The sequence below is a fragment of the Quercus robur genome, chromosome 12 (genome assembly GCF_932294415.1).
Source record: "Quercus robur chromosome 12, dhQueRobu3.1, whole genome shotgun sequence".
NCBI lineage: Eukaryota > Viridiplantae > Streptophyta > Magnoliopsida > Fagales > Fagaceae > Quercus > Quercus robur.
In genome coordinates this window covers 19271140-19342142 of record NC_065545.1, presented here as the reverse complement: position 1 = coordinate 19342142, position 71003 = coordinate 19271140, and the positions used below count along the sequence as shown (strand labels likewise).

Here is a 71003-nt window from a genome sequence, read left to right as displayed (position 1 = left end):
GTAAGTAACGTGCCAGTGCTTTTGTTATTGGTGTCATATTGAACCTCAGCGTTTAAGCTTATACGTTACATTCTTAAAGGGTATGAAAACTTGTGTATTTTACTCTATTGGGTTCTTGTTTTTTTGTTTGTTTTTTGGGCTCTATATTCAAATTTTGTTGTGATTGTTAGGATAGATTTTGGTGGGTTTTCGAACTGGGCATTGTATTTTGATGCCTCTTGGTTGCCTTTTGTGTAATGGGTGTTTGGTGGTGTTATGGTATTTGGTGTTATCTGGGTGCATGCGTTACTTGCTGGTCTATATAGCCCGGTTGTGCTCAGAACCTGTTTGTGCTTGAGTTTTGTTATCTAGCCTTGTGGTTTGTTCAGACTCAGTATCTTTTTTGAGTTCTTGGTTCCTGGATAGGTCTTGTTTTGATCAGTTTGAGTTCTTTGATACAGGAGACAGCTTCTTTTGCCCATTTGCTCTCACTCAGTAACAAAGGTATGGTTTTTTTTTTCTTGTTATTCTTGCTGTTCTTGTTATTCTTGACATTCTTGTTGTTTGATTATCTTTTTGTTGGGAATTGAGCATTACTGAATTGAAGAGTTTGATCTGCATTGTACTGAATACACGGGCTCGATATTCACTAATTTTTCAGTGGATTGTTTGAGAATTTTGCTGCTCATTTGTGATTTAAACAAAATTTCTATATGCATATTCTTTAATTTTGTTCTTTTTGATTTTTTGGAATATATAGGCTTTATGTCTGTAGATTCAACTGGTGACTTGACTCTTGTTGTTCAAGAAATGGATGAAGTTACTGATATTGGTAGGAAGAAAGGTAGTAAGAAAGGGTCTGTATCTGTCTCACCCAAGGATAAAGGAAAAAACAAGAGAAAATTAGGAGATCCTTCTATACGGAACCCAGTTAATGCCCCCCTGTCCTTGACTGAGTTCCCTAGGTATGAGTTCTCTCCCGAGATATCTCAAAGCTCTCCATGTGAAGTCAAATTGGAGGTGGGCTTGGATCAGCCTAAAGAGGGACCAGAAACGGAAGCATCTGATCCTTTTGACTGGGAGGATGATCCTCTTGCATGTCAGCTTGAAAAAATTTTGTTGTCTAACTTGCAAGATGTTTTCCAAAATGCAATAGAGAAGCTTGTTGAACTTGGGTATAGTGAGGAGGTTGCTGAAAAGGTCGTTTCGAGGGGTGGCCTTTATTTTGAAGGTAAAGCCCCTGTGATGAATATCGTGAAAGATACTCTCTATTTTTTGGAGCAAGGGAAAGATACCGGTGCTTCAAGAGACAACATGTTTGATGACTTACAGCAGCTGGTTGAGTACACGGTGTTGGAAATAGTCGGTGTGCTTAGGGAGGTTAGGCCATCCTTATCTGCTGTGGAAGCAATGTGGTTATTGTTGATATGTGACTTGAACGTTCCACAGGCTATTGCACTAGAAGGAGATCCTTTTAGTGGTTCTGGTCGTAAAGATGTTTCAGGAGAGAGCTCCTCTAGTTCCTCTATTCCCCAATTCAAATCCAAGGCACAAAGCTCTGGAACCACCCTCCCAAATCCCAAAGAACCAAATTTCCCGAAGCCTTCACTCCTTAATGCTCAAAATCCTCTGCCTAAAACAGTCAAATTTGGAAGTTTCTCGAATTTACCCAACCCTAAAGATCTTGCTTCGGAAAGGGTAGCTCCAGAAAAAGAGAGTACAGTTTCATTGTCATTCACTGTAGAGAAATCTTTTGGTACCACTGAAGAATGTGTCCAGCCTACTGAACAAAGTTGTACCTGTGAAGAAAAATCAGGAGCTGGTCGCAAGGGGCGGACCAAGAAAGAACTTGCAGCACTTCGGCACAAGTGCATTCATATGGATAAAAGTTACAAGACTTGTGGGTCAAAAGGGAGTTTTAGACCTGGGAAACACTCTAGCTTTGGTGGTTTTGTTTTGGAAAAAAGACTGAAACCACCATCTGAACTTGCTGGTGTACAGATGAAAAATGTTGTCTCAAAGAGAGGTACAGAAGTTGGAGCTGAAGTCCCTTTAGCAGATGGAAGTCTTCCTGTTAGCAAGATTCCATCTACTTTAGGTGCAACAGAAAATGCTCCCACATCTACATCGTCTACAGCTGAGATGAAATCCAACCCAAAGGCCCAGGTCAACACCCCTAAGGCTCCTCAGATTCCTGATTACTATGCTGGAATTCCATATGACAAGTCTCTGGGAAAGTATGTACCGCAAGATGAGAAGGATGAACTGGTTTTGAAACTGGTTCCACGGCTGCAAGAACTACAGGATGAGCTGCAATGTTGGACTGAATGGGCCAATCAGAAGGTTATGCAGGCTGCTCATAGGCTTGGCAAGGATCAGGCTGAGCTTAAAGCATTGAGACTAGAGAAGGAAGAAGCTGAAGAGAAGAAAAAGGAGAAGAAAATCTTAGAGGAGAACACAACTAAGAGGCTGTCTGAGATGGAAAATGCCTTGGGTAATGCCACTGCTGAGGTTGAGATAGCAGATTCTACTCTTCGCAGGCTTGAGGTGCAAAATTCAGTGCTGAAGGAGGAGTTAGAGGCTGCAAAATTACGGGCTTCAGAGTCAGCTGCAAGTTATCAAGAAACAGTGGAGAGGGAGCAGCTGACTTTGAAAAAGGTCCAGTCATGGGAGGGGCAAAAGGCAGCATTGCAGGAAGAGCTTGGGACAAAGAAGGAAATGGTAGCTAAGTTGCAAAAGGAATCGGGCAAGGCTAAGAATCTCTACGACAAAACTGAGGTTTGCTCATGTACTATTTATCTGTTATGTGTGTGTGTGTGTGTGTGTATTACAGCAGTGGTGAACTCATGGATATCACATGCAAATATGGTTATTGTATACTCAAAAATATTTGGCTTGCATTGGCACCAAGTCACACTTTGTCTCTTTCAAACATACTAGGTAGGTCATAGAATTGAAAGGCACCAAGAGAACACACGACACATACTATAAACACTTCATAACCTTTGTTGCTTCCCAGCAAAATACATCTGCAAAATTCCCTGCAGTTCCTATCGCAAGACTTACACTACAGTAACTGCATGACCAAATGCTATTGTTAACACATCAGGAGTTCTCTTTGTCATCAAATCAACTTGATTGGTTTATGTGGCCCCAATGTTTAAAGAAGGGAAGGAACAAAACTCCAAATAAATCAGTGTTGAAGTTGGTAAAATTAGTCAGTCAGATTGCATTTTGACATGGGCTTGGCTCACTATGCATGTAAAAGCTCCATTGTATGCCATCCCTAAGCCATCCTTACCATTTAATTTCATAAGGCCATTTTTTAACTATTCAAACTATAGAGAAGATCTGAAAACTTCTGTGCTTTCTTTTCATGTGCTAATGTGTCTATGTTGTAGACAAATGATTTTTATGGTTTTAATTGCCTGGAACTTCTTCACTAGTAGTAGTTAATAATATTGCAGACCCGATGGAAACAAGAGAGGATGGAGAAGGAAAACCTACTTGCCCAGGCTGCCTCCATAAGACAGGAAAGGGAACGACTTGAAGCTCAAGCAAAAGCAGAGGAGGAAATTATCAAACAGAAAGCAGAAAGTGAAGTGCAGAAATATAAAGAAGAAATTAAAAAGCTTGAGCAGAAGCTTTCCGAAATGAAAATGGAGGCTGACTCTTCTGCAATAGCAGCACTTCGGAGTGGCACTGAAGCAAGTTCCTCCTCAACAGGCAGCTCAGGTGTCCAAGCTATGCAGCGCAACCAGAATCCTCAAGGCTTAAAACTGGAGCGGGAGTGTGCCATGTGCCTATCAGAGGAAAAGACAGTGCTTTTCCTTCCATGTGCACACCAGCTTCTCTGTGCAAAATGCAATGAGCTCCATGAGAAAAAAGGGATGATGGAATGCCCTGCCTGCAGAGCCCCAATTATGTTGAGGTTTAATGCGCGTTTTGCTTGTCCATAGCGGCTGGACACCTTTAGCAGGAATGGAGAATGGAGAATTGTAGTAATGATTTGTAAATGGATCCTCTAAAGAGATTCCATTTCGAATCATTTCAGATCAATATGGATCCCCTTCCCCTTCCTTTTCTTTATTGTGTTCCTTTTTGGGTTTTTCATAGTTCATACCAAAAAAAAAAAAGAGCAGCAAAACCCAAAACAAACAAAAATAGAAAGAAAAAGAAAAAACAGAAAGGAAAAAAGTAGTTCATAGAGTCAAATTTAACATTGTAAAGCAAGCTAAAGCTTTTAATAGAAATGAAATCCACCTTCTTCTTCTTCTTTAGTATTATTATTATTAAAAATATTGCTCTGATATTTCAACACTAAAATCATCCATCCTTGTAAATTAGGTTACTTGTTTTTTCTTTTCTCTGAATTATGATAGCTTATAGTGGTAGGTAAGGAGTGCATGCCTGACCATAAGCTCCTAGTTTGTTACCTAAGAAATTCTCAGGCATCTACAACAAAGTTAAATTCTCATGCTCTTCCTCATATTGCTAAGGAATCTCTATATTGGCTTCAAAGATCACCTTGTGGCAGAAAATCTACCTTTAAATTCATTAACATTTCAAAGCAAGCTTGTTTCATTTTAGCTACAATGCACCTCTTCAGGTTATATTATGTTTTTTGCCAATCTCATGGAAGGGGAAAGAAAAGGGCAACATGAAGCATTTGTAGTACTATTGCATAATGCATTAACAAGGAAGAGTAAAGAAACCAAGAAAGTTTCCTCGTAGAAAAGCAGTTTGGATGGCCTAGTCCAGAAAGGAGATTATGATGAAACACAATTCAAAGGACAAAATTCAATCAAGATAGATTGGAGCTTGCTCTGGTAATTATCAGGCTTGATTATTGGTTTCAGTAGGTGTCTTAGTTTGTTTGAGCTTTTGCCTAGGTCCAACAAGATCCTTACTTTGCTGCCATTTCTCGTTAATTTGGGCTCATTAAGCTGAGCTTTTGTCATTGATACGTCCTTTTCTTCTATAGCCCAAACTAGCCTTACCCAGTACAATCACAAGAAATTGCTATTGCTTATCCATTATGATAGTTGGTTATTTTGGCCAAGAGCTATAAGCTCAACTAAGACCTTTTGATGTTTTCAATTGAAACGTTTATGGTTCAAATCAAATTCTTTTTATCCAATTATAGAATTATTAAAAACAAAATTTTAGTTATTCTAACACATGCGCGCGCACACACAAACTTTAGTTGGCTGTAGATTTTTATTAATTTATCTTTTGTGGAGAAACCATTTGCATGTGTGGTATAATTGGATCCGATTCTATGCCTCTATGAATGAGTCCTGTGTTTAGAAAGGTGTTCGGTATAATTAGATTTTAAGTTTAGCCGTTAGAATTTACTTAAAGAATTATAATGGTAGATTAGCCATCAATGCTAAAAGTCTAAAAACATGTGCATTCTTGTCCTTATTAGCATGTGTGTTGTACTTGTGTCTGTCCACTTCTTTTTTCCATTTTCTTTATTTTGTGGCAGTGCAGTTTTCAGGGGTAGTTCACAGTGGTTAATTACTAATTAGTTCGTCTTTCAATTTAATTGAATTAAAAAAAATTAGAGATATAGGGTAAAGTTTATATTAGTGATCTCTAAAGTCTATATTAGTAAAACACGTTTGGCAATTTCATTTGATGGTCAAAATCTCTTTTTAAAAATAAGATAGGATTTCAAACTTTGGTATCAATCATTTGATAATTATTCTCTATCATTATATGCAAAGCAGCAATCACCAAATGAATTTTCTTTTGGTAGGTGTAATTTGATGAGATCCTTTATTTAACAAGAAACTTAAGTAATTGAGCTAATTGGAACGTACCAAGTATTTTCCTTTAAATCTTATTAACAATGATTTTTAAACATAAAAGTACAACAAACATGTGCATCAATTTAGTGACAATGTTCCTAAATATAGGTAGTATGATCCTTCTATAGTACCTCAAAATATTTTTTAGAGTATGATATATTGATATCCATATAATCCTTAACCATCCACTAAGTTAATTAGTTTATCTATATAAATATACACTAATAGTTGAGATTATAACAGTATGAATGACTAGGATCATTAAGGATATCGTACCCCCAAGAAAACAGAAAGGTCCTATAAAATCATCCATGATTTCTTGCATCTTCATCATATATAGTTTCCTATCTTACAATCAAAATTGTGAGCATAAAACACATATTTGTCAACCTTTTCCTTTGTTAACAATATGAAGATGCAAATTTAGCTAGCATGCTCATTCTAAATTGATGTACAAGCAAAATAAGACACAAGTTAAAGGATCTTATTGTTACAGTAGAGTGCCGTATACTCCTAAGTCCTGACACATATACAAGAGTCAAGAATGACCAATTGACTTAAAAGGCACGACGTTGATATGTCCAACTGTTTTTTTTTTTTTTTTTTTTTGAACCTCATTTTTCATTGCCTATCAGAAAAGTAAGCTGTATATACATGCGTATTTTTTTTTAACTCTTTTTTATTGTACAAAGCAAATATACTTTGAAATATTACCGTTTTTAAAAAAATATATAGAAAAATAAATAGACTTTAGTAATACTTACTATAATTATTTATCGTACTAATATTATTTTCATGTCTTTCTAAAATTCATTTCTAATTGCTTATTGGAAAAAAAAATACACATGAGAATGGTTACATATATGATTGCCACATAATCGGTTAGAAGTGATTTCTCAAAATCGGTTCAAGGAAAACTTTATCTTTGATAGATGTATATACTTAAAAAAAAAAAAAAAAAAACATTTTTAATATACAACACATTTTCTATAATTAAAAAAAAAAAAAAAAAAAAAACATGTATTAGACGTTTTCCATATTATTCTTGTCCAAGAATACTTCAATTAACTAAAATTTATTACTCTTTACTATAATTATTTATTGTACTAATGTGTGTTATTATATAACATTAAATTGAATAGATGCTAGTTTTATTTCATGTATTAATTTAGTTTTGAATTTTAGTATATCTCTTACTCTTGAAGGGTCAAATTTAGTATAGCAATTTAGTTTTAAATATTGCTATATTATCTATGTGTATTGTACATGCATAATTGAATAGATATTTAAAATGATGATAATTAAATTTTATTTTGAATGTTAGAGATTATGAAAAAAAAATCTAATACTCATTTCAAAATGAATTAATATAACGGAATGGAATTATATTAAGAATTTCACAGAATGCTAATCCTACGTAGAGTTTAGGTTGCCGAATGGAGGCATTAACTATTGCCCAAAGAGTTGTGTAATAGTCAATAATATCTATATTATAATTTTTTTAAAGAAAAACCTATATATGATTGTCATTATAATAACTCATAGTCTCTTTCGGTTACATCATCAATATGACAATATCACTAGCATTTTGTCTCATGTCCAAGTTCGCATTCAATGGGTAGCAATGACATATTTATTATAATGAACCTTTTGCAGTATTAGGGGGAGAAAATGCTCTCTCCTCTACCATATATTTACCAAGATTTATTTTTATTGATATAGATAAATTAACCAGACAGGAAATAACAGAATTAATGATATTTTGTCACCTAGACAGATAAACATATTATTGTGAACTTTCTAAGGTAAAACTTGTATTATAATATATATAAGTCTATCCATATCCATGAATCTTGTCATTCTGTATTGGGTTTTCAATGTTCTGTATGTAGTCTATTTATCAAGAAGTCAAATTTGGTTAAATTTATCAATCCATGCATACATCAAATGAGGTAAGTTGTTGTATATATCTGTCCGAGTATTTTAAGTATATTTTTTGTCAAGAAATAACATTTTAATCAATTGATTTTGTGGTCATTTTCTATTTACGTACACATTTTTTATACTCGAGCTAATCCACCTTTCATTAAGGCCATAGCCATCTAAAGAGCTGTTAATGCCTGATTATTATCAAAGGCAAGGTTTGGGTTCAATGTACAAAAGTATTGGACTTGATAGAATGCTATCATGTGTCAACTTCCTATCGGTTCAGCGCACATAAACATTGGATCCAAGTTGATTCCAGCTATCAATTTAGTTTTAGACACTTGTACTGTATTTTCCATCATATTCCTTTTAAAAGATACATATATATCATATTATATATTCCAATGGTTAAAACTTAGACAAAACTTAGGTATTATATCTTAGATTATTTAATTGAATTCAATTATATGATTGTAATGATCATGAAATAAGAACAACAGTAATAACTTCTAAAGACAATTAAATTCAACTATATGGTCATTAGCCAATGCAACTGTACAGTTGAATTCACAATGATAAAACCGCCATCCCTTCCCAAAAGTAATCAATAGGGAGAAAGCACTTTTATTAAGCTTATCAGTTTTTTAGGGTAATTCTATTGTAAAAATACTGAAATTCTTTCGAACAATTTTAAAATGATGGCATTGGATCTTGTCATGTCATTAACATGTAATCAAATATTATTTTAGCATTATTATTTTGGTATCTATTTAAATTACTATCACATAAAAAAAAAATTCTAATATACACTCATTTTAGAATAGACGAATAAGATTTTAAAAAGTCTACTATCTAAAAAACTTATTTTAATTCCGACAATCTGCTCGGAAGAAGGATATTTTGTCCAAATGATTTGATGTAAATAATTGATCCACTTGTAGGGATGTCAGAGTGAGACACTTTACAGATTTTTAAAAGTAAAATGCCTACTGGTTTCCTTCATGTGCAAATGGATGAATCCCACTGTTGTTTTCTGCGGCGCAGGTTTGCCTATCCGATGCAAAATGTATGATCCAAAATAAACAAATAAATCAGATGCAGAAGGATTTACTAAATCAGATAGAACCAATCATGGTATGCAGGAAGGTCTTATCAGATTACTTTAGACAAATGTCATACTAAATTCATTATGGAAGCCGAACAGTATTGGGCTTAAAAACTAACTTACCGAGTGTGGCTTGAGAGTAAGAGTCCACTTATGGTTTACATGATACTTGGTAAGAGTTGAGCAGTTTGTGTAATGGTATTTTAACGAATGTGTTGTGCCCATAATAACAGTCTCATCATGGTCTTGGTAGTACACTTAATATTACTCTTACTTTCATTTAACGTAAAGTGGATATACCTAAAACACTAAACTTTTTATTTTGAGAATCAAAACACTAAACTAACCTCTATGACAGGGCTGGGTGCTATTGGAATGCTTCATTTAAATTTGCTTTGAGGGTACAAGGATATAGTAAACAGTGTAAGAAACACAGACAAGACAAATATAGAAGCACTATATATGGTCCAGCTAAGGCAGTGGACCATATAACAGGACAATAATAGAAACTCTGTCACTATCATTTTTATGATTTGAGCTGAATGGAGTTTAGTGACTCTAGCAAGTTCAAGCTCAGGCCTGTGGCACCTTGTTGGCATGAAGTAGACTTACGTATTAATGAGTCTAGTACAGTCTAGTCCCAACTCAAATAATTGGAAGAACTATCCAGTTTCTTTAAAACTTCTTCCTCTCTTCTATTGGTATCCTCAAAAGAAAAAATAGTGGATTAATCTTACATTGGAAAATGAGTGTAAGTTAAAGAAGTTTAAAGTCTGTGCTGTGTATTTAAGAGTTAGGCTTTTTTGAATATACAACACTGTTAATTTCTTTAAGATCTTCTTCCTTCTTCTCGTGTGTGTTAAAATACTTTATTCTTAAAAAAAAAAAGGGAAGAACATTGAGCACCCAAGCCATGTGAATTATGCTTTGCAACATAAAAGCTCTGGTCACTACTTGGGTAAGATTGGTTATGCTCATGAATGCAAGCTATTTTATGATGTTCAACTACCACCTAGGTCTAGATATGTGGGGATTGTTTTGAGATAATTCAATAGGTACTTTTCGATGACTCAAGAAGGGAGCTCATTATAGCTCATAGGGAAACAATCTCAATTATCCATAGAAGGTTTGGGTGGTCATAAAAAATTGAATTCCACATTTAAATGGGGGTGCATTTAGTTTCCTCCCAAACTTTAAAAAATAAATACATTTTCCTTTCAAAATTAATTAAACACTTCTGCATTTGTGCTTTGACTACTTTCTTTGTCTTTTAATGCTTAACATCCTGTTAGAGTGTTAGTGTGATTACTACAAACTAATCTAACCCATTATGTGTGGGTTCATAAGTATAATCACACATTAAATCACATAATTTAATAAATAAAGTAAACAAGTCACATGATTAAGTTATGTAACTAAAAGTACACATGCATTCTCATTTGATTTGTCATGGTGAAAGAAATTTTCCCTAAATAGATTGGAAGGAAAATTCTATCCATATAGAAAATGCCACAATTACATGGTTAACATTAAAACTTGCATGTGATCCTTTCTTTTTCTTTTAATAATTCGATAGTTTGGAGTGGGAGTTTTGAACTCTAGATGTTTCCGTTGAAAACACTTGGATATGCCAACAAGTTGCGCTACAAAGCTCTTGGCAATGACGTCTAACCTTGTGATCCTTGATTTTTTTTTTTTTTTTTTTTTTTTTTTTTTTTTTTTTCTCAGAGTCCCCTTGCTAGTATTTGGAAAAAAGAAGAAGTAAAAATTGTATGACAGAAATATATAAACACACTAAACTATATCCTTGGAGAACAATACGAGTTTACTACAGCTCATACTTACCCATCCAGCCATTTAATTGAAATTCCTAAAACTAGACATCCCTATTGAATAAGTAGCTTTAAATTCATCATGGCAATTGACCTCTGATAGATATTAGACCTTGTGTTTTCATCATTAATACTTTAACAACTTTTAATCTTGCAGGGCACAGTACTCTTCCCCACTCTAAATTATAGGCCTTGCCATCATCATTAAGGAGTATTATGTAGAGTTCTTATCAGTAAGATCATTGGAAGAAACTCCCAACAGCCACAACTCATAAGCAAATGTACAAATGGTGACAAGAAGAGAGACTTGTCATTTTGCTACGACCATAATAAGTGCTCCCAAGACCAGACAACCCCATGCATTTGGCGTTTCCCTTGATACATCAAATCCAGGCTAGACCCGCATATTAAATTACCTATAAATAAGAAAATTATCTACCTAATCTGTATATTAAAAACAGAAAGTATCGAGTGGATTCCACATTTGTCAACCTTTTGATATCTGGCTACCTTTTATAGGGGCTAAACAGAGGCCTTCGTGGGAGTGGGACCTCATAGTGAAATTATGCAAACACCCTTTGGGATCCCAGTGGCAGGGGCATTCAAAATTAGATTCATATGATGACACTGCATGCATTCCATAAGCCAATGAAAATAAGCTGGTTCGTGTCTGAAAATTGTCCAATTTATTTGATTAGCATTTAGATTAACAAGTTTCACGTTTCTCCATTGTCGTGATTATTGAATTATAAAATAATAATAGTCATATACACACACACACACAAGTCTCTTAGCATGTGCAGAGACTTTTTTTTTTTTTTTTTGGGATAAAAGTTAATAATTTGTATCTATTTTAATTTGCATCTATTATAATTTAGAAATATATATTTTTATTTTTCAAACAAATAAAAATGATAAATTTTAGAGATAAACAGTAACTGTAATTTCTTTTTTAAATGTGAAGAGGAAAAAAATCCTAAATTTTAGGAATTCTCTTTTTGAATTTAAAATGAAATTTGTTATTTGACATTTATGATCATATATTTTTTTTAATAAAAGTTAATAATTTGTATCTATTATAATTTAGAAATATTTATTTATTTTTCAAACAAATAAAAATGATAAACTTTGGAGATAAGCATTAACTATAATTTCTTTTTTGAATGTGAAGGGAAAATATCCTAAATTTTAGGAATTCTCTTTTTGAATTCAAAATGAAATTTGTTATTTGACATTTATGACATTATTTCTAAATGAAGTTACCATTCATTAATGAGAGTATTTTTGAACCATATAAAAGTCTTTTTAAAAGAGGAGAATTCTCTTTATATATATATATAGTAAAGATCTTATGCAAGAGAGTAAGAGTATGAAGTTTATTGAATTAGTCAATAAAATAAATGGATATATTAATTATTTATAGTTATGCATTAATTTTTATTAGAAGAATTTATATGATTGCTTTTATAAATTTTAATGTAAGCGAACCAAACAAACTAAGCCCACTTAGACAAGTGTATTTAGGTAAGACAACCCAATACAATTAATTTGTATTAGAGTGGGCTTCCGAGATCAACTTTTAGTGCACTTGTATGGTTTTGCTTTTAAGTTAATGGAGAAAACGTTAAATGATTCATAAGAGAGGAACAAGTTTTGGGATTGATACTTCCTCGAGTTTGGCCGAGGAGCAGTTGTTCATATAATGTGCAAGTCTCAATTACAGGATAGTGCTACACAGTGTATATATTTCTTTTCAGTTTTTTGTCCCCCATTCTAAAGGGGTTTCCTTTCTTTATATAGCCAGCTGAATTGCATCCTAGTCCTCCACTTGTACAGTCACTGACCTTCCTTTGGATGCTTGTCCCATCAAGATTTTGCTGGAGGTGGTAAAATGTGCTGCAAGCTGTGAGGGTACTATTCAAGGGTCATTCCTCCATTAATGCGGCCAACTGAGTTGGTGTAGTGCATTAAATGAGGATGTGATAACTACTTTATCTGGACATTTCCCTTCTTCTTTGCTTGCACATCTATACTGTCTTCTTCGGTATTTTGTCTTCCGCTACAAGTGGCCTGCTCGACGCTTCCCAAAAACGCTCACTCTTCAAGCTCCTTAGGGAGTCGGCATCTTCATCTTTCCTCCTGGAATTCTCATCCATGTGTTGGGCCAGGACTGATGTGTGGGTGGGCCCTTCCATCTCCTCGAACTGGGCCCACGGGCCCTATTTCGTACTCAGATCTTACCCTTCCCACATTTATATAAGAAACTATTTTTATTTAGAGTAATTATAATTATAATTATAATAACAATATTTGATTTGGAATATGACATTATTAATTTCCGTATTATATATTAAAAAGATTATTTTATGTAATTATTCTTCACGTTAATAGGATGACATTCTTCTTTGTGTTATATATTTAAAATATTATTCTATGCAATTTAAAAATACTATGAAACATACACTCTAGATGCAATTTAAAATATTTAGAGTATTTCTAAATATTATTCTTATTTATCAAAATGATATTTGCATTTTTGAGTAGACATGAAATATGCATATCTATATTAGTCACTATATCATGCAGTTTTCAAATTTGTAAACACATATAGTATGATGAAATCATTACACTACTCTAATTGTTTTTCTTTTTTGTCTATAAAAATAGAACACTAAATATATTAATTTTTTACGAAGAAAAATTATTGAAATATTGGAGAAAACTAATAATAAAATGCACCGTACATTATGTGTTAATTTAGCTAGTAATAATAATAATAATAATAACTTTAGTAAAAAGATACCTAATTCCAAAAGAATTATGATCCTATATATGTATATATTAAGAGGATTCAGAAAGTTAGTTATTGTTTTTTTTCCTGTAAAAAATACCCCTAAATTAATTAACCAACAACTTAAAAATGGGGTTAAAATAGTAAATTGGCAAAAGAAAGTTAGTTATTGTTTTTTTTACTATCAAAAATACCCCTACCTAAAACTTAAAAATGAGGTTAAAATAGTAAATTGACAAAAATTATAAATTCCTACTTCTACGTTGAAATGTCTTCCTGCTTCTAATAAACTCCTATTTTTAGGTTGATTTAAATTCCTACTTCTATTCACTAACTCCCTACAAAATAGGATCACTCTTTTGTTAGTTTTAAAATTCCTCCAATCTACAAAACTCACCATAGTATTCATTTTCTTTTTTTTACCCAAAAAATAGAAGAGTCTCTGAGCATGTGCTCAAAAAATAGAAGAGTCTCTGAGCACACGAGTGAGCGCGTGCTCAAAAGCTAGTTTTAATTAAAATTTTGGAGTAAATGCTAATGTTTTTGGAATGACTTTATTTTTAAAAAATTTATCCACCTTAGTTTATGCATTTAGCTATAAAATAAGTTACTAACAATGTTTTGCTATGATCTTTCCACCATAAAATTTTAATATGATATCTGCCCATTGATTATAAAACAAGCTTGAGTTTTAAATAAACCTAGACTTTCAAAATGGAAACATTTAATCCGTGAGTTTAGTTCTCACAATGCTGATCTCAAGATTACGAAAGTGGAGTCTGATACCAAAAGAAACTTTTTATGTTGCAAAGCGTTTTCTATCAGGGAATACTGAATAAAGTGATTGCAGAGACTACTCAATGATGCTAAAGCTTTATCAAAAAAAAAAAAAAACCTTTTGTTTTAATTTTAGGCAAACTTTTTTTTACTGTATTTGCAACTCTTGTATTCATGTTTGCAACTCTTTCTCTTCTTGCAGAAGAGAAAGGGGCATTTGTTTTGGTATAAACGAATTCCTATATTTTCCTTTTCTCAATTGTATACATTAATATTATCCAATAAAGTCTACAATCAATTTTTCTAAAAAAAAAACTTTGATTTTAAATTGGAAAAGATTTTAAGATATATGGTGCATAAAAAACTAAATTGAAATCTGTTTATCACATAGATGTTTGAACTTTGAATTGCATTTGCATCTCATTCATAGTATTGCATTTAGTGCCAATTAGACACGGTGATTTGAAATTGTATTATTATTAATTTATATCTATAGATTAGATAGAATTTCAACTTATAACTCTATGATAATTGTGAAATTGTATTTTTTGAAATACACCATTTTCAAATTTTGCATTTTTTTAGATATAATTATTTCAAATAATTTTCAAAAACTGAAAAATAAACAATACAAAATGGCACGGCTCAATAGGCAGGACATGGTTGTTATAAACATAACCGTTATAGAATTTTTTCTAATACAATCTGATGTGGTGTGTACTCTAAATGAGTCTTTAACTCTTGATTAAAAAAAAAAAAATCTCTCAAAGATTTTTTTTTTAAAGAAATTAAGAACTAAAATTTCAAATTCAAATTTAAAGAGATTTTTTTAAAAGGAATTTAAAAATATTTTTTTAAATAAAATGTCACTATCCCTAATTTGAAATAATCATATTTGTGCGTATAAATTTGAAAAATCTCATGGTAAAATTCCAATCAAATCAAATTTAAAATTGAATCCCTTCCATATAAACCAAATCTTAACTTTTTCTTAACCTACAAATTTGAATAATTTGATCCATTTACAATGTAGTTTTTTAATTTGAATAATTTGATCCATTTACAATGTAGTTTTTTTTTTTTTTTTTTTTAGTAGAATATCTAAACTTTTCAATATAAAACTTATGTGCATAGTATACGGGTGATGATGATAAATGAATAGTAATCTGAAACTTTGTACTAGTGGAGAGTAAGTATTTGAAAAAAGTGTAATATACAACCATGTTTGACAAAAAAATGTTGGGACCCTTTGAAAGATGAGATGAGGAACCCCACAAAACTCAGTACTACTCATCTTCTTGTGTATTTCACAAGGAAGAAGAAAATTCCCCTCAGCAAATCCTATCTTTTTATGACAAATTTATGGGCTCCACCATGAATGCATGGGAGTTGGATGCGCCGTGTTTTAAGTGACGTGGCGTTCGAAGCAAGAATCCCACTTGCATGGCTTGGAGATGGAGTTGTTGGGTGGGGGTGGGTCTTCTTTTATAATCTTGATTTTTTCTTTTCTTTTCCTTTAAGATAATATAAAAATTAAAAATTAAAAAGTGGGTCTTCTTCAAATTTCTTCAATGTTTCATTAACTTAATCAAAATCTCAAATAGCATTTCACTTCTGTCCAATAAACACCCACACAAAACCCATTTCTTTTATGTGTAGCAGTTGGCATTTGGCAATAGCACCATCTCTCTCTCTCTAAAATTCAACCCCTATTTGACTGCCAAGTGTCACCAACCCATTTCCTAGAAGACTCATTGAGAGACCTTGCTTTCCTCCACGCCACCTTTAAAGAAAAGAAATAAATTTGTCACTAAAAACTAACCCACTTTTAGTACCCTTATTTATTTGCCTACACAAAACAAAACAAAACAAAACAACTAAACAAAAAACAGAGCAAAAGCAGAGCAACAACTCTGCAACTATTTTCTTCCCCCATTTCTCATGCCCTCACCAAGCCAACAACCCATTCTCTTCCACTCAAACTACTCCACAATGCTTAAATCACTTAACAAGAAGCTCTGCCTTCTCTGCTCTCGCCTTCACTGGTCCAGTCGCCGCCGCTCCAAGCCTAAAATTATCATCAAAAGGTTTGGAAAAAATAGCTCCAAATTTCAAGATGATGCCAATAATGAAGTGGGCATTAATGGGTCTCCTGCAGTTCTTCCAAATGACAAATTGGGTAGTCTAAACTCGGAAAAGCCTATACGGATAGCTACATTCAATGCTGCCCTCTTTTCCATGGCACCAGCAATTCCTGAGGCTGAGAAGAGAACCAGTTTTGAAATTGGAAATGGAAATGGAGATATAATGAATTTTAGGAGATCAATGGACTTGAATTTACGCGCAAAGTCTGTGAATGATCGGCCAAAAAGTATTCTAAAGCAGTCTCCCCTGCATCCAAGTTCCATGAATGGTACAAACAATCTTTCAACGCAACAGAAGTATGTGAAGTCCAAGTTAAGGGTGTCGATAAACTTACCCGATAATGAGATTTCATTGTTACGGAATAGACAGTTGAGCTTTGATGAAAGAGAAGGTTCTTCTTCTTTTTCTGCTTCTGATTCTGCTTCAAGTAGTAGAATAAGTAGAGTTTTGAAAGGGAAGGCTCCTCTAATATCCAATTCAAGCTTGCCTATAAGTATGCTAAATGGTATAGTTGGCGAGACCTATAAAAGCAGCAGGACTGTGCTTGAAGTGCTGAGAGAGTTGGATGCTGATATATTGGCTCTACAAGATGTGAAGGCTGAGGAAGAAAAGGCCATGAAGCCTCTGTCTGATTTGGCTGGTGCTTTGGGAATGAATTACGTTTTTGCCGAAAGCTGGGCACCGGAGTACGGCAACGCCATCTTGTCAAGATGGCCTATCAAGCAGTGGAAAGTTCAGAAGATCTTTGATGATTCTGATTTCCGGTGAGTATCATCTTCTTCACCCATCTTCATTGAGTCAATTTTGGAATTTTTTTTACTCCTCTGTTTTCCTCTGCTTTGATTCTGTTTTTCCATAAAAATAAAGGCATATTTCTACATTAAAGAGAGTCATAATGATGTTTTCTTATTCTTGACAAATAAAAGTGCATTGAATTATTAAAAAAAAAAAAAAGCGCATTCAATTATAATTTTTCTCATTCAAGTATTCATTTCACGGTCCCAAGTCCCAACCTTTCCACAACAAAGTTGACAAAATCAGTGCCTTTTGATAAAGTTACCAATCATTTAGGCTTTTTTCTTATACCGTTACTCTAAAATTGCTTAGGTAAACTATCAAAGACAAAACCCTCCCTCCCCCCCCCCCCCCCCCCCAACAACAAAGTTGTGTTTCTGAATATTATAAGATTGTGAAAATGATAATAAGAATCAGACCTATTGTATTTTTATTAATAAACTGTAATTAATCTTTATTGTATCAGTATAGTAATCCTGAGGTTCCTTCTACTGTTTTCTGTACAAACAGCTCTGATACATTAGTGGGCCTGTCAGGAATCAAGATCCCAGTTACAAAAAGTATGCCATGAACCCAATGATGCAGGGTTGGAAATTTCATTATTTCTCAGTTTTATATATTAGTATCATCAAAAAAATTGATAACTAATCTTTCCAGATCACTGTGACAACTACTTGACACTGCCAACATTCAATGTGGGATGGATAGGTGCCTTTATATTGCTCAATCCATTAAATTTCAGATTGATAAGAAACAACCCATATGTTCAAAAGGAAATTGCAAATTACTAGTAAAGTCCCATACAATTCTACATCATTCTATAGTGACAGCATATTTATATTTTCTGAGAAAATGCACTGCTGTTCTGACAATTTCCTTGGATTTTTTTTCCCCAGTGTTTTCCTAGCTTGATTCTGAGTTCAACTTATATTAAATGCCATATTAGCCAAATCCCAACAGTTCTGTTATGTTTTGTGATGGCTTGTGCATTTATTCCATTAGTTGTCAGAAAGATGTTGCATCTAATAAAATCCCTATGGCTTTAACAATAATTTTGTTTCATTATTTGGGAAAAAATTCAAATAATGGCAAATCCTCTATCTTCAATTATTATCACTTAGTCAGCATCACTGAAATTTGAGAAACCTAGCTCCTTCACTCCTTTCCAGGATTAGACTCGTTTGTTATAACAGAAAGATAAAGCATCACAGTTAGGGTATAAAATATTAATGTTAGGTAAGATGTGCATTGGTATAACTGCAATGTAGGTACGATATACCATTAAACTATTAGCATGATTTGAGATATACAAGGGCTTCTCATGCCTTTAAAAATAAGTAATCCATTATCATTGTCTTTACTTAGTCCTACTTTTGCTAAAACAAAATAATAGTAGTAGTTAAGAGGCTCTTGACTCTTCTTTCTGTTTTATGTACAAACATGAAAATGACTGTTTTGTTCAATGACTAATAGAAGCCAGTTAACAAATCCTAGAACTTGTTTAAAAAAATGCATTCTAAGTCAGAAATGGGGGATTCAAACTCTGGATTTTTTTAATTGGAAACACTAGAATATGCCAAATCACTTAAAACATGATTGGCAGAAATTTTAGTGCTTGAAAATTGAACAAGCAACAACAATGAAAACAAGTCACTATTATGTAACCCCCTTTGGGTTTTGTGGGCACAGGAATGTTCTGAAGGCCACGATTGATGTGCCCCACTTGGGAGAAGTTAATTTCAACTGCACCCTCCTTGATCATCTCGATGAGAACTGGCGAATGAAGCAGATGAATACAATAATACAGTCTAGTGATGAAGCTCACATTTTAACTGGAGGCCTCAATTCACTTGATGAAACAGATTACTCAGAAGAAAGATGGACTGACATCGTAAAGGTAAATGTAGCATGACCTTGATAGGCTCGACTATGTCTCTCTGAATTGTCATTGATAAAATTGGTAATTGGTACAACATATATGGCAAACAAAAAATCTACTACTACAATTTTATTACACAAGTCTTACAAACTAAGGCGACAATAGATGTAATTGGTTTTACTTTAATAATATAATAAATAAATGTATGAATTACTTTAACATTAACCTTCATGGACTTTTGTGTTTCAGTACTATGAGGAGATAGGAAAGCCAACACCAAAGGTTGAAGTGATGAGATTTTTGAAGAGCAAACAATATACAGACGCTAAGGACTTTGCAGGAGAATGCGAATCGGTGGTCATGATTGCCAAAGGCCAAAGTACAAAATTAAATATGTCACCTAATTTTTTGGCCTTAAGTTTCAAAATTGATTACTCTTCTCAATGCCTTGTGCTTTGATGTAGGTGTGCAGGGAACATGCAAGTATGGAACTCGGGTTGATTACATATTGGCATCACCAAATTCACCTTACAAGTTTGTTCCTGGATCATATTCAGTGTTTTCTTCCAAAGGAACTTCTGATCATCACATAGTGAAAGTTGATTTAGTAAAAGTAACAAGTACAGCTGCTGAAGAAAATGTCAATAAAAAAAGGCGACAACCAAAACAGAAAGTTATAAAGGTAACACAGTCATCTCCATCAAAAGGTATATGGAAGACAAATACATGAGACTCAAAGTGATAAATTCATTTTTTTAATGTGGTTTCTGTATGTGGGAGGGGGCAGATGGTTTGATTTTGGACCTTTTTTTTTTTTTTTTTTTTTTTTTTTGCCTTTTATGCTTTGTAAATCATTTAACACTACTTTTTTAAGTGTTTAGGTAGATATCAGGCGAGGAATAAGATCTGGTGGTGTAACATTTTTTTTCCTTTTTCAAGAAGAATCTGTATAGTTATTGAGTTGGACGTTGGAACTTATACTCTTCTTTTTTCTTGAAATAAGTGGGGAAGGGGGATTTGAATCGAGGAAGAGATGAGTAATGCAATGAGATACAAGGTTGTAGACTCAAACTTAAACATTTTAATAGTGAAATGTTGCTACTTGCTCATTTGACCATCACTGTTGCTTTCATCATATGCCGGATTGCATATATACTAAGCGCTTACGTTTGGTAGGCATGCACTCATTCTACGTTAAATGGATGTCATCTTTACAAGTTTCATGTTTCATGTGTCATGCTTATCTCAGTTAAACGCCACTTAAACAATGGATGACAATTACATTATGTATATAAAATGTATGCTCTCTCTATCTGACTTTTTTTTAATATTGTAAATAGCATAGATAATTACAACAGGTCAATTCCACAAGAGTGGTAATTATGATTATCCCCTTTTCTAGTATCTCAAAGTCTACGTTAACCCATGAGGGCTATATATATGCTTAAATTAATAGCAAGATTGCTTCGGTAGCTGAAGAAGATCCTCTTGTATACACTGTTCACCTTGTTATTTCTAAACAAGTATATGAAAAATAAACAAACAAATGGTCAAGCTCTGCAGCTTCAGACCCTTAGTTAGACCATGATTAACTGGTTTCCAGCTAGGCAGGGAGATTAATGTCATGGACTCAAGCAGATTTTACGTGTTTGAACTACCATCAGTGACAATAGGCATTGAGATTTTTCCACGGTTCCAGATGTTCCTTTTTTAGTGACAAATATGTTAAATAAATTGAACTACTTGTCTATAAATCTGTAAACAATATAAACTGAGTAAATCACAAATCTGAATTACTATATATATATATATATATATATATATATATATATATCAAGGATTCAAGGTTAGTGTTTTGAGTCTTTTGACACATATAAGATAAATTTCACAGTGGTTGCTTATGAATTTCTTGGACGTATGCCTTTCATATACATTGATCCTATACAAGCAGAATAAGCACTAGTCTACAATCTATGTGTTTGATGAACCAAACACCTTGATTTTCACTCTTTGACAAACACTATCTTAACTAACTGAATGCATGATGGATGAATATAAATAAACATAATTATGACTGTATAGAACATTTGATGAAGAGATGCCAATAATCAGACACAAAAAACTAATAGTATACATACAGATCAAGTCCGGTCCATGCCAAACCTAATCCAGCCTAGCATGGGCCAGCACACAGGTCTATGCAAAGCCCATGTTGGCTAGATCCTCCTTCCACAAACAAAACTGTGATGCCCCTTGGGACCTAAGCTTATATTTAAGGAAGGTGTATATAAACTCACTAATGATTCAATTGATAACCAATGTAGAATTAAGCTTGTTCACTGCCCTCAACCAATGTTCAAGTGGGCACATTTGAAATCAATTTTTACCTTATGTAAGTATATGCTTTTTTTTTTCTTTTAGATACATGGATTATCATCGTATCATTGTATGTTGAATACATGTTACTTAACAAATGAAAATCTTTTCACTCTGCCTTCACTACAAAGAATAATAAACATTCTATCCGAAGTGACTTCCAGGGGCAGCCCAAGACCAAAACCACTTAAGCCTTGGTCTAAGGCCCCAAGGCCTAAGGCACTTTAATAACAAAAAAAAAAGGTCACAAATTGTGAGTGAATAATTGTTTCTTTTTTCCCTTTAAAAAGCATGATCAATTGGTTTTTTTAAAAAAGGTGGATTGCATGCTTTGATTCTTTCCTATTATCAAGAAGGCATCAAAGTTGTTAGCTAAGAAATCCAATCCAATTAAAAAGTTTAAGTTGTTTAAACAAAACATGTTATAATTATGCTAGGCATCATTATTGACACGAATTTCTCCTAACAAATTGAGGTTTCAAAATTTGTAAGTCAATATCTCCGACCATAAATTGTTGACATTATCCACTCAATAACCTACATGGCCATACACCATGCACATATTGAGTAGATAATGTAGGACTCGGTTGAAATGGCACGTCCAGGAACAATACTTGTTTATTATATTTTTGAATTGTCACTAATCACATTCGTTGCCATATTGTTTATAAATTTTTTGTAGTAAAATTTGTTATAGTTTTAGCATTTTCCTCCCAAAAAAAAGTATTATAAAAAATTAAAAGATGTATTTTTTAAGAAAATTATAATATTAAGAACTAATTAAATATTATTTAAATGATAACAAAAAGGCTCCACTTGAATATATTGTTTTAGCCCTCCAAACCTGTTGGGCCGGCCCTGTAAACACTACAATCTATGTGCTTGACAAACCAAAAATCATGATTTTATCTCTTTGACAAACGCTATATAGTATATATAGAAAAGTGATGCAAGATTAATAAAGTAACTAACTGAATGCATGATGGATTTTGAATATAAATAAGCATCTGTTTAGAAGATTTGATGAAGAGATGCCAATAATCAGACACAAAAAAACTAATAGTATACATACAAATGAAGCCCAGCCCATGCCTAACTTAATCCAATCTAGCATGGCTCAGCACACAGGTGCGTGCAAAGCCCATGTTGGGTAGGTCCTCCTTCCACACATTGTGATAGTGTGATGCCCCTTGGGATCTAAGCTTACATTTAAGGGTGTATATAAACCCACTAATGATTCAATGGATAGCCAATGCAGAATTGAGCTTGCTCAATACCCTCAGGCCTCAACCAATGTTCAAGAGGGCAAATTTGGACAGCCCAAGATCACTCAAGAGTCAAGCCTCGGCCAATGGCACTTTAAGACCCAAAAAAAAAAGCTCTCAAAATTATGAGTGAATAATTGTTTCTTTTTTCCCTTTGAAAAAGCATGATCAATTGGTTAAAAAAAGGTGGATTGCATGCTTTGATTCTTCCCTATTATTAAGAAGGCATCAAAGTTGTTAGCTAATAGAAATCCAATCCAATTAAAAAGACTAAGTTGTTTAAATAAAACATGTTATAAGTATGTGGTATGTCACATCATTATTGACACGAGTTTCTCCTAACAATTTCAAATTTCAAATTTTGTAAGTCAATACCCCTACCATAAATTGTTGACATTATTCAATCAATAACTCCACGGCCATACACCATGCAAATATTAAGTAGATAATGTAGGATTCAAATTTGTCATTCTCTTAAGAAATTATTATAATAATCAAATCTCATAAAAATTTACAGTTGATATTACTCAAATAATTCATATATACATTCAACTACATAGCTAAGGCCCAAGGAGAGTATTTTGATATAAACTCAAATTCTCACTTCCAAAATATCTAAAAATTGACTTAAACCAAAACTATAAGAAGGGGAGAGAGTACATTTGTATTAATACCCTTAAGCTAATGTAGTATTTAAGGCCATGTTGAAGGGTCCAATTCCGCCCCTGCTTAAAGAACCATATGTCATTTTCATCAACTTTAAGATAGAGATAATAAAGATAACAGTTTTATTTATTTTAGTTTATACTCACCCAAAATTGACTGAATTAGATTGAAATATACCTAAGTAGACCAAATGGACCAAGGTAGACAGAATGAGACCAAAATGGACTGAATTGGACCGAATTGATAGAATTGTACCAAATTTGGACCGAAGTAGGTGTTTATTATTTTTATCTCCTAAAATCGATGAAAATGATATATGGTTCCCTAAGTAGAAGAGGAATTGGACTCTTCAACCTACCCTTGAATACCACATTAGCATGCAAATATAAATAGAGTGATGGAATATGATTTTTTTTTTTTTTTTTTTTGTAAGTAAAAAATAATAGTCATATCATAATTAATAAGTTACAATTAGTATCGAGGATGTATAAATATATTGTATTATTTAATTTATTTTGCACTAAGGATATGTTTAGATACCACTTGTGTTAGGAGTAGGTTTTGGCTTGCCCCTTTCTCTAAAGGGGCTTATGCACTCCACTCGCTGCCTACTCCACTCGTTACCACTAAACGACGAAGCCAGGAGCGGAAGGAGGGACTTGAACCCTCAACCTCAGCCTTGGCAAGGCTATGCTCTACCATTAAGCTATTTCCGCCAGCTACGGTAGTGGCGAAACACTATTGAGCAATTCACGTATCACTTGATGCGGACGACTTCTGTTTTTTCGCCGGACCACACTCTTGACCTCCGATTGAGCTACGAACACGAGTAGGTAGGTGGCTAGGGGGGAGGGCGGCTGGGCTGCCTTTTTTATAAATCTCCGGCCGCTCAGTGCCGCTATTGGTGCGAGTTGTAAGGGGTCTTGGTCTCGAGTCGAGCTGGGGCGTCATTTCATTCTCGTAGCTGGATGTGCCTCATATGCTCTCTGGTATTAGTCTTCTACTACCAACCACTTTCGTTACAGAATTAGTTGTGTATCCGTGGATCTTCCTCAAGCTCAAGGCAAGAGAAGAGTCTCAATCCATCACGAGTAGCGGTCCATTCTGCAATAGAAAGATAAATAACAGTATTGTACGAGAATGGCCCGCTCCCCTCCTGATCAAGAAAGAAGTAGTGTATTCCTTAAGTGAGGTTATCCGAATCTGGCTATCATCTGGTGTTGTATTCAAAGATGAAATATTTCCCCCCACGTGAGTTAGTTTATTTTAAGAGGTCTCTCGAGCCTTTATAGGTCTTCTATTGAAATAGTATACTGGGATCTACGAATAGTATCAAAAAATGTAGTAAGACTCATAAATAGTACAAAAAGTATATAAACAGTAACATAGAACCCACCAATTTTTCAGCAAAACACAAAAATCTTTTCTTCAAAATGCAATCTAAACACACGAGGCTAAGTGTGGGTTTGGATACAAGTATGCGTTTTAAGTTTGCGTTTTTCCCTTCTTTTTTTTTTTTTTTTCTTTTTTTTTTTTTTTTTTTCTTCAACCGCAATTGTTGACCAAGTCAGCAGTGAACAAAATATTTGTGCACTGTTCACGAGTCCCACAAACTTTACTTTTCAGTAACTTTTTCATTAAAAATGAGTCCCACGACATTATTCACATTTAAAAATTATTTTGTTATAGTATTTTCAGTTTCAGTAAAATAAGGATCCTAAAAGTCTGACCCACGTTAACAAAAATTGAATTCCCAAAATGCCAGAGCCAGCCAATGACATAAGTAGCGAAGAAAACGTCGTCGCGTTACAACCTTTTTCAACTCCAAAAACGGAAAAGTAAGCCAAAATGACAATATTTTCACTCTTGTCGGCATTCTGATTCAATTTTCTTCGTCCACCTCTTTCGCTGCTGCCTGCTGCCTGCTGCAAAGTGCTTAGCCTGCGCACCGCCACCACCGACGGACAGGACCAGACCAGACCAGCAGAGACAATGAATCTGACCGACGACGAGGAGATCCTGAAGAAGCTGGAGGACTCAACCAAGGATGCCACGTGTCGACAGCTCGAGGCCCTAAGGTCCATCCTCGAACACCAAAGCAAAGGCGGCGGCGTACGTTATCTCCGGCCTTACCTCCAAGGCTACGATGCGCCGGTTGATGCAAATACGTTCCGCCAAGCTGTGCCGTTGTCTTCCTACGAGGACTACGTTGACCACATCAATCAGATGGCCAACAATGGACCCGTTGACCACGATCACGATCACGATCATGATCAGCCTCTCCTGTCCGTTGATCCTCTCATCTGTTTCTTCTACAGGTTTACTTATCCCCTCACACAATTACATGACTTAATAAGTAAAATTGATATGAAAATAGCATTGTCCATGCTATTGTTACATGTATAAAGATGTACAACCATAGATACCACAGGGTTAAAGGGAATATCCGTGTTTTACTAGGAAACAACAATGGTGTATTGTGTATTTTATCTCTTATAATGATTTCCAGTATAATTTGATGATGATGAATTTAACGTGGTTGTAGCAAGTGATGTCATAACACCCAGCAAGCATCACTATGTGTAACAACGTAAAGTTTGTAATACAATTACCATTGTCATGCTTTCTGATGTTTCTAGCATTAATTTTTAGACCGGGATACATTTTTAATCCACAAATTCTGGTCTAAGTTTTCAACTTTGATCTTTCAAGTTTAAGAACTTCTACTTTATATGCCCTCATCATGGAGGAACAATGGAATTCCGTGCCTTTGAATCATAAACCAACTACATTTAATCTTTCTAATCACTAAGGTTTAATAGTAATTTAGCCCAGCATGAAACAGAATTACATAATAATAATAATTTCACACAACTCATAAGATTGAAATTTAATAGGCCTCAGAATCCAAGATTTAGTTTTACTATAATAAGTTTTGCTTGAAAATATGAAAGTTATCAATTTGATCATTCCATCCATCTGTCATTTAAATTTATTCTAGGCTACCTTGATTTCGATGATACCTTTTAAATTTTTAAGAACAAAATTACAAATTTTTAAATTTGGAGATGAAATCAAATTTTGGCTAAGTGTTAGGGATAAAAAGTATATTTCAGCTTTATTTTTATTTTATGACAGAAAAAGCATTAATTTTTAATTATGTTTTGAAAATGTGGACTCTTAACATGTGGATTGCAGCTCAGGAGCAAGTACCATGAAGCCCAAATTGATCCCTTACTTTGATTCAAAGCTCTCGAGAGCCGCCTCGTTCATAGCTCACCAGGGCAGCAATGCAATTCATCGGAGGTAGTAACTTATTATTGATCTATATATGTACCATTATAGTTTATATTACAGTAGATGTGTTCATACAATATGGCTTTATATAACAAATGAATGTGAATTATCATATAGGTTATTTCCTCCTAGGCCTTCTGTGAATAAGGTCCTATGGTTTATTTATGCCGATAATATAACAACTACCAAAGGTGGTTTTAAGGTTATGGCTGCTTCTTCATATCCTATGCATAGCAGTAAGGCGAACTGGTCTCAGTTGGTGTCTTGTTCAAGCCCCCGGGAAGTCATTCTTGGGTCAAACATAGAGCACCAGATGTATTGCCACCTACTTTGTGGCCTTAGAAACTCTGATTCTATTGATGGGATTCGTGCCCCATATGCCATAAGCTTGATCAATGTGTTTAGTCTTTTAGAGTCCAGGTGGGAGCAGCTATGTGATGATCTTGAACATGGGGTCCCAAGTTCAAAGATTTCCGATGTTGTGATGAAAGATTCTGTTACTGAAGTTCTTGGGGGCCCTCAACCAGAATTGTCAAGGAGAATTCGGGTGATTTGTGAGGACAAGAATTGGGGTGGGATAGTGTGTAAATTGTGGCCTAATGTGCGGTACATTAGGTGTGTTACCACAGGGAGTATGAAGCAGTATTATCCAAGGCTTAAGCACTATGCAGGAGAGGTACCTTTGTTAGGTGGAGACTACTTTGCTTCAGAATGCTGTGTGGGTATCAACTTGGATATTATGCAGCCTCCCGAGACAACCCAATTCGTGTTGCTTCCAACTGCAGCTTACTTTGAGTTTCTTCCATTTGCTTTGGATGAGATCAATGTTGGTGAAGAAACAGTGGACATTTCTGGTCTGGAGGTAGGAAAGATGTATGAAGTGGTTGTCACTACATATAGAGGATTCTACCGATATCGTTTAGGTGATATTGTGAGAGTTGTTGATTTCTATAATTCTGCTCCACAAGTGGAGTATGTGATGAGAGCTCCTAATACTTCGTCCGAGATAATAACTGAGAAACATTTGATGTCTGCCATGGAAAGTTTTCAAAGGGTCATCAGAAAAGATATGGCAGCAGAGATTTCAGAGTTTGCAAGTTTCTTGGACTTAATGTTGAGCCCAAAGCTTTTGAAGCTTTATATAGAAGTTAGAGAGGGATGTAAGCTTTTGCAGGAAGAGAAGTTAGAGGAGTCAGTTGAAATTCTCAAGAGGTGTGGTTCCTCTATTGAGGATAGCTTGGGAGGCATTTACATGGTGCAGAGGAAAAGAGGTGAATTAGGTCCTTTGGCAGTATCCATTGTAAAGCCAGGTAGCTTTGATAGATTATCATCGGTAGCCATTGAGAATGGAGCACCAGCTAGTCAATATAAACCACCCAAGATTATAAGAAATCGCCAAATTGTTGACTTCATGGAAAGATGTATTGTTGTTACTGTATCTTTGGATGGTTAATTAAGACTTAATCACTAGATTGAAGTATTGCAATTTGTTATCATCCATTGTTGAACTTCATCTGGGTATGCAAAGAAGCTGTATGGACTTAGCACACAGACATTTTAGGATAAATAAGCAGAACAATTGCTTGTTGGGAGACAAGTACTTTTCTGAAGAGGCAGTATATTCCCATTTCGTTATTACAGTTTATGATTCTTTTACATGAAGCATCAGCTGGATCCTTAATCATGAACTAATGTAACTGAACATATATGTAAGAATGATTCTCCTGGCTGTTTTTTGCTTGTATTATTTTTCTCTCAATAATGTACTTAGCCAGTAAACGTAAACGAGTCTGTAAGTTGCTTTTGACAGGTGAGCTATGCTTCTCAGTAAGCTAATTTGTAAATTTGTGATCTCCAGTAATGCACGCAATAATTAGCTTGAAAAACTAGGAGATACTGTCAAAATGATCAACGTTGATTAAGGCCTTTGCAAGATCAGCCATCTTCCAAAATTAAAAACCTAGGGAGCTGTCTGGAATATCAATTTTTAGTCTGGCATTTTGAGTCAAATTTTAGCATTGATTGAACATTTTAAGCATTTTCCATTGATGTAAAAACTCATTCATCTCGTAGTTCTTTGATGGCTAGGATGTCAATAACCAGAAATCAAGTTTTTTTGTGCAAACAATAGGGGACTTGTGAATGCCTACAATTTGGCTAGTGCAGTAATTACCAACTTAGCATTACTCTAGGAAATTCATAAACACCTTATTTACTTTGCTTGTAAACTTTCCTTTTATTATGATATTTGGATCTTTGTTTAAAGGTTTAGGCTTTGTTTTTCTCTTAATCCTGCTTCAATACATTTTTACTTCTATCTTGAACGAATAAAATTTGTTTCTTAATACAATAGCATCCATTCATTCAATTGTTTCTGACAACAGCATTACAATATTCTGGTAGTTTTGAGAATTTGCTTGAGATGTCTAATGTAGCCATGTCGAACTTTCAAAAAAGATTTCCTTAGGCGAAATGTTCCTTATTTCCTTTTTCTTTTTCATATTCCCACCCAATTCTTATTTGGACAAAGGAAAAGGAAGTGTTTTGGACAAATTTTTGTTGTTGATGACCTCAAATAAATAAATTGAATATTGATAAATATGTGAAAGCTAGAATTTGTGTGAAAACACGAGCTGTTCAGACCCTCAATTAAAATTATGACTAGATTGCTTTTACTCTTACTTAATCAAAGTGCGGAGACAAGAGTAAATGTGTGCAATAAACCAATACTACTCTAGTGCATAAATAAGAACAACAAATAATAAAAGTAAAGTACAGGAGTAAGGGAAGAGAGATGCAACTACAAGATAACATCAAAACGTGTTATAGAAGAAGAAACCAAAGAACTCGGCGAAAAACCTCTTCGCTGCCCTCCAAGCGGTAATTGATCCACTAGAGAATAAAGTATTAGTCCACGAATAACAAAAGACCCTCCAAGCCTAGCCTACCCCATGTACTTGAGCCCTCTAAGCTTCTACTACCAACTAACTTAACGAAACTTTGTCTTCTCTAGCTCTCTGGATCACGCAATACGCCCGATTGCATCCGTCAAGCCTCATCGACTTCTTTTGGCAAATCCCCAAAACTTCCCAAGCTCCAAAACACTCTCTACACTCTAAAAAGGTGTGGGTTATGTTTGGGTACAAATTTTCTCTCAAGGTATGACAATGGGAGAGGGAAGGAGAAGAAGCTAGAATGATTTCTCACTAAGAATGAGTAGCTCTCTCTCTAAAAGATGGGTGTGTGTGTTGTAAAAAACTTATCTAGGATTTTTCTCTCTGAATTACCTCCTTATAATTTCTGTGGGTAATAAGGGTAAATATAGTATAGGTGAAGGAAAAGAAAGTCACACTAAAAAATCCTCTAGGCGGAATGTTTTGCGAGTACTTCACGGGAAGGCCTTACTCGCAAGGCACTCGCGAACTAACAGCCTGACACAACTCTTTAGCTTCCAGCATGTGCTTCTCACATGGCTCTTTCGCAGGTTAACTTCTCGCGAAATCCACTTGATTTTCAATTAAGCTTGAGTCTTCACTAACTTAATATTAAATCCAATACAATAAAATTCCACAAAATACAGGGAACAAAATTAAAGCAAATATAACACTTTTTATCATGGAATAAAGCCGACAAAACACATAGTTGTAAATCACAACTTTACTATATGTAATCAATAGAATGCAAAAATAGGGTGTTGGAGCATTTTAATATTAAATAATTAAAATGAATAAATGTTATAACATAAATGTAAAGATATAGGAGTGAATATGGAAGATGAAGAGTTAGTGAAAATGTTTAATCTCACATTGAAAAAGAGAAAGAGTATTTTATTCTTTTTAATGGTGGTGATTAATAGGTTAACATGAATTGTCTCAGATATTGGGCTAGATACGTGCGCAAGGGGGAGGTGAAGAGTGGAGGTATCAAAAATGTAAATGAATCAACTTCTTGGATCCAAAGTTTAGCCAACCAAGGGCTTGAATTTCCTTAAAGAGAGCGAGTGTCGCGCCTCAGTCCAAATAGTGTTGTGTAATTTCTTTCTTTACGTTAATAATATTCAAAAATATTATTCAATTTCTTTTTGTTTTATTTCCATTATTATTGTATTTGCACCAACATAGGGTGATGGAACATAATAGAACATTCTTATTGCCCTCCGAAGAAAAAAAAAAAGAAAAAAAAAATAGAAGATGAAGAAGAAGAAGAATAACTTTATTTATTAATGGCTGCTTGGATTTGTTCCAGAGTCCTCCCCTTTGTTTCAGGTACAATCATGATCATAAACAATATAGCCAGTGCATTGATTGCTGCATACAGAAGGAAGGTACCTGAAAACCAGAGACACTAGTTAAGTGGTATCTAATGATTTCCTAAGCACATCCTAACATAGAGTTAGGTATTTTTGTGGAAAATCCCTGTTCAAATTAACAGACTGCTCAAATTCTTTTTAGTTTCATCACTCCAACAAGCTAAACTGTTTTTTGTATATGTTGTGATACCCTAAACTTGTTTTATATTTCCATACTAAAAATTTTTGTTGCTAAGCTAGTAAACTCGCCTGATATAGTATTGCCATACTAATTACTAATACTACTTTTAAATGAAAAGGAAGAGCTTTACCATAGGTGCTCCAGCTCATAAGATAGTTGAAAGTGTAGGAACATAGCCATGCACCAAACCAGTTGACTAGAGTAGCAAGGCTTCCAGCCTGTCCTTTAATATTGATCGGGAATATCTGCAACAGATGGAAAATTTTTGATTGGTGGCACAGATCAAATTTTAGATAGGATGAGAACCATTATATTGCTGATTCTAATTACCTCAGACATCACAACCCAAGGAACTGCACCCATTCCTGCTGAAAATGATGCTATGTACAGCTGACATCAAGGAATAAATGTTAGAGAACATGAGGGAAAAACATAGAGAAGTGATTTTTTGGCTGACTGATCTGAGTTGCATAGTTATTTTGAAAAGCAGTTGATTTTACCAGTATGCCAGTAACAGCGAGTGCAGGGACTGCCTGGAGTGCAATTTCATTAACCTGATTCATGAAACAATCTTTACATGTGAAAACTATTAAAACTCATAGAGGAAGCTTTTAATTTGACAGTTTGACAATTACCTTCATATAGAATGCAATTGCTGCTAGTAAACAGCCTAGGACCAATCCTGATCCAGAAACCTAAAGTGAAACCAAACAAATAAAAAACAGAGCAAAAAATACAATACTTATATTCATGAATGAGGAGTTGTGTGAGCAATTTTTCAGCTGATCATGTTTTGCACTAAAACATACCAATAATAGGGGCTTTCTTCCAGCTCTATCTATGAAGAATGCTCCCATTCCAGTAACTATAACCTGCAAATGAGATCATATGAATATGTTTATATAAGAAAGAGTAATCATAGATTGTAGGGAGTTGGCAAAGTGAATGAGAATTAATTACCTGTAAAATTGCATAGGTTATAGTTCCAATACTAGAAGAAAATCCTGAGGTATCACGTACAATAATTAGATACTAATTGTAGAACAAACTATCTTTTGAGTATCTGTTTAAAGTTGTTCGAGGTAATTTACTGTATAAAAGATGGAAGATAAAGGCATTTTGAAGTAACAGAGGCAAAATTTTGTTGAGAATTTAGTTTTATCTGGTCAATGAGATGCAAAACAGAGCATAAAACTAAAAAGGTTTCAGAAGGCTGCAATTTTGTTTCTTTCCCATTTTTGTGAAGTTAAAGGTTTACACCAGGCCTCTTGCATTCCTGTTCTGGTAAAGGCAATATTTATTAATGTCTATATACCTGCTGTCTCAAATATTTCACCAGTATAAAAGCAGACTCCATTGATTCCCCCAAATTGTTGACAGACCATCAATCCAACTCCTATCTGTTTAAGGAAGAAAGAGTTCGATAAAACTAGTTTTGCTAATGGTTTTGTTAAGAATGAATTGATTGCAAAACAAAGAGAAAAATTCAGTAGTTAGAATTTGCTTAGAGAGAGAAGCTATACAATCACTGAGCGCAAGTATCTTTTGTGAAACAATTCCAGGAGCTTGGGTTTTGGTAGCTGCTCAAGAGTTGTTATATAATCCTGTCAAGCAATGACATGACACCCCTTTACTATATCATCCTGTGAATGCTCGAAAATTTTCACATTGTAGATTGGTATATAGTTCAGAAATCAGAATCTAGAACCTGGATTTCAGCTGCCTCCTGAATTATATCAACATCCTTGCCACGAAGTTTCTGAAGTGCAACCTCAAAATCTTTTTCCCGCCCTCTCTTTGCCTAAATTTATAATGGGAAGTGCATTCTTTTTATTGTTATCATTATAGAAAGACCATCATGAACAATAATCTATTCGTGTGTGTGTGTTTATGTATATACATGTATGCACGGATGTCACATATCTGAATTTGACTCATCCCTATTCTTACCAGCCATCTAGGAGACTCAGGAATGAGAAAGAGACCCAAAACCAGAACAGCACATGGGACAAGTCCTGCAAGTACTTCACAGTGAGCTTTCTGTCATAGTATCGCTCATTGTAGGATCTTCTAAGATATACACACAATATTATGTCTTACAAGGATTATGCTGAATCTCACTGTTCTTGATAAAATAAAATAGAAAATTTGGCTGTGCAAAGAAAATTCACCGGTTAATGCTAAAACTCTCCATGATAGTACTGTTCCAATAATGAAGGCAACAGACACTCCCATGCAAATCATAAACTGTAGATTAAGAAGACAACACCAGAAATCATCCCATGTCGTATCAGAAAGGTCTGCATTATGTTATCACTGTTGCATTCTTAAGAAAACAAATACCACTTCACAACAAAATATGTTTCTAGCTTCAGAGATTGAATTGTTATAAATACAGTGTTCTCCAATTGGTTTTATGGTACATATTTACCTGATTTACTGTTGTCAGTGCTCCTCGAAGATTCTTGGGTGAAATTTCAGCTATGAAAACAGGTACCTTATTATCCACGGTATCAAACTTGTTAATTAAAGGAGATGAAAAAATCACAATAGAGTATATCACCAAAAGATGTGGTGTCAAGTCTTATATCAAATAGGATGTATTAATTTTCAGAAATATAAAAAGATATGCACCACATAGGAAAAGACACCCATTCCATATCCTGTTGCCAGTCTTCCAATGTCCAAAGCTAAAGCCCCCTATTGTCAATCAAGATGTAGAAAAGATGATCAGGTCAAGCTTTTGGTAAAAGGGATTGGCTTTGTAGTTATAAGCACAAATGACTTCAAAGAGTGAAATGTCAGAACCTCAGCAAAGTAAATAGCAAGCCATCCTGCAACGCAGACAGCAGCAGACACTCTCAATGCCTGCATGTATTCCACAGTCGATATATTGATACATGGTGAACATCCACCACAAAATCCAACAAAAAGGAAAAGAATAATTTTGAAGGATTTCATTATGTATGCATGATCCTGATCTCAATAGAATAACCATGATCAACATTTGCTTACCCCTTTCCGACCAATAAAATCAGCGATAGGACCACTTGTTATTGCACCAATCATTGCACCAAAGGTCAATATGGAACCAAAGACTGAATACTGCATTCACACAGAGTCATTGAGTAAGGCAAAACAATTTGAAAGTCAAGCGCCCAAAGACTTGGTTTGCCAGAAATGAAAGAAATCATAAAATTTTCAGTAGTATGGCATGTTGTGTCATCCAGAACATCCTCATTAATTGTTTCAAGACTTGTATTATACTTTTCACTTTTGAATTTATATATCCTAACAGATAAGCTTGAAGCACCAAACTTATACAACTAGAATAATTGCTCTAATCACTAGCATACCTCTGCTAAAGATAGACTGAGTTCTTCCCTAATAGCGCTCTGAGTAGGTGATGAATAACCTGCCTGGAAACCAAAAGAGTGTGACAAAACAGAAGATGTCAGATCATTTTCTTGTTCCAAATTGTGCACAGAAAAGTTATGTTTTTGAGGTCGGTTTCTATTGGTAATTCCAATTGTCATATCTTTTCTATGCTCTATCTGAAACTGAGGTAGTTGAGAGCTTATTAGAAAAACTAAGCATTAGTACAAGCTTGGAAGGAAAGCCAAAAAACATAAAAAGCACTTACACAGGCTCCAAATGCGTAGGAGCCACAAACTGCAACAAATGTACTGAAGTAAACCATCCAGGGATGCCCACTGCTGCTTTTCTGAGATGGTCCATCTTCTCCATGAGCTAGATTATTGTTGTCCTGTATAAGTGGCTCTCTAATCTCTGCCTCCTGCACAGAATTCTCAACATCCTCTTTGATGGCCATATCCTCTTGTCTATATAACTTCAGTATCTTTATATATATCTGTCTCTATAAAAATAGCAAAAAGAAGAAGATACAAAGAGATGCACTCAGAAGCAAGGAAGTGTATACTAGTAGAAGCAAGGATATTTGTTTCCTCTAATATATACTTGTAAATATGGCACTATACTCTGTATGCCATGAGTGATGAAAAAAATCTCAGTTCTCAAAAAAAAAAAAATGCTGTACCTATATTCGACTCCTTTTCCACAGTGTATTATTGAGTTCAATTCATGTAGCATAACCAAGTTGGCGATGATTTATTCAATTTGAAATTGGCTTGCTCAAGTTGTTGCTAATTGTGTGTCGACAAGGAAATGTTTATATTAATTTTGGCATAACTGTAAAAGGCTTTTATCTTTTACATGCAAACAGAGTTAGACAGTAAAGTTACGTGGTCTTTTACTTTCACATGGACATGGCAGAGTGAAAACTAAAAAGCTTTATATCAATGATTTGAGAAAAGGAAAAAAAATTCTCCTTTTGGGTAGACTTTTTTTCTCTCTTCTTTGGAAAATTTTTGTATTCTTGCACTTCTGTACATATATTTTGTGATTGTGTGGAGGATGTTTTTATTTAAACGGAGAATAAATATCAGATCTAAATAGTCAAATTTGATATAAAGTTAATTCATCTTTTTCATTCACTTACATAGCAGAACTTAGCCACGAAAAGAATGAAAAAAAAAAAATCAGCTTTCATTCCTTTGTATACTGTGAAAAAGAGAGGCAAGATAGTGAAACAAACTTCTAATAGGAGTAATATTAGTGTTTTTTGATAGGTTTAAGGAAAAGAATACCGTCAATAGTTAATATCCAGATTATGCTCTATGGTCCTCCATTTGGCTCTTTTTTATTTTTTTCTCCCTTATTCTTATTTATTTGTCTAACGGAATAATTTTTGTGGTCCATAGTGTGGACTTTTAATAGTATGAAATAAATTCCAAGCTCTGCTATGCTTCAGGCTAGCTGGAGTTGGAATTTTAATTCTAATTGAAGATGAGAACTTTGATTTTGACCAATAAATCTATCCCATCCGTCTTTTTTTGATTACTCATCTATTTAATTTATATTAAATTGCAAATTACACCCCTAAGGTCTGGAAGTAATTAAAGTTTACATCTTAAAATTTCAGAATACGGATTTTACTCCCTGACATTTAGGGGTATTTAGATTTTATACCGTGACGTTTCAAAATTTAGATTTTATCCCTATATATTAGGGATTTTTGGATTTTATTCCCTAAATTTTGGAGGTGTTTGGATTTTACACCCTAAAGTTTCAGAATTTGGGGTGTAAAATCCAAACACTCTCAAACTTTAGAGGGTAAAATTTAAATTTTGAAACATCAAGGTGTAAAATCCAAACATTCTAAATTTTAGGGAATAAAATCCAAATTCTGAAAATTTAAGGTGTAAAATGTAATCACTCCTAAATTTAGAGGTGCAATTTGCAATTTATCCTTTATACGGTATTCCAATCTATGATCCTCTTAGAAAAGTCAATAACCGCAACCTTAAAAAGATTTCTAACTCATTATCATTTTTTTTGTTAAAAGGATAGCACTTTGAGAAATCCAAATCCTTTTATTTGAAAGTCAATACATTATAGGATATCCCCTAAGTTACAATATTTATCCTAAATCAAGGATGGATGGCGCAGCTGAACGTTCATTCATATTCAGAAATTGAAATAGGCACTAAGCAGTGATAACTACTTTCACGCAATAAAAGCAAAGCACAAAGCCTCAGCTACCAAAACTTTCAGGTAACTACCATTCACTAACAAGTGGATATCTTCAACTTTGATTGTTAGTTCGAGGCTTTTCCTTCTCTCTTTGTACAAGGACAGGACATTATGAATCCACTTGGCTGTCACTTCCAATGAAATAGACTAAGCTTCGTAACCAATACCGTAAGGCCTAAAATGTTGAATTTATTACACGGAAAAAATTTCAGTTTTGTGTAGAATAAGCTACATGAGATGATGCTTTTGCTGTGAAAGGAACAACTGATTCATTCTTGTACTCGTGTGGAAGTTGTGCAAATGCAATGTAAAGCCATTCACTAATCACTGTGACTACAAAAAGAAACCTTGGCATAGATGATGCCAGTGTCATTTGTCAACAAACAAAACAAAAAAAAACGTGTTGGCTTTAGTAAGGGAAGAATATGTAGAAGACGGTATGATCATGATAGAAAATGATGCATTTGGAGCCATCCAAGCTGTGACAAAGGAGGAGTGCATTTTATATTGGAGGCTGTAAAGCATAGTCCAGGACACCAAAGCTTTGGTCTCACTTGTATTTCATTGTCACGCTGTTTTTAATTGGGTTGCTAATATAAAGAGTCGGAGCAGAATTAACATGGTTTGACCTACTTTCAAAACAATTTGGGTACACATATAGAGAATAATCCTTGGCTATCCATATACTAACCCTATGGTTAGTACTATTAGTACTACTACAATGAACCTAGCTAACTACCCACACAAATATTTCTGACACCTAAAATGCTGCAAACTGTGCTCTTTTGAATCGGTTTTAAGGCTATTTACTGCCCCCAGATCTCCCGTGCTGTAAACCTGGCCTTGGATTCTGATTTGGCTCAATGTATGCTATTATATTATATGAATTTATTCTCTTTTCTCTTTATGAATTTTGATAATATCCCAACAAAAAACATTATTTAAATGTGTATCATACCATGGAGCTTGACTAGTGAAAAAACATGTGAATTCATGACTTTTTGGGATAACTATAAATGAACCTTTTTTCATGGATGTATATATGCTTAGTTGTTTTAAAAGCAAACATGGCAAATTATAAGCACCAGTGATTTAAACTCTTTTTTTTTTTTTTTTTTTAGTTTATTTATCAAAGTGATATATACTACTTTTTGACAAATCTACTATTAGATTACATCTTCTTTTTATATCCTCCATGTTTGCTAAATTTCTAGAAATATAAAGATCAATAGCTATATTATCAATAAATTGTTTAAATTATAAGCTCATATTTTATGTATAGCTATTTATCTTTAATTTTTCTAGAAATTTTGCAAGCATAGAGAATATAAGAAGAAGATGTAACTCAATAGTAGATTTATCATAATTAACCTTCCATAAAAAATATATTAAATAAGATTATAGTCTTAAGTTAGAACAAATTTTGTAGCTAAACTTTATTAGATATATAAACTTCTGTAGTGTCAAGACGACAGTGTGAGACTGTTAAGTGCAACCAAAACATATAGTAGTTCATTACCAGCACATGGACTGCCTAGCCACTTTCTTTGGTTTGTAATTATGGAGCTGTAGCCTGTAGATGTAAGAAATGGTTACTTTGAGGCTTAATTTGTCCGTAACTTATGCTGAAAGTTGCCAGTGGATCATAATGTGCAAAACAAGACAAAAAAAAATGACAGCTAAATAAATTGATAGAAAACCAGATAAGCTGTGTTCAGGTCTATTGTTTGGCCATGGCACTGGCAGTGTTGTGTTTAATTGAAACACCTATCACCTCTAGTCAAGTCAAACACAACTCAAGATTTTCTAAAATATTAAAAGTACTTGACTGAGAATGAGTGTGGTCCTGAGGTATCTGGCATGTGAAGCTGAATCAGCATCTATATCTTTGCATGTGTTTAGGTACACACTACACGGGAAGAGATCTAACTTAATGAAGGGGAGGATAAAGCATTGTAGCTGATTCAATGCATATATCTTTGCTTAATATTTGGAAGATATTCACATTAAAATAATAAATAAATAGAGTATTAGTATTAGGAGATACTGTTATGTTCTCTTTTGTTCTAAGTGACTATATGTCAATGTGTATGTTCCCTATGTTTTTAAGTCTTGTCTATCTTCAGGCTTAATATCAATTAGTGTCTTAATTTGATAATAAAAATGATAGAGAACCGTTACCATGAACAAACGTTATAGGTTAAAATTATCTATAAAAAAAAAGTATTACTTTGAAGCTTACAAAAAATTAAATAAAAAAAATAAAAATAAAAACCCTTAAATAGATAACATTACAAATTTCTTCTTAAAAAAAATTATAGTAATTAACATTACAAATTCGCAACCTTATTGGAGTCATTCAAATTGGGAGGATCTGTGGTGCTTGAATTAGAGAGTTAAAAACAATAAAGACTGGATTTTGATAAAATCTTTTATTCATTACCAAAGGAAAGGCATTACCTTTAGACTCAGCTCCTTTCGTGATATCACTCGTCAAAGCACGTTCTCTGTATTAATTATTCATACTAGCCTCTGAGACTCTTCTATTTTTTGGGTAAGGATTAATTGGAAGCATTTATTATAATTTGGGATTACTTTATTTTTCAATCACAAAAAAAATCTAGGGGTGTGATGAAAAAATTATTTCACTTGCATACACATAATACTCATCACACCCCTAGGTTTTTTTTTTTTTTTTTTTGTGATTGGAAAATATAATAATCTCAAATTATAATAAATATTCTAAATTAACCCTTACCCAAAAAAGCACGTGCTTAGAGGCTAGTATTTTACTTGTAACTCAATTGATTGAAATTTCCCTACCCCAAATATTAAATAGCATTAATATATATATATATATATATATATATTTAATAGGATAGGCTCTCATGTTATGAAGGATTTGTGTGTGTGTGTGTATGTGTGTGTGTAATGGAAGTTGTGAAGTTATCTTTAAAATTGTATCAAACTTTTTTAAACACCATGAAAACTTGAAAAGTCCACCTATTCTCAAAGTTAAAATCATGTCACATAAATTTTAATTTTTTGTATTTTGGTGCATCTATTATTTTTTTGAACCCGAGCCTAGAAGTTTTTTGTTTTCCTTATAAACCGTCACAATTCTAAAGCAAAAGTTTCAATTGCATAAAAAAATAATAAAAAATTTAAAAGTATTAATTTTTTAAAACACCAAGAATATCGTTTGAGATGGCCACCTATTCTCAAAGTTTAATATGAAGCCACATAATTTGTTTTTGGTGCATCTATTATTTTTTGAAACCAGGCCCAAAAGTAATTTATTTTTATTTTTATTTTTTTTGTACTGGCACAATTCTAGTAAAAAATTTCAAATGCCTAAAAATAAAAAATAAAAATAGCACAGCCTAACAAAGACTAAATTAACAAATGCCTAAACTTGATAATATTTAAAATAACACAGCCTAACAAAGACTAAATATCAAAACTTGATAACATAATGTGAATGCTTTTGTTAAAATAACATACCAATATTCAACAAAAACCAACTGTGAATTGTGAAATCCTCATCAAAAGACAGGCTGCCAATAGTTGTGATAAAGAAGTCCTTTGCTTTTGTAAATAGAGTTTATTCTTCTTGAATTTTGATGACAATGCAAACTCACTCACAACCTGTTCATAAAAATTAAATTCAAATTCAAATCATCTATTCATTTGTGGACGTGTTCAATAGTTGACAAATGCGTAACATCAATGGGCAAATGCAACATCCTCAAATTTATATGAATAAAAATATTTAACATAAATCCATATAAGAAAGAGCCTAGTTTAAAACATAAAATCATAAATAATATAGTTTCTAATTTTTAAAGAAATGTTTCCATACAGCAATAAGTAGTAAATAACATATGTATATATGTAGTATTGAAGCCAATTGATGAACAATTTTAAAATTTAATTTTTACGACTAAAAAAATGCACTATGACCCATAGATATATAGAACACACACACGCATGAACACTTACACAAAGACCAATACTTGATAATGGTATTATTCCTCTTTAATGGAATTGAAAAGCTATGGTACGAAAAAACCTGCTGATGACCATAAAAAAGTCTTAAGAAAAAAAAAAAAAGCTGAATATGATTAGAAAGGAAAAGAAATCTAGCCCAAGAATAAGGGAGACCTTATCGTGATTGTAGAAGATTGAATTTTCACAGTAGTTTAGTGGGAAGTTTGTATTCTGTAGTGGGATTGTATGTAATTAGTGGGAAGAGTTTTTGTTTTATAGTGGGAAGTTGAAAGCATGAAGGAGGTTATTCAAAGGTTTTTGTTTTTGTTTTTGTTATCTGTATCTGTATATATTAAGAGGATTCAGAAAGTTAGTTATCTGTATATATTAAGAGAATTCAGAAAGTTAGTTATTGTTTTTTTTCCTGTCAAAAATACCCTTAAATTAATTAACCAACAACTTAAAAATTGGGATAAAATAGTAAATTGGCAAAAGAAAGTTAGTTATTACTTTTTTTTATTGTCAAAAATACCCCTACCTAAAACTTAAAAATGTGGTTAAAATAGTAAATTACAAAAATAATAAATTCTTACTTCTACATTAAAATGTCTTCCTGCTTCTAATAAACTCCTATTTTTACGTTAATTTAAATTCCTAATTTTACTCTCTAACTCTCTACAAAATAGGATCACTCTTTTGTTAGTTTTAAAACTCCTTCAATCTACAAAACTCACCTCACGTATTTATTTTTTTTTTTTTTTTGTGATTGGAAAAGGTAGAAATCTCAAATTATAATAAATGTATATTATTAATTTTTACCTAAAAAATAGAAGAGCGGCTAGTGTAGATAGTGTTTTACGTGGGAGTTAAATAAGTATTTTTACTAAGTTTTGCCCCTACTTAAACGTAGGCTGTATTGGGAATATGTTCTTATTTTATAGATAGTACTTTATGTGGAAGTTAAAGAAGCATTTTTACCAAGTTTTGCCCCTATTTAAAAATAGGATTTGGAACAAAAAAAATCCGGTCCAAACAGATACAGCCCCTTAAATAGTAGTATAGATGATGCAAAGAGATCTTGGGATGTGTGTTTGTACTTGGTAGGCACTGGTTTTCCCTTACTGGATTTGCATTTTCATTAGCTAATCTGGATATTTCTGCAATTAATGCCAGTGCCGGCTCTTGCCGACCCCTAAATTGTGGAACGTATCCAAGCTTTATCTAATTAGATTAGTTCTTTGACTTCAAAAAAATAAATAAAAAAAGAGGTTCGTTATGTATAGCCTGCGATAAAAATCTTTTTAATTTTTATTTATTTATTTTGGGCTTAAATGTCATCATGTTTAAAATGGAATAGAGGATCTCTCTTAGTGAATATGTTTTTTTTTTTTTTTAAACTAATTATTTGTACATGAGTTAGTGATCGATACGAATGGAAGAAATTATTTGAAATTGAAATTCTTGATTCTTCAACTCTCTTGTAGAGGCATTGAAATTCAAATAAGAAAAATCATTTATACGAGCCCATAGTTATCAGTATCGTACAATATGCAATACGTATCGTATTGTGTGTAAAAAATTCCGTATCGTATCGACATATCGTAAGTGTTCATGAATTGTACGATACAATATGTGTATCGTATGAATCGTATCATATCGTAAAATTGTACGTATCGTACGATACATAGACAAATGCTTTAAAATGAGATTTTATGTTAAAATTTGTACTCTTATTGGAATCTAACTAGTTGTTAGACTTGTTTTGAACACAAAATTATTATTAGTTTACTTAATGTAGCCTACTAAATTAATATATTCATAAGTTTTTTTTCCCATCTCTCCTACAATTAGACTACACAGTACACACTTACCTTTCACTTTAATATTAATTTTTTTTTAATTTTTATTTTTATTGTTATTGTTATAAGTCCAAGAAACTAGATGGCCAAAAAAAATTTATAAAAAATTATTAAAATAAAAAGAACAAGAAGAGATAGTAAATGTTAATGACGAATGGCAATGGAGAAAATTTTAATGAAGAAATAAATTTGCAAAATTATAAACATGATGATAGCGTTGACTTAGATGAGGTTGATTAGGCAATTTGATGAATATGATGAAAATAAATTATTATTTTTGGGTCATTTGTAATATATTGCTACTTTTGAATTTAAGTAATTTGAATGTGTATGTTATAAACACATGCTAGTTTAATTTATTTAGTTAGCTTGTTAAATATTATTACATAAGTGATGAATAAATTGGTTATTAATTGAATATATTCAAAATTTATAATGAATATACCCATTATATATGTATATTTATAATTTTTTATAAATTTTATTAAGTATTTGTGTATCTTACGATATACGATACAAAAAAAAAAATTAAGAATCGATTCGCGATACGATTCACATTTTGACAACTATGTACGAGCCTCATCACACGTGCTTCGCACGTGCAATGATGCTTTTTATTTTTTTATTTTTTGGGTTTACACATTTTAATTATGTCAGTTTTATTTTATTTTTTATTTTACGAAGAAGTTGTCTTAGTTTTTTTTTTTTTTTTTTTGAGAATGAGTTGTATTAGTATTTGACTACTAATATGATAGAGAAATATGGAGGTGGAAAAAAAAAAATTAGTGATAATAAAAAATGGTACGTTTTTGGAAAAAAAAAAAAGTTTTATTTTTTATATTTTTTTCAAAAAAAAAGAAGGTGTATTAGTACTTGACAATTAATGTGAGAGAGAAATGTAGAGGTGGGAGTAAAAACTATTTTTATTTTTTAATTTAGCTAAAAATTAGGAGTTTGTAAATTACTAATTTTATATGTCTAACCCTATGACTTAAGCATTAGAAACGGATGAATTTGAGAGTATTTTAGGTATCTAAATTGAGAAACCTAAATAGGGGAACCCCCTTAAATAGTAGTATAGATATAAAATAACCTTTGAGTATTTTTTTTTTTTTTTTTTAAAGAAAGAGGTAAGATAATAGGCAATAATGTTTAAAAATAAGATAAAAATAGTGTCATAATTTTTAGGATTGTTTTATTTGTGAGAGTTGACAAAAAGTTTGAAGTTTTGAATTTAAAATAAAAAGTAGTAATTCATATTGGAGAAGAGAAAGGAAAAAACCTAAAACTTAGGAACTTTTTTAAAAATAGTAAATTACTCTTTTAACCGATTTTTGTTTTTAAATTTAAAATTATTTAACCAAAACATAGGGGTATTTTAGAGAGTTTAAGAATTTGTGTGAAAATATTTTAGTATACAAAATGATGAGGCCCAAATAGGAAATCCTATTATTATTAGTATAGATAAATAGATGACTAAATTAAATCCCAAATTATAATAATAAATAATAATAAAAAGAGGCCAGAAATTTAGCCAAAAAAATAAGGAAAACAAACTTCTAAGAACAAAATAAATTTGGGGAGGAGGCCAAAAATAAGGGGGGGGGGGGGGGGAAGGAAAGGAGGTCAATAAATTATACCCGAAATATAAAAAATAGATAAAGATAAATTCTCTATGACCTAGATGCTCAATCTCTCTCCCTTTCTCTCTCTCAACAGAACAAAACAAATCAACAAAACATAAATATACCTAAAAAAATCTTCGCCTTAGACCCCAAAATGCATAAAGCCGCCCAATGCCTCCAATGAGGGCACAATTTCACAATATAATCTGGTATTGATGTGATACTATAATTACTTTTAGATTCGTGAAATATTTGATCTTTAGATAGTCCATTTTAAAAGAATGATAAAATTTAGGTATAATTCCTTAATTTGTTATATCTTAGGATCTCCGATTAAATTCAATCAAATCACATAACCATGTGTCAAAGGCCAAAAGTAGTTGAATTTAATTGGGAATTGAACTTAAGAAACTACATAAGTTTTACCCTTAAAAAAGAAGAATGGGGAAATCGAGTATAAGCATATCCTGTCATGTCCTTGGTTATGTCCTGCAATTATGATGATGATCTGCCAATCTCTTACTCTCTTAGGTTCAACTGGCTGTGCTGAGTACACTCTTTGATGTCTTGCTTCTTCCTTACAAAAAACTGAACTATACCTGTTAATCAAAGCATTACAAGTCATCAATGTGTCATGAGGATTTGGGGTCTTACCTTCAAAAATCAATTGGTTTTTACTATGCCAGATAGACCACAATGTCAATGCCATAGTACTCTCAACAAGGGGATTGATTGATCCATGGTGCTCTATATTCAATAACCATTCTTAATCCAATACTAAATTGAGCAAGGGAGCAAATGGACTGAAATAGACCAAGTAAACTTAAATGGACTAAAGTGGATCGAAATAGACTAAAGTGGACTGAAATAGACTGAAGAGGCGGTATGAAACGAATTATATCCAAATGGACCAAAGTGGTGCTGGTGGACCGAAGTGGACCTAATGGACCAAATATAACAAAGTGGACTGAAATAGACTGAAGTGTACTAAAATAGACCGAAGAGGACCAAAAAACCAAAGTGGACCGAAAAAGCCCGAAGAGGACTGAATAGACTGAAAAAGACCGAAGTGGACCGAAATAGACCGAAGTATACTGAAATGAACTGAATTGACCAATATGGACTAAAATGGACTAAAATAAACCAAAATGGATAGAATGGATTGAAAAGGGACCAAAATGAATCGAAATGTTATGCTAATCTTACTCAATAAGAGCATAGTAATAATAAATGTTACGTTTCAACTTTTAGATATCATATAAATATTTAGATATAAATTATATGGATGATGTCATTGTCGTTTTTTATCTAATTAATGTCGTATGATGCTCCGATATAGTAGCTAATAAATATAATATAGAATCACTAAGATAGGTGAATTTTTTATATTTTATATTTTTTTGGTAGGTAGCCTTACCCTAACTTTGATTGGAGAGGTTGAAATATGGGGACTGATTGAGTTTGCATGCTAGGTGCTTAAAAGTGAGGCCCAACTTGGTCCAGGAAGAAGCCCAATACTAAGTGACAGCTGAGCAACATGCCGTACAACAATAGAGCAAATGATTTGTATCATATCTCTACAAATGATAGAGATAGATTAACGACTTGTAGCCAATCTTTCTCCAGTGTGCGAAGTGTACTAAACCTTGAACTTCACTTTCAGCCCTCTTCTAAAACCATGTATCCTGTAAAACAAGAGGCAGATTTAAACTCAATAACAAAATTCATCTACTTTTTCCATTTTTCCAAGAGGGCCAAGCAAATAACCTGTACAAATATCAGCACACTAATTACCGGCTTACTGCCAAGAATTAGTCTAAATGATTTTTAAGTCTCATTTAATCCATGAGTTCCTCATTGGGTTCTCTCAACCAACACCTTTGTATGATCTCCAAGGAGTTTTTCCCTCCCCATAGTTATCCAGTGTATGCAGACTGCAGAATGGAGGGCTACACACACTTGGTTATTATTTATTAATAAGTAATAACTTACAATGGCAGCTCCCTAATGAAAAAGTGTGCCAGACACATGCCACAAACGTAGAACAGGGCTACCTAAATCCTTGATAAAAGGAAACAAACCTCATTTTTAATACCTACTTCTGTGAAACATGAAATTCAATGGAGGGCAGTAGTGCACCAATGCATTACTGGGAAATGGTTACTGGTTATGCCTCAAAACAACTGGGGATTGCATGGTCTTACCTTGATATGAAAAGCTATGCAGTAGTAGGGAGCAAGATTGTCAAAATCAGGATCTTATATAGAATCATGAGAGATAAGTGAAATCGTGGATTATAAGATATTAAGATCCTACATTATTTGAGAAAAAAAAAAACACACACACATTGATATGTTAAATAATTACACAGGACCGGCTCAACAACTTTGGGGACCTTAGGCGAAAATTTTAAGTGGACTTTTTTATATTTAAATATTGATCAAATAATATATGTATTGAATTTTTTTTATTTAATGAGAAAATATTTAGAAATAAATAAAACAAAATTTATAATTAAAAATGATAATTTAACTAAAAATAAATTTTAAAGTATAGAACAATAGAACCTGATTATTGAATTTTTTTAAAGCTGTGACCACTTTAAAGCCTAAATCTCCACAAATAAAAATTAATTTAATATATGGTTCAATAATTTAATGTCATTATAATACAAATAAGTTGATATGATAGACATCAAATTATTAAGCGAGAAACTATGTTAAAAATAAAAAAATGGTTGAGTATATGGGCTTCATTGCGCAATTGCGCACGGTGCAGCCTTTGCTGCTGTGCGCCTGTGCAGCAGTGCAGATCAGCAGATGTCCAGCGTCCAGCCTGTACTCTATCATCTTATGGCTAAGTTTTAAAGTAAAAATCATGCCCTATCGTAGCAGAAAAAGGTCCATCTAAGAGGGGCAGAAAAGGGTTTCTATCATAGCAAAAAACGTGTCTCATGATGGGACTCCCATCAAATTGTGCAGTGAAATAAACTAAAAATATATATAACTTAAGTTAAATAAATAGAAGAGTCATCACCTTCATTTTCGGAAAGGCAGAGAGGAGAAGAAGATTACCTCTGGTAGCTCTGAATTGAAGGGAATCAACAAAGAAAAATTTTAAGCTAACTAAGTGAGTTTATGAAAAAAAGATCAAGAATCAAGATGAAGATGAAGAAAATAAAGGTAAGAAGATAGATAGAGAGGCCGAGAGATAGAGAGGTGAGAGTTTTTTTTTTTTTTTTAATTTATAATCTCTATTTTAGCGTATTTCAAGACAATTAAGATATATTATTAATAAATTTGTCTAGTATTAATTTTGATTTTAGCATATTTTAAGAATGAGCTAATAAATTTGTCTCCTAAAATTTAAATTTGTCAGCTAAAATTTGACTATTTTTGTTTTTTTCTTTTTTAATCTTTTGTATTTTAGATACAATGAGACCTTTTTAATGCATTTTATTGACCAATGAAAGTGCTTAAAATTTTTTTAATTAAAATATATAGGTAAATAGATTATATATATAATTTCTTTTACAATTGGGGCCTTCTTTTATTTGAGGGCCTTAGGTGATTGCATCAATTGCATCACCTATTGAGCCAGCCCTGCAATCACATAAATTATACATTCATTTATGTGGGGCCCAATAGTTTATGGGCCAGGTCTACTTGCTCATGGGAAGCCCAAAGGCCCAAGCCGAAAAAGGTTATGGCCCAAGCTCAAAAATATAAGGCAAAAAATGGCCCCGAGATGCAGCCGAGGACAGTTTAGTCCTCGGCAGACCCAAAGCTCCCTTAAGAAGAGGGGTAAAAAAGAGGTATAGGAACAAATCTGTAAGGAGATCTAAAATATCTTGGGAAAGTTACCCTTACTACCCTTCCCAGATAAGACTCTGCACCTAACAGAGCCGTATTCTTCAGCTTTATCAACCATCCCCAACAATTCTGGGATTAGACTGACGGGACAAATATCAGTCTTGTAAAGGTTGACCCTACACGTGGACGAAGGACAGCGAACGCAGGCTAGTATAAAAGAAAAAGTAAGTAAATCTGGAGGGAGGGGGGAACAAGGGACAAAAAAAACCAGGGGCTCCCATTCTACCTCCAGGAGAAAAACTCCATGGGTGAAAATCCCTTAACAATGTATGCACACCACATAAAAAAGAAAAACCCACCGTCGGATAACCGGAGGAAGACCTTAATCGTCCTCAGGACTAAGTCCGAGGAGTCCAACCCCTCAAGAGGTGATGCTATAGGGCCTAAATGTTCAAATCCAACTCCTTTTTTCTTCATGAATTCCTCTAAAAACAGGACCGGACCATCGCCCCGTGATCAAAGACAAGCCTTTCAAGCCCACTCTCTACAAATCATATTGTGAGGGATCTTTCATGTGCGAGCCCAACATCATTATTGGGCCGTTAAATAATCGTGTCCCTACAATTTATAAAATAAATAAATAAATAAATAACCAAAAATTTGCATCCATTTGATGTAATTACCATACATCACTACATCCATTTGTAAGCATCATTTAAAAATGTCAAAAATCTCAAAACTTGACACTATTGGTATGTATTTTTCATTTGAGTCCAACTAATACTTAGAATAGCAAAGTTTGGTCTATTGAGATGTTATTTTTCATTTGGATCTAACTGAACATTTTGTCAGGTTAAAGAAAATTACAAGAAACCAGGATCGTTTAGGATCGTTAGAATTGTATGATCCTACGAATCGTGAACGATCACAAAGATCCTTAAAAAATCAGACCGTGGATCGTAAGATCCTATTTATTTGAGGGGAAAAAAATCACATTGATATATTAAATAATCACATAAATTATACATTCATTTATAAAAAATAAAATAAAAATAAAAAAACCAAAAATTCGTATCCATTTGATGTAATTATCATACATCACAACATCCATTTGTAAATATCATTTAAAAATGCCAAAAATCTCAAAACGTGACACTCTATTAGTATGTATTTTTCATTTAGGTCCAATTGGTACTTAGAATAGCAAAACTTGGTATTAAGTTGTTATTTTTCATTTTGGGTCCAACTGAGCCTTTTGTCAAGTTAAAGAAAATTATAAGAAATTAGGATCGTTTGGGATTGTTAGAATTGTACGATTTTATCAATCCTAAACGATCACAAAGATCCCTAAAAGATCCGGATCGTTTTGAACAGACAAGATAATAAAATCGTAAGATCCAGATCGGGATTTTGACAACCATAGTAGGGAGGACAGTCATCATATATCATATAATTGCACCTACGTTCCCATGGCTTTGTAATTAGAAGAAGCAACTTCAGGTGGTTTTTTGAAAGGGATCAGGCAAGGGTATCTGTGCTTCTCTGTAATGAGCCCAAATTTGTACTATAGTTTTATAGGTTAATTCTTGTTATCATATAGTAATCCTTGTAACGAATCAGGAGTCAATTACAAAGGCTAGTCAGTGGAAAGATTGCAAGAAGTGGAGCCAAATTAGCTTATATTGTAAGAAAGGCCAAAAAGTGTTGCCAAATAGTTACAAGTTCTAGTTTGTAAAACTTGGTTTCTTTTGTTATGGTGATGCATTGCACAAGAACACACTACTACAAAAAATATGGTTTATCACTCTGGTCCGTGATCCCAAATATGCATTGTGTGATACAAATACCATATCAGCATCTTAGCATTTGCAAGTCATCAAGCTTCCAAGCTGAAACAGGGGATCAAATAAGTAACAAACAAATTTTCCAAGCACAGTTGTACTCATGTTCTATTCCAAAAAAAATTTAAAAAGAATCAACTACAAGTATACATGTGTATTCTTTACAATGGATTTACTTGATTCCGAATTCAGGAACCATAATATATAAACAAACAAACAAATCAAGGTGGTTATAACAGTTTCCAGTTCCTTCTATTCTGAACTCTTAATCCCTTCTTCCTTATGGTCTGAGAGCCGGCCATTCTCTAACGTATAAGGCTGATACCCAGTTGGGCTAGAAAGCTGACCCGAGCCGCTACTGCTTGCAGATCTCTCAATATCATTCATCTCTGCCACAAGAGGAATTGGCCTTGCAGGGATTGAAGGAACTGACAAATCAGTCTCCAACATTTTCACAACCTGATCCATTGTAGGCCTAGCATACAACTGCGGATGAGAACACAACACGGCAACCAAAACATACTTCTCTAACACCTCCGGCACACCCAATTCTGGCATCCCATTATCAATAACATCCAAAGTCCTCCCATTTCTCACCGAGGACCACGCCCAATCGGTAACAAGTATTGGTTGGCCATCACTGTTTGTCGAGAGGGCCTTCCTTCCACTCAAAAGCTCAAGCAACACAACACCAAAACTATACACATCACTCCTCTCAGTCAATTGTCCATACAAAGCATACTCAGGAGCAACATAACCCATTGTCCCAGCAACCCTTGTGCTCAAATGTGTCATACCCTCTGGTGTAAACTTTGCAAGACCAAAATCAGCCACCTTAGCCTCAAACATCTCATCCAAAAGTATATTGCTTGCTTTAATATCCCTATGTATAATCCCAGGTTGAGCACCGTAATGCAAATAAGCCAAACCCCTTGCAGTCCCTAATGCAATCTTTTGCCTAATAGGCCAACTAAGCTTCCTATCCTCCAAACCCCCAAACAAATGGTCATAAAGACTCCCATTCTTCATCAAATCACACACAATTATCCTCTGGTGACCCTCAAAAGGTGTCGTTGCAGTACAATACCCTCTCAAAGCAACAAGATTTACATGCCTAACACTAGCTATAACCTCAACTTCATGTGTGAAATTCGCATCCCCTGCAGCCGAGCAATTCTTAAACCTTTTCAAAGCAACCTCTGACCCATCTGGCAAAACACCTTTGTACACATTCCCATACCCTCCTCTCCCTATAATACTATCTCTGGCGAAATTCTTGGTCGCCTCTCTGATGTCATCGAATGTGAATCTCACCAAAGTGGTACTTCCACTAATCGAATCCAACCCAAATTCAAGACTCGTTTCAACTCTCTCAACATAACTCTGTCTTCTCTTCCTTTTCCTCAAATATAACCAACCCCCACCAAGAATCACACAAAACCCAACTCCAAAAACTAGTAAAACCACCAAAATCACCACATTTTTTTTACTCCCAGACTTTGAAGGCACTGAGAACTCCAACCCAAACAAGCACTTAGCAGTACCTTTATCACTGGGACCAGAAATATTAGCAGAAGCCGCTGCATAAATCGTTGGGTACGCAGTACAATCAGACACGTTTCCAACCGAAGGACCGGTAAGATACGAGGCTTGTAAAGTGGATAAGGTAGCTGTACACGAAGCACAAGGCGAGTTGTTCTCTAAACTTTGGTTACAGCTCGAAACAACATCGTTTAAGGTTTGTTTTGGGATCAACTTTTCGAATTCAGCTTTGGTGGTGATGCTCATGCAACCCTGTGAGATCCACTCGGTTTTAAAGCCACAGGATTTTCTGATATCGAAGTTTGGGAGGGACGAGCTGATGAGGGACTGGTACGCGGCCCAGCATGACTCGGACGAGTTGGGTGGTGGGAGGAACGAGTTGGTACGTTGGAGGTAGTTAGAGAGGACGAATTGGAGGCCATTGCGGATGTGGTTGCACTCGGTGCTTGTGTCACTGTTGGGTGCTGAGCGAGTTGCGCTCTGAGTTAACTGGGACAGAACGTTGAAGTCTAGGGGGCATGAAACGGTGGTGGCGTTTTGGGAAAAGGTTGGAGAGGGTAGGAGTGAGAATAGGAAGAGGGTAATGAGGAAGACCATTTGATTTGAGAGAGTTTTTAGGAGAGAGAGAGAGAGAGATGAGTGTGGAGAGTTTGAGTTGGGAGTTGTGGTGTTTTTTTTTTTTATTGAGATAAACGAAAAACGATGGAGGGAGTTGTGGTGTTTTGACTATGGGGAAAAGGAGATTGATTTGATTTGGTTAGTTAAAGCTTAAAGGAGTGAACTTTAATTATTAATTGGTTGGTCTAATAAGGCCAGCCCTTTTGACAGGTTTTTGAGATATGAATTAGGACTAGCACAGAGAGACAGAGCGAGAGAAGCAGACAGGTAGTACCTTAGTAGTTTCCTCGAACTGGTCCCATAGTTATCACTTATCATTACATTGGCCAAATCGGTCACTCACCGGCGGAAATTATTAGTAACGTAACACTGATGGTAAAAGAAGTAGTACTCCCTCCGTCTCATTTTATTTGTCTTCTATTTTATTTTAGGATGTTTTAAAATATTGTCCTGTTTCTAAAAATAAAAATAATTTATTTATTAATATTCCTATTATACCCCTATTTTATTAATAATTCAATTTTTTGATAAATTTATTTAAGGGTAGTTTTGGAAACTTATACATTTTTAAAAGGTAGACAAGATAATAAATAATGTTCTCTTAAAAAGTTTGACTTTTCAAACAGGACAAACAAAGTGGAACGGAGGAAGTAATATATTACTTTTTTTTTTTTTTTTTAACTCAAAGTTCATAAAAGTTAAGTTTATTATGTAAATCGAGTTTTAAACTCTTGATTTTCATAAAAAAAATTATTGTACTGACGTGGATTTTTTTTATTGAAAAAATGGCACATGGAACTCAAGCTTGGTAAACTCAAGTTCCATGCAACACAATACTCGATCTCATCAAGCTCGAGGTCTCTCTAAATACAAAACTCGAGCGTAATACCCTTTTTTTTTCCTTCTATGGTACTCGAGCTTACCACGCTCAAGTTCCTTGTAATATGAAACTCGAGTTTGGCAATCTCGAGTTCCTTATACTTTTTTTTTTCCTAATTATCAACAAATAAACATAAACATAAAAATAAGTAATTTTTTTCATTTGAACGCATGAACATATGTTTTTATTTATTTAAATAGAAGTATTGTAAAATATAGAAATTTTAATTTCAAAATATTAATTTTTAGGCCACTCATACCCCTTGTTCATTCATTTTTAACACACTCATCAATTTCTAACTTCTCGGAAGCGTTATGGTCAAATTGGTTAGAATATTGGGAGTTACACACTCTTTTACATGTTGTTCTAATTTCTCATTCTAACCCCCAATATTTTAACCAATTTGACCATAACGCGTCCAAGAAGTTAGAAATTGATGAGTGTGTTAAAAATGAATGAACAAGGGGTATGAGTGGCCTAAAAATTAATATTTTGAAATTAAAATTTATATATTTTATAATTCTTCCATTTAAATAAATAAAAACATATGTTTGTGCATTCAAATGAAAAAAAATTACTTATTTTTATATTTATGTTTATTTGTTGATTATTGAAAAAAAAAAGTATAAGGAACTCAAGCTTGCGAAACTTGAGTTCCATATTACAAGGAACTTAAGCGTGGTAAGCTCGAGTACCATAAAAGAAAAAAAAGAAGAAGAGCATTACGCTCAAGTTTTGTATTTACAGATAACTCGAGCTTGATTAGATTGAGTATTGTGTTGCATGGAACTCAAGTTTACCAAGCTTGAGTTCCATGTGGCATTTTTTCAATAAAAAAATCCACATCAACACAAGATTTTTTTATGAAACTCGAGTGTTTAAAACTCGATTTACATAACAAACTCGAGTTTCATGAACTTGAGTTTCAAAAAAGTTGTATATTGCTACTTATTTTGTAAACAGTGGTATGTTACTAATAATTTCCACGAAAAGTAGTAAATGGCCAATTTGGCCTCATTACATTAGTACAAGTTAAATGATAATTTGGTATACTATTATGATATTATCTATTTAAACTATTGAGCAAAAATTCAATTATTTTTGTTGGTCAAACTTTTAAAATCATCTCATTATTCCTTAGGTGTATGTGGCTCCCATCCTTTATAACAATAAAATATATCATATTGAATGCATGTTTCCTTCCTCTTACATAGAGGTGGTCCCCATACGATAGGGAGGAAACATACATCCGATGCATAGTATATAGTCTTGTATGATAGGGAGGAATCTCTTGAAAGCTTTAAGTCAAGGTGGTTTAGGTCTTAAGTTGCATCTCAAACCAACCTGGTTAATGGTATGTTTGGGATCTGCTTATTTTGCTGAAATTGAAAATTTTTTGCTAAAGTATTGTAGATAAAGGTAAAAGTTAGCTAAAATTGAACAGTGAGACCCATGAATAGTACCAAAAAGTACAGTAGAACTCATAAATAGTAGCAAAAATAAGTTGAATAGTAAAATAAGTTGGCAAAAATAATTTTTGCCAAACAGTGTGTAAGTGGAGAATAGCAAAAATCACAATTCACCACAAACAACCATGATCACAATTGTTTGGTCTTTCATGTGTGGTGGTCAAATTCAATCAAAAACCGACAATGATGGACAACGAAGGGTAACAAGAGACCTCCACCTAATTTGAAAGCCCTTTAAGATCTTTGCCAATTGGTTCAGTTGCATCATATTTCACTACAAGAAAATCAACACTCAAATTGAAAGGATCAATTTTTGGAGACTTCAATCCAATGCCAACCACAATATATCATCAAAACTACTCAAATCTTGATAGGTCAATTTGAGTAGAGCACATGGTTTTTCGAACGAGTCTTTTAACAATCCTAGCTAGACCTCGTTTCAGAACCATTAAGCCAACCAAGGACGAAGTTAAGGGTTAAGGATGGGAAATTGTCCTCCACCCAAAATTCATATACCCCTTTGATTGATAATAAATCTCTCTCTCTCTCTCTCCTTAATTTTTTTTTCTTTTCTTTTTAATGGATTTTCTTTACATAATTCTTTTATGATTTATATCATAATTAATATGTTATTATTACACTTCATTAAATAAAATAAATATTTCTTTTTATTTTATCAATGTCTTTTAATGACTAAAAATCTATAAAAGGCAATCAAATGTAAATAATTTAAATAAATAAAAATATAGAAAGCAAGAGTTTTAATTAAGAGAAAAAATAACTTATTATAACATTTCAAAAGTGATAAATATATATATATATATATATATTTAAAATTAATAAAAGGAGCACAAATTTTTAGTATGCGTTTGGCATTGGTTTAAAAAGCCTGTTTTTTTATCATTTAGTTTATTTTTACTACTATTCATGGGTCTCATTACACTTTTTGGTACTATTTATGGGTTTTACTATACTATTTTAACTACTTTTTAGTTTTATCTATGGTAATTTCAATAAAAAATTTTCAGTTTTAATTAAATAAGTTGTTCTTAAACAGACACTAATGTAATAATTTATTATTTTCACGTAAATGTGTGTATAAGAATATGTAAGAATGAGTACATCTTCTCAAAAAAAGAATCAGTACAAAACAAACTCAAAAGTTTAATATTTTTTCAAGAATTATTTTATAAGTCTATATTAACCAAAATATAAGAATTCACATAAGGTTTGTCTAATTATTAAAATTAAAAAACTAATATTATGTGAATTATAAGTGGACCAAAAAAAAAAATAGAGCTTTCGGTCAACCAAAAGTCGTGATTCAGAGTTCATATGTATATTTTCTTCCCGACGGCGGTGTTAACAAAGTTATTTCTAACATGCATCTAGACATATGTTGTGATGACATGGTGACGTCATTTTATGCTCATGTCTAAATTGTTTAGATCTCTTGGTTGTCATCTTCTCATTTGTCAACATCAAACTATTTTTGTAAAATGTAAATTACAATAAATACTCAATTTGAATATACGTCCAATTCATTGTATCAAAACTATGAAGGCTGTTTTCTTCAGAATTACATCAAGAAGGTGAGAAACTCAAGTCAACTAGTAAATTGAAAAAATAAAATTTCTAAGTTTCCAATTGTGAATTGCTTTATCCCTTCATGATGCTAGGATATCTTGGTTAATTAAATAAAAGAAAATACCCCATGTGTTTAAAACGTGAGATAACGATAATTGAATTGTTAATTCATGATTTAAATAAATTAACCTATGGTTGCTAGATAATTTTGATTAATAAACTTTAATTCTGTCGGCTAATTTATATGGGTCAAAATTCAAGATTTCTGAAAGACTTTCCCAACGAAGTAAAAGGAGAAAGCTTTCATTCATTTCCAACTTTTGTCTTGTCACGATTTGCAAACTTTGATTCCAATCCATGATATTATATTGATTGATTAATAATTAAACCCACCCCCACTAAGTGTTATGGCCATAAGTCCTATAACAACCTCAACTATGATGTAGATTTCAAAATACAAAATAAAACTATGCAGATCGATCCCCAGGTACATGATTATAAACATCATATGTTTATGGGAACTTTGATCAAGAAACCATGAAAGAAGAGTCTAGGTAGTTGGTGGAGAGGGAGACGAGATTGGAAAGTGATGGGTGTTTGTTTCTTAGGAATAGTTTCTAGAGCAGGTGTGAGATCAGGAGAGGGTAGGTATTGAGAGTGGGATTTTTGGTAGTTGACAAAAATCTATGGAGTCTGAAGCTTGATTGCTCTTTGCTAGGGCTTTGAGCCCAGCCAGCAAGTTTGACATTTGACTAGTGAGTGAAGGCGGGCACACCGCACATCATACACCAGTCAAGGAGGTCCCTTCCAGGAAATCTATCCCTTTCCCCCCTTTTTGGCAACTCAACTATTATTGAATAATGCTTGAAAAATCAACCCTCTCAACCTTCTAGAGCCTCCTATGCAGCCTCCCAATATAGGAGCCTCTAGAAGGAGTAACAAGTATTTAGAATCACAGTGATATATTAAATCTCCCTTGTGAGAGAGATTTGATATACCGACTTTCTTATGAGAGAAATTTGATATATCATTATGATACAAGTCACACAATATTTGTGACATAGATTTGCAAGAGAGAATTGATGTGTCCGGTGATATATTAAATATACCCACTTTCTTGTAAGAGAAATTTAATATATCATTGTGACACAATATTTGTGATATAAACTTGGAAGAGAGATTTGATGTGTGTGGCATAAAATAAACTAAGGGTATGTTTAGTTGGGGTGAAACAAAGAGGATGGAAAAGAGGGAGAGGAAAATAGGGTGGAAAATTGCATTTTCCACTGTATGGTTTAGGAAAGAAAATAAGAGAGAGAAAATGGGGAGGAAAATTTTCCCTCCGAGCCCACATTTCTTTATCCTCCCAATTTGAGAGGAAAATAGAGAGGAAAAAGTACTAAATGATGTACTTTACACAAATACTTTCACTTTATTCATCTCATCTACCTCTCACTTTATTCATCTCACCTGTGAATGATCATTATTATTATTTTTTCCATTATTCACAAATGTCTTCACACAGCACGTATATAATATAACTAAACAATAGACACAAAAAGTCCAAACCAATAGTTGTTTGTTATGTCATTCTATTTTGTTTTTTATTTTTTGGTTGAAATTGTCTTCTTAGGTAATAAGCCGAGCCATAAATTTTAAATTATTATAATAATAAAATAATTAATATAAATTTACATATATTTGTGTTAATTTTTATATTATTTAATGAGTGTAAATATATATATTTCTTATATATTATATAACAATGACATAATAGTCAATTTATATAAACTACATTTTCCATCCTTCCCTTTTTCTCTCCAGCCAAACAAAAAAGCTTTCCACCCTCCTACCTTTTCACCCCTCCAACAAAACACACATAAGGGAAAACTAAATCTTTTATATCCTCCCACTTTTCCAATTCTCCAACCAAACGGACCCTAAGGTGGGAAAGTTTGTTACAACAAAAAGGGCCTAAGAAGGTAGGGCAAACTTGCATAGAGCATGGACTAGCCCAATTTGGTAGAGAAGGTAGAGACAACTTGCATTGAGCATGGCCTAGCCCAATTTGCTATTGGATCGGTTTTGCCCCCTCATAAACTTTAGAGTTTAAGTAATCAATCCTTTAAGCTATAGGATCAGTTTCAATGTTCCATTTTTTTCATATTAAAAAAGAATAAAATTTAGTTACAAAATTAATTGTAATCTTAAACTATAACCTTACTTAATATTTTTTTATTGAATGTAAATTTTGACAAATTCACTATTAGATTACATCTTTTTCTTATATCTTCTATACTCGCAAAATTTCTAAAAAATTAAAGACCAATAACTATGTCATTAATAAATTGTTTAAATTACAAGTTTTTATAATTTAAAATTATACATAAAATAATAACTTATAGATCATATAGTAAATAATATCAATTTACACAAAATTTGATTTATTTAGTAAAATTGTAACATTTAATTTGCTTATAAATAATTTTGTATCTAAATTTTGTCCATTCAAAAATACCTTCTTCTTTTTTTTAAGTTATTTATTTCAATAAATCCATCATTTTCATCAGTCAAATCAACACACTCAAAGTCAAACATTATTTATTTACAACTTGTTTTTTCTTTTTTTCTACAGGGAATAATAGTTCTATACGTTGGCTAGCTAGTAGCTACCCAGTACCAAGGTTAGCATATATGACTCGAGTCCATGTATATCATATTACCGTACGTCTACACGACAACACATAATATTAATAATTCATTTTTATTTTCACGTTTTAAACACTAGATGTTTAAATTATACATATATACTTTATTCAGTTGAAAATTTATTTATAAAATACCAACAGAGATAGGTGTTATTGATGAAAGACTCATTGCATGCGGACTTTTTATTTTTTATTTTTTATTTTTATCTCTTAAGATTATATTATTTGATTATGATTTATAATAATATTCACTGTATGATTGCTATTGGCTAAGTAATTAATTGGAGAAGGAAATAGGGTATATAACCATCGTGCTATCCTTTCCACGACTCCACATAATAAACTATTATTTCAATAAGATATGCCAACAATGATTCCAATTACTTTAGTGGTCAATTGCATACGCCCACAAGTTATCGTGTAAGGGAATTTTATTAAAGGAAATAAACTTTGCCAAACAATAAATAATAAGGCTTTTCACACAGCCATTTAGCCACAAAAATTATTATTGAGGTTTTCAATCCTATTCCCCAAATCCTATCCATGTTTTTTATTGATTTATTTATTTATTTTAAATCTCCCTTACCGTCTTTATTTTGTTTGCCAAATTAAGGAATGTATTTTTAGGAGTTATTTCTTTTTATTTTGCCAAAGAATGAAGTTTGCCAAACATTGGGTTATCCAAAAAAAAAGAAAAAAAGTTTGTCAAACATTGGAAGCAACTACTTTACACAGTTTCTTTCTAATTCTAGACTATTTTTTTTTCTTTGAGGAAAATATACTATTTCATTTAAGTGATTGTTATCTATGTTTTTAAAATCATGTATCAAAATGACTTCTTCTCTGTATATGCATTAATGTTAAGGAAGTTTACATTGGGTTCGTCTATTATTATCACGTGCAAATAATAAATTACCAAAATAAATACTAGTATTCTTTCTCAAAAAAATAAATAAATAAATAAATAGTATTCATTTTTTGAAGCTTTGGATGCAACTAAACACCTTGTGTACGTAAATAGTAAAACTTTTAAAATATAGCGTGTGTATATATATGAACACTGTCAAAACAAAGTGCTTCAAGGGCCTTAAAACTCTTTTAGAACATATAGGGTGCCTCTGGTAGTGCATTAGCATAGCCAGAAAAGGTTCTTTTTTAAGATCCTTAAATCTCTTTTAGTAGTAAAACATTTGCAACGTATACTGTATCTGGTACTGCCAAAAAAGTGCTTTAAGAGCCTTAAAACTCTTTTTAACACATATAGGGTGCCTCTGGTGGTGCATTAGCACAACCAGAAAAGTGTTCTAAGATCCTTAAAGCTCTCTTAGCACAAATTGTCAAACATTGTAAACATCTTTAAGGCTAAAGTTGAAATTTGGAGCTGTTAGAGAGGGGAAAAACTCTATAATTCATTGTTCAAATTTTTTTATTAATCTAAACTTCAAATCACTATTCATTATAATTTGCGAAAACACTCGAAATGGTAAAGAGATTTAGTAGTGATCATCACACGTTCCTCTATCATAAGAGCTTTAAAAGTTGGATGAAATATTAAAACAGAGAAACAAAAGGACAGTTAGAGACTTTGGGACCGGACCTAGTTGATCCAAGAGATACATCCTCCTAAGATAGACGAGATGACAAATGGCCCTAAGAATAATAAGACGAGGCCCAAGAAATCATGTGATGCGATGAATATAATGAAATTTCAAAATTGTGGTTAAATCTTGATGGCAATATATGTAATTAGTCTCTAACCTGTGAAATGCGTAGGGATTGGGCTGAAATGGACTGAAGTGGATCAAATTGACAGAAGTAGACTAAAGTGGACTGAAATGAACCAAGGTGGACCTAATTGGACTGAAGTAGACCGAATAGACTGAGATGGACCAAATAAACCTAGTGGACCGAAATAGACTAAGTGAACTAAAATGCTATGTTGATGTAGTGACGTGGCTCAATAGGAGTGTAGTAAGAATAAATGCTACACTTTAACTTTTAAATATTATATAGATATAGATGTATCCATTTTTTTTAATGTAATCCACCTAAGGAATTTTGATTCGAATGTAATCATAGCAATGCCTAGTATGAGATTGGGCCAAGCCACGTGAGAAATTTTGGAAGTCAAACTGTGATGCAGCATTGGAGTCAATAAGGCAGGTATCACAGCTGTGCTTGGTGATTGGAGTGACAGAATCAGGTAGGGTTGGGCTACACAAATTCCAAAATGCAACCTGAAGGTTGAAGCAGCATAGGCCAAAGCCATCTTTTGGGCTCAAAATTCAAATCTTATGTATATTGCTGAAACTTTTGGGCTCTTTAACTGGCTAAGGATAAACAACTAAAGAAAGTTATCATAGACTCTTTAACTGGCTAAGGATAAACAACTAAAGAAAGTTATCATAGAAAACTGATTCTAGATCATGTCAAATGGACCTTAAGACTAGAAGTGCAAATAGAGTGGCTCACTGGCTAGTCAAATCACAAATGGACTTTAAGGAAATGTATGTATTTGGTAGTCTTCACTTCAGCCTTGATTTTTTTTTTTTTCCCTCTAAAACTGGGTGGCAAGATATTTGTAACTTTGCTCTCGATCACTTAATTTTAATGCTTTAATTTTTTTTTCTTTCATTGAAAAAAAATAAAATTCATGTACAAACCTTCCACACTTTTTTTCAAAATACAATATTTTAAAACTGATGAGGATAAAATTATGCTGGCCAGCGTGACGGTACATAACGGACAAGAGCGACGGTGAAGACCTAAAAAGAGGTGACGGCACATACTTAACAAAGGAGACGGTGAATGCCTTGCAATGGTGACGAGACGTTATTGCCGTCAGCATACCTTCTAGGCTGACGGTGACCTAAGGCAAAAGGACACAAAGACGAACGTCCTGAAGGTCATAGGATATGTGTAGACTGACGGGATTCATAGACTGACGGCGTCAGTCTATGAAACGCCTATTCTACACATTTACATGTACAAATAAATAACTTGCTCCCCACGTTTCATGGAACCTAAGGACTCCTATATGGAAAGGATCCCGTAAAATACGCCCAGGAAGACTCCGATAAGGAAAAGACTTCTACTCCAAGGAAAAGAGGGTCAGCCCTCTCTACTATAAAAACCCAAGCACCCTCACAAACCAAGGTACGCGTAATTTACCCTCTCTAGCACTCTAGAGCAGTGAGAATAATTCTAATTTGACCTTCGGAGGGTACTTGGCCGGTACCACACCGGTACTCCCCGCTAGGTTATTCTTTTTCGTTGTGCAGGTGCCGTTAGTGATCGTGCGAGGAACGTGTGACTCATTGGTGGTATTGTTTTCGGTACCATCAGTTGGCGCCGTCTGTGGGAAAAACGCTTTAGCACGTTCTCGCTTTCAAGACAAGAGAGTTACATGGTACTCACTCGCTCAATGGCGACCAACAACGACATTCAGGAAGAAGAAACCCCTACAACCGCGCTTGAAAGACAAGTGAGAACGCTCGCCGCCGCCGTGGAGCGCCTCACAAAGCAAAATCACGACCTAGAAGAGCAACTGAGACAGAAGAATGCAGCTCCCAATAACCAAGGAGCAGAGCAGGAAGGAACCAGCGCTGACAGGAGAAACCAGGAAGGACCCCAGGCCAGCAACGCCCCGAGCAAACCTGAACGACAGAACACGAGCATCCCCTCCCTCGCGGAAACCACTCCGCCCCTCGTCCTCGCGGAGATGCAAGCCATGAAGGAACAAATGGAGGTTATGATGAATGCTCTCAAGGGACGAGTATCGAGCGACCTTGACGATCTTGTCAACCGAACGGACTCACCGTTCACCACAACCGTCAACTCCTACCCGTTGCCGAGCAAGTTCCGCATGCCGCAGATAGACAGTTATGACGGGGTCAAGGACCCACTGGACCACCTGGAGACCTTCAAAACCCTAATGCACCTTCAAGGAGTAGCGGACGCCATCATGTGTAGGGCCTTCCCTACAACGCTAAAGGGCGCGGCAAGAATTTGGTTCAGTCGACTGACCCCAAACTCCATCAGCACCTTCAAGGAACTCAGCGCTCAGTTTACCGCACACTTTATTGGAGGCCATCGGTACAAGAAGTCTACGGCTTGCTTGATGAGTATGAAGCAGCGAGAAGACGAAACTCTAAGAGCCTACATCTCCCGTTTCAATAAAGAGGCGCTCTCAATCGACGAAGCGGACGACAAGATACTTGTCGCGGCATTTACGAATGGTTTGAAGAAGGGCAAGTTTTTGTTTTCCATATACAAAAACGACCCAAAAACCATGTCAGAAGTACTTTATCGTGCCACAAAATATATGAACGCTGAAGATGCACTTTTAGCTCGGGAAGAGAGGCCTAGAAAAAGAGAACGGCAGGAAGACGGTCGGCAGGACCAAAGCCGAAAAAAGGCAAGAACCGCGGACCGAAGGGACGAAAGACGCCCTAAGCCCCTGGGGGGAAGGTTCACAAGCTTCACTCCGCTAACAGCCCCGATAGATCAAGTCCTTATGCAGATCAAGGACGAGGAATCGCTGACGTTCCCAGGGAAGCTGAAGAGTGACCCCAACAAACGTTCACGAGATAAGTACTGCCGATTCCACCGCGACCACGGCCACGACACAGCAGATTGCTATGACCTCAAGCAGCAGATTGAAGCCCTTATTAGACAAGGAAAGCTGCAGAGATTCGTTAGCAAGGAAAGGGCGGATCCCCCCGCACAAGACCAGCACCCCCGACGGGACAATGAGCGACCAAGGCCCCCAATTGGGGATATAAGGATGATCGTAGGAGGGATAACCGCTGCCGGGTCATCCAAGAAGGCCCGTAAGACCTATCTCCGGCTGATACAGAATGTTCAACTAACGGGAGCCGTGCCGAAGATAGCAAGGAGAGAAGGTCCCGTGATCGGATTCTCAGAAGAAGACGCACGACGCCTTCACCATCCCCATGACGACGCACTCGTCGTCAGCTTGCGTGTAGGAGATTACAATATGCACCGGGTGCTCGTCGACAACGGCAGTTCAGCAGATATCTTATACTACACCGCGTTCCAGCAGATGAGGATCGACAGGGGGCGACTGATCCCGACAAATGCCCCGCTTGTCGGCTTCGGTGGGAGCCGAGTATTCCCACTGGGCGCAGTTACCTTATCCGTAGTTGTGGGTGATTACCCCCAACAGATAGCCAGGGACGTGACATTCTTGGTTGTTGATTGCTCATCAGCCTACAACGCTATCCTCGGGCGACCCACGCTCAACTCATGGAAGGCAGTAACCTCCACCTACCACCTGATGATTAAGTTCCCAACTGACTACGGAGTAGGGGAGTTGCGCGGGAATCAGATGGCCGCGCGCGAATGTTACATAGCCATGGTGGAAATGGAGGATCAGGTTCAGACCTTAAGTATAGAAGAGCACCGGACGGTAACGGAGCCGGTTGAGAAGCTAGAAGAGATACCCCTTGACAGTTCCGATCCTGGCCGAACGACCAGAATTGGAACACTCGCTAACACCACGACCCGCCAAGAGCTCATAACATTCCTTAGGCAAAACCAAGACGTATTCGCATGGGGTCATGAAGATATGCCAGGAATAGATCCTTCAATAATGGTGCATAAGCTGAATGTGTCGCCCGCCTTTTCACCTGTCAGACAAAAGAAGAGGGTGTTTGCCCCGGAGCGGGACCGAGCCATAGCAGAGGAAGTCAGAAAACTACGGGATGCAAACTTCATCAGGGAAGTGTACTATCCCGACTGGTTAGCAAATGTAGTGATGGTGAAGAAAGCGAGCGGAAAATGGCGAATGTGTGTGGACTTCACCGACCTTAACAAGGCCTGCCCCAAGGACAGCTACCCCCTCCCCAGGGTCGATGTCCTAGTAGACTCTACGGCCCGACATCAGTTGCTGAGCTTCATGGACGCTTTCTCAGGATACAACCAAATCCGGATGCACGAAGCCGACCAGGAGAAAACGTCGTTCGTGACCAGCCAAGGCCTATTCTGCTACAAGGTCATGCCCTTCGGCCTGAAGAACGCGGGCGCAACATACCAAAGGCTCATGAACAAAATGTTCGCGCAACAAATTGGGAGGAATGTCCAGGTCTATGTAGACGACATGCTAGTCAAAAGCCGAAGGGAGGAAGATCATTTAGGAGATCTCAAAGAAACATTCGACACCCTTCGCTCTTACAACATGAAACTCAATCCGGGGAAATGTGCCTTTGGAGTGACGGCCGGAAAGTTCTTGGGATTCATGGTGTCTCAAAGAGGGATCGAGGCAAACCCGGACAAGATCCGGGCCATTATGGATATGGCACCACCAAGAAGTGTGAAGGAGGTGCAAAGCCTCAATGGAAAGATAGCGGCACTGAATAGGTTCGTGTCAAGGGCGACGGACAAATGCTTGCCCTTCTTCCGAACATTGAAGAAATCCTTCGAATGGACTGACGAGTGCCAACAAGCGTTCGAAAGATTGAAGGCTTACCTCTCCTCCCCACCACTGCTAAGCCCGTCGCAGCCAGGAGAGGAACTTTTCCTCTATCTAGCCGTCTCCCCCGCAGCCGTTAGCGCGGCCTTGGTCAGAGAGGAAGAGAAGGTGCAGAAACCCGTGTACTACGCAAGCCGAGCGCTTCACGGTGCCGAAGAGAGATACCCGCCCATGGAGAAACTTGCCTTCGCATTGATTACGGCAGCCCGTAAGCTCAAGCCATACTTCCAAGCTCATACTATAAACGTCCTAACGGACAAGCCCCTACGACGGGCGATGAGCAGCCCTGAGACGGCAGGACGATTAGCACTCTGGGCCATAGAACTAAGCGAATTTGACATTCAATATCGCCCGCAGACCGCCATCAAGGGACAGATCGTCGCCGACTTTATAGCTGAGTTCACCCATGGGGAAGATGAGGGGGCAGCAGAGTCCCCTCAATGGAGCATGTATACGGACGGATCGTCCAACAGACAAGCCGCAGGGGCCGGCATCGTGCTGCTGTCGCCCGAAGGAGACACCATCGAATGTATGGTCCGTTTCGACTTCCCTGCCACCAACAATGAATCAGAGTATGAGGCTCTGATAGCAGGACTTGACCTTGCCAAAGCAGCAGGAGCCGCCAGGGTAGTCATCTACTGCGACTCACAGGTCATCACTAACCAAATAAACGGAGACTACGATTGCAAGGGCGAAAAGATGAAAAGGTACCTTGGCGAAGTAAAGACAAGGGTGGGAGACCTAGAAGCCTAAGTCGTCCAGATTCCCAGAGAAGAAAATCAGAGAGCCGACCGTCTTGCGAAGGCCGCTTCAGCTGAGCAAATGGTCATCCCTGGTAATGTACTCTCTTTTGTACAGCTTTCCCCGCTAATAGATCTCGGCAACATGCAGGAAATATGTTCTGACAGCAGCTGGGCAGCACCGTTAGTTTCGTACTTAAAAGACGGGGTCTTACCAGACGAGAAGGACGCCGCAAGGAAACTTAAAGTCCAAGCGGCAAGGTTCGTCCTGATAAAAGACGTCCTATACAAGAGAGGTTTCTCCCGACCGTATCTAAGGTGCTTGGGTACGGAAGAAGCAGACTACATCATGAGAGAAGTACATGAAGGAATCTGCGGAAACCACTCAGGGTCCAGATCATTGGTACACAAGCTTGTACGAGCAGGGTATTATTGGCCCACCATGCAGAAGGACGCCGAAGCCTATGTCAGGACCTGCGACAAATGCCAACGGTTCAGCAATATCATCAGACAACCGACCGAAGAGCTGACCCCAATGACAGCCCCATGGCCGTTCGCACAATGGGGATTAGACATTATGGGACCATTCCCTACAGCTATACGGCAGCTGAAATTCCTGGTAGTAGGCATCGACTATTTCACGAAATGGGTGGAAGCCGAAGCTTTAGCCACGATTACGGAGAAAAACGTTCGGAGCTTCGTCTGGAGATGCATCGTATGCAGGTTTGGCATTCCTAGAGTCTTTGTCTCGGATAACGGGAGACAGTTCGACAACGATCACTTCCGGGACTTTTGCTCACAGTTGGGAATAAAGAACCACTACTCCTCCCCCGCCCACCCTCAAGCTAATGGACAGGTCGAAGTCACGAACCGATCCTTGCTAAAGATCATCAAGACTCGGCTCGAGGGGGCAAAAGGTATATGGCCCGAAGAATTGCCAAGTGTACTATGGGCATACAGAACGACGGCAAGAACACCCACAGGAGAGACTCCGTTCCGCCTGACGTACGGAAGCGAAGCAGTCATCCCGGCCGAAGTTGGACTCGCAAGCTACAGGGTACACAACCACGATGAGAGCAAAAACGACGAGGCTATGCGACTACAGCTCGACCTAGTGGACGAGATCAGGGCAGCAGCAGAACAAAGGCTCGCTAGGTACCAGGATCGCATGGCCAAATGCTACAACTCTCGGGTCCGACACAGAGACTTCCAAGTCGGAGACCTTGTTCTTAGAAAAGTCATGGGCGCCGCTAGGGACCCTACCCAAGGGAAGCTCGGCCCCAATTGGGAAGGTCCTTACCGAGTTTCGTCGTGGCAGAGAAAAGGTACTTACCACCTTGAAACATTGGAGGGACAGAAACTACCACATCCGTGGAACACCGAGCACCTACGGAAATACTACCAATAGGAGCAGCAGCATGAAGACCAACTCCTTTTATATTTTCAGCAAATTATAGTTTAACTCCTCAGATTTATCGTTTATTTTAGTTTTTTCGCAACAACTTTTTTTAGCCCAAAGGGCAGGATTTGGTTTTAATTGCTTTTATTTAAATGCATGGCAATAAGAGGAGTTTTATTCAGAAATTGCTGAAGTGTATTTTCCTTCCGACGGACCACTAAGTTTGCAGCCCAAAAAACGACTAAGTCCATAACACACGGACTAAAGAAAAAGCCGACGGTCCAATAAGATGGAGTAACCATCACAGGGCCCAGGCCTTAATAGTTGACGGATTAATGAAAGATGTCAAGGCATCAAGGCTAAAAAAGCCAAGAGAACAATGGTCCGAAAAGGCTAAAAAGCCGACGGATCAACAAAGATGTCAAAAGACATCAACACCTAAAAAGCTGACGGGCTAAAACGATGTCAAATGACATCAAGGCCAAGGCCAAGAAGGTGACGGCCCAAAAAGGCTAAAAGCCAAAAGACTGACGGTCAAACAAGATAGAGTAACAATCGTAGGGACAAAGTCCTCAAAACTGACGGACCAAAAGGATGTCAAACGACATCAGGGCCAAGGCCAAGAAGGTGACGGCCCAAAAAAGACTAACAGCCTAAGGGCTGACGGTCCGATAAGGTGGAATAACCATCTTTGAGGCAAGGTCCTCAAAACTGACGGACCAACAAGGATGTCAAAAGATAACACTTGTAAACTGACGGTCTCAAAGCTGACGAGGTATTCAAACAGTTTAAAAAGCCGACGTATTAAAAGCAGACGGGAATTTCCAACATTTGTCTGAGATAGAGATAAAAGCGACGGAAATGAAATACGCGCAACTATGCATAAACGTCAAGGGCACTTAAACATTACAATTGTTTAAAACTACAATTGTTTAAAATTACAACTGTTTAAAAACTACAACTGTTTAAAAAATTACAACTGTTCTCCAAAAAACCGTCTAAAGATTACAACTATTTTCAAAAAATTTTTACATAGCCATGGTTAAGCAGGAGGAGCGTCAGCAGGATTTCCGTCAGCCTGATGATCTTCAACATCCACGATAACGGTTGGAGAATCTGAAGCTGTAGGATTAGCAGCAGGCTGAGCCAGGACTACCGAGCCGTCACGCTCCGGAGTGGGTTCTGGTTGAAGAGAGACGTCGTCTCCATCATCCATTGAAATCCCAGATAAGTCCAGCTCTGGGAAGGCCGACGCGACCTGTCGAAGGCAGTCATCGAACCCAGTGCCGTAATATTGACCACATGAGTCAATAAATGACTGCGACGTTTTGAAGTGTCCAATCGCGTCAGCCCCCGCCGTCTGTAACTTCTCCTCCAGAGCCGTCACCTCTCCTTGGAGCTTGACGTTCTCGCCACTGACCGTCGTCAGTTTCTCCTTGACTTCCTGCAGCTCCTGGTTAAGAAGACGGACGGCTTCCTTATACTGAGCCTGCTGATTCAGCAAGTTCTTGTTATGGCTGCGAACTCGACTGACGACCCCCTCCTTCGCCACGCAACGGTCACGGAGGGCTTTGACACGAACCAAGGCCTGAAAGAGCATTTCCGTCAGATAAAAAGTACGCCAAAACAAGATACGGTATGTTCAACCCAAAAATGTGAGAAACTTACCCTGGAGAGATCAAAGAGGGCCGACGCCCCTAAATCCTCCGTCCCTACTTGATCACAGGGCTCCATGTCCGTTGGTTTTATCAGGGACTCAACCTCCCCGACGGCATATTCTTTGTGGGTTAGGAGACGGCACGGACCCTCAGTGACGGGACCAGCAGAAGTCATCACCCCCTTTCCCGCACCATGGCCAGACGTCGGAGGGGACTTTTCCTTCAATGGTTCGACTGACGGAGTGACGGCAGGCTTTTTTGAGGGACGGCCGTCACTCCCGTCAGGTTTCCTCTTCGCCACTTTGGCGACGGCCGTGGGGGTTGACGAGGCTTCCCCCCCTGCTTCCTTGGCCTTCCTCTCCTCCTTCTGACGAGCTGCGGCAGCCCGTATCCTTTGCTTCGCAGAATCCATCTCTACAACACAAAAGAAAACACTTTAGGAAAAGTGACGGAAATAATGAAACTGACGGAAAAATAAAAGTCTACTTACGCCGTCGCGCAAACTCCTCCAACCTACGAGCTTCCGCTGACGGATTTGGGCCCCCACAGTATAGATGGAGGGTGTCAAGGGTAATCAAATCCCTGCACTTACGGTCCTCCAAAGGAATTTCTAGAATCCGATGGATGAACTCCTCCTGCTCGTCAGTTATATGCGGACGGGTATAAGCTGGAAAAAGAAAAAATAACAAGTGTTAGCACCGTCACTTCAAAAAACGCACGAACCTCATGGGTGACGGGATTAACCTGAATCCTTGACAAAGGCCCAGGTATTGTCAAAGTAACCACTGGGCATCGTCGCCCACTCCTCCTGACGGCACACCCAGTCCGTCCCCTCAACGAAAAAATACCTACTCTTCCAGTTCCTATTTGAGTCAGGCATATCTGACACTAACCGTAGCCCTTTCTCTCGGGCATTAAAATGATAAGTCCCCTTAGACGAGGCAATGTGATGAGGCCTATAGCAATAAAAAAATTCTCCGAGTGTAAGCTGACGGTGCCCTCCACTAAAGCTGCCCCACAGGATTTCAGCTCCTATAAAAGTCCTCCAGGCGTTTGGGGCAACCTGGGTGACGGATATTCCAAGGAAGTCAGCTAGTTGACGGTGAAGAGCCGTCAACGGTAACCTCAGGCCGGCAGCAAACATGGCGTCATACATGCCAACGTCCGCTGTCCGCCCGGAGTAACACCTCTCACCCTCTCTAGGGAGACGGAGGGGGATGTGGTCTGGGATCTGATAACGGATCCGTAACTCCCTAAAAACTTTACCACTCATCCCAGGCAAAAATTTGTTGACGGCCCAATCCTCAGGAAGAATGAAGGGACGGTTATCTACGGTACCCTCCGAGGTTCCTTCACTGGATCTCTCCTCCCCGTCACTATTTCCTCCGTCAATATCCATTCCACCCCCGTCATTTTCATCCCCTCTTCCCTCATCTTCTCCCTCAGCAAAACTCTCATTGCCGTCAGGAGATTGGGCTGACGACTCTCTCTCTGACGGGAGGGAGAAGTCCGACTCGTTTCCGGAACCAAAGGTCTCGTCGTAGCCCGCTCCTTCGCGGACTGACGACTCGTCACAAGACGCGTCACTCGACATCTGACTACCTACAAGTGACGGGTTCAAACTAAGTACCTAGGCTGACGGCCTCACTAATGAGGCAAAAATAAAGAGAAGGAGAGAGGATGAAAACTTACCGGTATGGAAGCCCTCTGGACGGCTACAGCAACGGATAAGCTGACGGAAGTTAAAGCTGACGGAAGGTGATCGACGGTCTGTCTCTCCACAAGTTCAGCAAGGATGAAATAGTGAAAAAAGTGACTGGAAACGCTGTTTATATATGGAAAAAATGGCGCGGAAGACGAAGCGACATCTCGTCAGAAGTGAGGCCAATGGGAACGAGCCACCTGTCCAAGGCATTAAATGCTCGGATCCACGCAAACGATGTTTCTGCCTCTTTTGAAAAACAAACTCCATAGCCCGTCAGTACAGAGGGTGACGGAGTTATGGAGTAGGGGGCAAATGATGAGGATAA

At 35.6% G+C, this 71003-nt stretch overlaps 7 protein-coding genes and 1 non-coding gene across 9 annotated transcripts in view; 3 read left to right on the top strand and 5 right to left on the bottom strand.

The window, feature by feature from the left end:
- The window catches only part of LOC126710060 (putative E3 ubiquitin-protein ligase RF298), a 4159-nt gene extending 96 nt beyond the window's left edge, over positions 1-4063 (top strand). The window contains exons 2-4 of the mRNA XM_050410443.1: positions 441-483; positions 740-2757; positions 3447-4063. Coding sequence (XP_050266400.1) covers positions 745-2757; positions 3447-3938 — 2505 coding nt within the window. The 5' untranslated portion in view covers positions 441-483; positions 740-744 and the 3' untranslated portion in view covers positions 3939-4063. The remainder of the gene's footprint in view (positions 1-440; positions 484-739; positions 2758-3446) is intronic.
- Positions 4064-16071: 12008 nt separating this feature from the next.
- On the top strand, positions 16072-20165 carry LOC126709725 (uncharacterized). 2 transcript variants are annotated; one of them, XM_050410056.1, is made up of 5 exons: positions 16072-17135; positions 18856-19063; positions 19295-19424; positions 19510-19727; positions 19927-20165. In XM_050410056.1, exons 1-5 carry the CDS (start codon positions 16168-16170, stop codon positions 19996-19998), a joined length of 1596 nt encoding a protein of 531 aa, XP_050266013.1. In that variant the 5' UTR covers positions 16072-16167; the 3' UTR covers positions 19999-20165. The 2 variants fall into 2 exon arrangements, with proteins under 2 accessions (XP_050266013.1, XP_050266014.1); XM_050410057.1 differs by having other exon boundaries at positions 19510-20165.
- Positions 20166-23996: 3831 nt separating this feature from the next.
- TRNAG-GCC (transfer RNA glycine (anticodon GCC)) lies at positions 23997-24068 on the bottom strand. Its single transcript has one exon. It is a non-coding gene; the product is annotated as a tRNA-Gly (tRNA).
- A 1087-nt stretch (positions 24069-25155) lies between these two features.
- Positions 25156-28493, top strand: LOC126710347 (probable indole-3-acetic acid-amido synthetase GH3.6). Its single transcript, XM_050410766.1, has 3 exons — positions 25156-25670; positions 26551-26658; positions 26767-28493. Exons 1-3 carry the CDS (start codon positions 25345-25347, stop codon positions 28100-28102), a joined length of 1770 nt encoding a protein of 589 aa, XP_050266723.1. The 5' UTR covers positions 25156-25344; the 3' UTR covers positions 28103-28493.
- A 2166-nt stretch (positions 28494-30659) lies between these two features.
- On the bottom strand, positions 30660-35367 carry LOC126710349 (sugar transporter ERD6-like 7). Its single transcript, XM_050410767.1, has 19 exons — positions 35197-35367; positions 34783-35016; positions 34496-34558; positions 34155-34244; positions 33948-34007; positions 33774-33839; positions 33571-33636; positions 33311-33386; positions 33090-33154; positions 32848-32940; positions 32663-32743; positions 32455-32539; positions 32100-32143; positions 31949-32011; positions 31775-31834; positions 31640-31693; positions 31470-31529; positions 31270-31384; positions 30660-30977 (listed from the first exon to the last, which is right to left on the bottom strand). The coding sequence occupies exons 2-19, from the start codon at positions 34969-34971 to the stop codon at positions 30862-30864; spliced, it is 1446 nt and encodes a 481-aa protein (XP_050266724.1). The 5' UTR covers positions 34972-35016; positions 35197-35367; the 3' UTR covers positions 30660-30861.
- A 14582-nt stretch (positions 35368-49949) lies between these two features.
- On the bottom strand, positions 49950-52198 carry LOC126709367 (probable LRR receptor-like serine/threonine-protein kinase RKF3). The gene has a single exon (XM_050409578.1). It carries the CDS (start codon positions 52016-52018, stop codon positions 50132-50134), a length of 1887 nt encoding a protein of 628 aa, XP_050265535.1. The 5' UTR covers positions 52019-52198; the 3' UTR covers positions 49950-50131.
- Positions 52199-68357: 16159 nt separating this feature from the next.
- Positions 68358-69458, bottom strand: LOC126708241 (uncharacterized). The gene is made up of 2 exons (XM_050408044.1): positions 68984-69458; positions 68358-68903 (listed from the first exon to the last, which is right to left on the bottom strand). The coding sequence occupies exons 1-2, from the start codon at positions 69383-69385 to the stop codon at positions 68358-68360; spliced, it is 948 nt and encodes a 315-aa protein (XP_050264001.1). The 5' UTR covers positions 69386-69458.
- Positions 69456-70372, bottom strand: LOC126708240 (uncharacterized). The gene is made up of 2 exons (XM_050408042.1): positions 69718-70372; positions 69456-69640 (listed from the first exon to the last, which is right to left on the bottom strand). Exons 1-2 carry the CDS (start codon positions 70370-70372, stop codon positions 69456-69458), a joined length of 840 nt encoding a protein of 279 aa, XP_050263999.1.
- Between the last annotated feature and the right edge of the window lie 631 nt (positions 70373-71003).

What these genes read in the sequence shown, in the direction of transcription:
- LOC126709367 (XM_050409578.1), bottom strand. Translation starts at nt 52,018, where the DNA reads ATGGTCTTCCTCATTACCCTCTTCCTATTCTCACTCCTACCCTCTCCA.
- LOC126708240 (XM_050408042.1), bottom strand. Translation starts at nt 70,372, where the DNA reads ATGGATATTGACGGAGGAAATAGTGACGGGGAGGAGAGATCCAGTGAA. An exon ending in GGCCTTTGTCAAGGATTCAG is followed by an intron (nt 69,641 to 69,717) that starts GTTAATCCCGTC and finishes TTCTTTTTCCAG; the next exon opens with CTTATACCCGTCCGCATATA.
- LOC126709725 (XM_050410056.1), top strand. Translation starts at nt 16,168, where the DNA reads ATGCCCTCACCAAGCCAACAACCCATTCTCTTCCACTCAAACTACTCC. An exon ending in CATGATTGCCAAAGGCCAAA is followed by an intron (nt 19,425 to 19,509) that starts GTACAAAATTAA and finishes GCTTTGATGTAG; the next exon opens with GTGTGCAGGGAACATGCAAG. An exon ending in CAAAACAGAAAGTTATAAAG is followed by an intron (nt 19,728 to 19,926) that starts GTAACACAGTCA and finishes TTAAGTGTTTAG; the next exon opens with GTAGATATCAGGCGAGGAAT.
- LOC126710347 (XM_050410766.1), top strand. Translation starts at nt 25,345, where the DNA reads ATGAATCTGACCGACGACGAGGAGATCCTGAAGAAGCTGGAGGACTCA. An exon ending in CTCATCTGTTTCTTCTACAG is followed by an intron (nt 25,671 to 26,550) that starts GTTTACTTATCC and finishes TGTGGATTGCAG; the next exon opens with CTCAGGAGCAAGTACCATGA. An exon ending in AGCAATGCAATTCATCGGAG is followed by an intron (nt 26,659 to 26,766) that starts GTAGTAACTTAT and finishes ATTATCATATAG; the next exon opens with GTTATTTCCTCCTAGGCCTT.
- LOC126708241 (XM_050408044.1), bottom strand. Translation starts at nt 69,385, where the DNA reads ATGGATTCTGCGAAGCAAAGGATACGGGCTGCCGCAGCTCGTCAGAAG. An exon ending in CCCTCTTTGATCTCTCCAGG is followed by an intron (nt 68,904 to 68,983) that starts GTAAGTTTCTCA and finishes ATGCTCTTTCAG; the next exon opens with GCCTTGGTTCGTGTCAAAGC.
- LOC126710349 (XM_050410767.1), bottom strand. Translation starts at nt 34,971, where the DNA reads ATGGCCATCAAAGAGGATGTTGAGAATTCTGTGCAGGAGGCAGAGATT. An exon ending in CCTACGCATTTGGAGCCTGT is followed by an intron (nt 34,559 to 34,782) that starts GTAAGTGCTTTT and finishes TTTGGTTTCCAG; the next exon opens with GCAGGTTATTCATCACCTAC. An exon ending in CTGAGTCTCCTAGATGGCTG is followed by an intron (nt 32,941 to 33,089) that starts GTAAGAATAGGG and finishes TTATAAATTTAG; the next exon opens with GCAAAGAGAGGGCGGGAAAA.